Raw genomic sequence first — 72,089 nt, 5'->3', positions numbered from 1 at the left:
GTACGGCAACCCTGTCCTGGAAATCATGTTGTTAGACAACGGTGAACCTTCGAACTATGAAGAAGCAATGGCGGGCCCGGATTCCGACAAATGGCTAGAAGCCATGAAATCCGAGATAGGATCCATGTATGAACACGAAGTATGGACTTTGACTGACTTGCCCGATGATCGGCGAGCCATAGAAAATAAATGGATCTTTAAGAAGAAGACATACGCGGACGGTAATGTGACCACCTATAAGGCTCGACTTGTCGCTAAGGGTTATCGACAAGTTCAAGGGGTTGACTACGATGAGACTTTCTCACCCGTAGCGAAGCTGAAGTCCGTCCGAATCATGTTAGCAATTGCCGCATACTATGATTATGAGATATGGCAGATGGACGTCAAAACGGCATTCCTTAACGGCTTCCTTAAGGAAGAATTGTATATGATGCAGCCAGAAGGTTTTGTCGATCCTAAGAATGCTAACAAAGTATGCAAGCTCCAGCGCTCAATCTATGGGCTGGTGCCAGCATCTCGGAGTTGGAACATTCGCTTTGATGAGATGATCAAAGCGTTTGGGTTTACACAGACTTATGAAGAAGCCTGTGTTTACAAGAAAGTGAGTGGGAGCTCTGTAGCATTTCTCTTGTTGTATGTGGATGACATACTATTGATGGGAAATGATATAGAATTCTTGGAAAGTATAAATGCCTATTTGAATAAGTGTTTTTCAATGAAGGACCTTGGAGAAGCTGCTTATATATTAGGCATCAAGATCTATAGAGATAGATCAAGACGCCTCATTGGTCTTTCACAGAGTACGTACCTTGACAAGATATTGAAGAAGTTCAATATGGATCAGTCCAAGAAGGGGTTCTTGCCTGTATTGCAAGGTGTGCAATTGAGCACGGCTCAATGCCTGACCACGGCAGAAGATAGAGAAAAGATGAGTGTCATCCCCTATGCCTCGGCCATAGGGTCTATTATGTATGCCATGCTGTGTACCAGACCTGATGTAAACCTTGCCGTAAGTTTGGTAGGAAGGTACCAAAGTAATCCCGGCATGGAACACTGGACAGCGGTCAAGAATATCCTGAAGTACCTGAAGAGGACTAAGGATATGTTTCTCGTTTATGGAGGTGACGAAGAGCTCGTCGTAAAGGGTTACGTCGACGCTAGCTTCGACACAGATCTGGATGACTCGAAGTCACAAACCGGATACGTGTATATTTTGAATGGAGGAGCAGTAAGCTGGTGCAGTTGCAAGCAAAGCGTCGTGGCGGGATCTACATGTGAGGCGGAGTACATGGTAGCCTCGGAGGCAGCACCGGAAGCAGTCTGGATGAAGGAGTTCATTACCGACCTAGGGGTGATTCCCAATGCGTCGGGCCCGATGACTCTCTTCTGTGACAACACTGGAGCTATTGCCCTTGCGAAGGAGCCCAGGTTTCACAGGAAGACCAGGCATATCAAGCGTCGCTTCAACTCCATTCGTGAAAGTGTTCAAAATGGAGACATAGATATTTGTAAAGTACATACGGACCTGAATGTAGCAGATCCATTGACTAAACCTCTCCCTAGAGCAAAACATGATCAACACGAGGACGCAATGGGTGTTCGATTCATCACAATGTAACTAGATTATTGACTATAGTGCAAGTGGGAGACTGTTGGAAATATGCCCTAGAGGCAATAATAAATGGTTATTATTATATTTCTTTGTTCATGGTAATTGTCTATTGTTCATGCTATAATTGTGTTATCCGGAAATCATAATGCATGTGTGAATACATAGACCACAACGTGTCCCTAGTAAGCCTCTAGTTGACTAGCTCGTTGATCAACAGATAGTCATGGTTTCCTGACTATGGACATTGGATGTCATTGATAACGGGATCACATCATTAGGAGAATGATGTGATGGACAAGACCCAATCCTAAGCATAGCTCAAAGATCGTGTAGTTCATTTGCTAGAGCTTTTCCAATGTCAAGTATCTTCTCCTTAGACCATGAGATCGTGCAACTCCCGGATACCGTAGGAGTACTTTGGGTGTGCCAAACGTCACAACGTAACTGGGTGACTATAAAGGTACACTACGGGTATCTCCGAAAGTGTCTCTTGGGTTGGCATGGATCGAGACTGGGATTTGTCACTCCGTATGACGGAGAGGTATCTCTGGGCCCACTCGGTAATGCATCATCATAATGAGCTCAATGTGACTAAGGAGTTAGTCACGGGATCATGCATTGCGGTACGAGTAAAGAGACTTGCCGGTAACGAGATTGAACAAGGTATTGGGATACCGACGATCGAATCTCGGGCAAGTAACATACCGATTGACAAAGGGAATTGTATACGGGATTGATTGAATCCTCGACATCGTGGTTCATCCGATGAGATCATCGTGGAACATGTGGGAGCCAACATGGGTATCCAGATCCCGCTGATGGTTATTGACCGGAGAGGCGTCTCGGTCATGTCTGCATGTCTCCCGAACCCGTAGGGTCTACACACTTAAGGTTCGGTGACGCTAGGGTTGTAGAGATATGAGTATGCGGAAACCCGAAAGTTGTTCGGAGTCTCGGATGAGATCCCGGATGTCACGAGGAGTTCCGGAATGGTCCGGAGGTGAAGAATTATATATAGGAAGTCCAGTTTCGGCCACCGGGAAAGTTTCGGGGGTTATCGGTATTGTACCGGGACCACCGGAAGGGTCCTGGGGGTCCACCGGGTGGGGCCACCTATCCCGGAGGGCCCCATGGGCTGAAGTGGGAAGGGAACCAGCCCTTGATGGGCTGGGGCGCCCCCCATGGGCCTCCCCCTGCGCCTAGGGTTGGAAACCCTAGGGTGGGGGGGCGCCCCACTTGACTTGGGGGGGGGGGGTTTCCCCCCCTTGGCCGCCGCCCCCCCTCAGATGGGTTCTTGGCCGGCGCCCCCCCCCCCTCCCAGGGGGCCTATATAAAGGGGGGAGGGAGGGCAGCAAGACTACAGCCTTTGGCGGCTCCCTCCTCCCCTGCAACACCTCTCCCTCTCGCAGAAGCTTGGCGAAGCCCTGCCGAGATCCCGCTACATCCACCACCACGCCGTCGTGCTGCTGGATCTCCATCAACCTCTCCTTCCCCCTTGCTGTATCAAGAAGGAGGAGACGTCGCTGCTCCATACGTGTGTTGAACGCGGAGGTGCAGTCCGTTCGGCACTCGGTCATCGGTGATTTGGATCACGGCGAGTACGACTCCATCAACCTCGTTCATTGGAACGCTTCCGCTTGCGATCTACAAGGGTATGTAGATGCACTCCTTTCCCCTCGTTGCTAGTATACTCCATAGATGGATCTTGGTGATGCGTAGGAAATTTTAAAATTCTGCTACGATCCCCAACATATTTCCCCAAAGAGGAAGGGATGATGCAGCACAGCAGCGGTAGGTATTTCCCTTAGTGATGAAACCAAGGTTGTCGAACCAGTAGGAGAACCAAGCAACACAACGTAAACAACCCCTGCACATAGATAACAAATCCTCGCAACCCGACATGTAAAAGGGGTTGTCAATCCCTTTCGGGTAGCGGCGCCTCAAGATAGGCAAACGAACGTGAATAAAATTGTAGTAGATTGATAGATCGAACGCCAAATAAAATAAATAAGAATAAAACGCAGCAAGGTATTTTTTGTATTTTTGGTTTAATAGATCTGAAAATAAAAGCAAAGGAAAAGTAGATCGCAAAGGCAAATAATATGAGAAAGAGACCCGGGGGCCGTAGGTTTCACTAGTGGCTTCTCTCGAGAAAAATAGCAAACGGTGGGTAAACAAATTACTGTTGGGCAATTGATAGAACTTCAAATAATCATGACGATATCCATGCAATGATCATTAGGCATCACGCCCAAGATTAGTAGACCGACTCCTGCCTGCATCTACTACTATTACTCCACACATCGACCGCTATCCAGCATGCATCTGGTGTATTAAGTTCATGGGGAAACGGAGTAATGCAATAAGAACGATGACATGATGTAGACAAGATCTATCTATGTAGAGATAGACCCCATCATTTTATCCTTAGTAGCAACGATACATACGTGTCGGTTCCCCTTCTGTCACTGGGATCAAGCATCGTAAGGTCGAACCCACTACAAAGCACCTCTTCCCATTGCAAGATAAATAGATCAAGTTGGCCAAACAAAACCCAAATATCGAAGAAGAAATATGAGGCTATAAGCATGTTGGGGATCGTTGCAGAAATTAAATTTTTTTCTACGCATCACCAAGATCAATCAATGGAGTAACTAGCAACAAGAGAGAGGAGAGTGCATCTTCATACCGTTGAAGATCGCGAGACGGAAGCGTTGCAAGAACGCGGATGAGGGAGTCGTACTCGTAGCGATTCAGATCGCGGTAGATTCCGATCCTAGCGCCGAACAACGGCACCTCCGCGTTCAACACACGTGCAGCCCGGTGACGTCTCCCGCACCTTGATCCAGCAAGGAGGAGGGAGAGGTTGAGGAAGAGGGCTCCAACAGCAGCACGACGACGTGGTGGTGATGGAGTGGCAGTTCTCCGGCAGGGCTTCGCCAAGCTCACGCGGAGGAGGAGAGGTGTTGGGGAGGGGAGGGGCTGCGCCTTGGATGTTGTGCTGCTGCCCTTCCTCCACCCCTCTATTTATAGGGAGAAGGGGGAAGGGGGCCGGCCCCTCTAGATGAGATCTAGAGGGGGGGCGGCAGCCAAGGGGAGGGGGGCTTGCCCCCCAAGCAAGGGGGCGCCCCCTTTTAGGGTTCCCCCCAACCCTAGGCGCATGGGCCCTAGGGGGTTGGCGCCCAGCCCACTTAGGGGCTGGTTCCCTTCCACCTACAGCCCATAAGGCCCTCTGGGGCAGGTGGACCCCCGGAACCCCTCCGGTGGTCCCGGTACAATACCGGTATACCCCCGAATATTTTCGGTGACCGTATGATGACTTCCCATATATAAATCTTCACCTCCGGACCAATCCGGAACTCCTCGTGACGTCCGGGATCTCATCTAGGACTCCGAACAACATTCGGTAATCACATACAAACCTTCCTTATAACCCTAGTGTCATCGAACCTTAAGTGTGTAGACCCTACGGGTTCGGGAATCATGCAGACATGACCGAGACACCTCTCTAGCCAATAACCAACAGCGGGATCTGGATACCCATGTTGGCTCCCACACGTTCCACGATGATCTCATCAGATGAACCACGATGTCGAGGATTCAAGCAATCCCGTATACAATTCCCTTTGTCAATCGGTACGTTACTTGCCCGAGATTCGATCGTCGGTATCCCAATACCTCGTTCAATCTCGTTACCGGCAAGTCACTTTACTTGTTCCGTAATGCATGATCCCGTGACCAACTACTTGGTCACATCGAGCTCATTATGATGATGCATTACCGAGTGGGCCCAGAGATACCTCTCCGTCATACGGAGTGACAAATCCCAGTCTCGATCCGTGCCAACCCAACAGACACTTTCGGAGATACCTATAGTGCACCTTTATAGTCACCCAGTTACGTTGTGACGTTTGGTACACCCAAAGCATTCCTATGGCATCCGGGAGTTGCACGATCTCATGGTCCAAGGAAATGATACTTGACATTAGAAAAGCTTTAGCAAATGAACTACACGATCTAGTGCTATGCTTAGGATTGGGTCTTGCCCATCACATCATTCTCCTAATGATGTGGTCCCGTTATCAATGACATCCAATGTCCATGGTCAGGAAACCGTAACCATCTATTGATCAACGAGCTAGTCAACTAGTGGCTCACTAGGGACATGTTGTGGTCTATGTATTCACACATGTATTACGATTTCCGGATAATACAATTATAGCATGAACAATAGACAATTATCATGAACAAGGAAATATAATAATAACCATTTTATTATTGCCTCTAGGGCATACTTCCAACAGTCTCCCACTTGCACTAGAGTCAATAATCTAGTTACATTGTGATGAATCGAACACCCATAGAGTTCTGGTGTTGATCATGTTTTGCTCGTGGAAGAGGTTTAGTCAACGGATCTGCGACATTCAGGTCCGTATGTACTTTACAAATATCTATGTCTCCATCTTGAACATTTTCACGATTGGAGTTGAAGCGACGCTTGATATGCCTGGTCTTCTTGTGAAACCTGGGCTCCTTGGCCAGGGCAATAGCTCCAGTGTTGTCACAGAAGAGAGTCATCGGGCCCAACGCATTGGGAATAACTCCTAGTCGGTAATGAACTCCTTCATCCAGATTGCTTCATGCGCTGCCTCCGAGGCTGCCATGTACTCCGCTTCACATGTAGATCCCGCCACGACGCTTTGCTTGCAACTGCACCAGCTGACTGCCCCACCATTCAAAATATACACGTATCCGGTTTGTGACTTAGAGTCATCCAGATCTGTGTCGAAGCTAGCGTCGACGTAACCCTTTACGACGAGCTCTTCATCACCTCCATAAACGAGAAACATATCCTTAGTCCTTTTCAGGTACTTCAGGATATTCTTGACCGCTGTCCAGTGTTCCATGCCGGGATTACTTTGGTACCTTCCTAACAAACTTACGGCAAGGTTTACATCAGGTCTGGTACACAGCATGGCATACATAATAGACCCTATGGCCGAGGCATAGGGGATGACACTCATCTTTTCTCTATCTTCTGCCGTGGTCGGGAATTGAGCCGTGCTCAATCTCACACCTTGCAATACAAGCAAGAACCCCTTCTTGGACTGATCCATATTGAACTTCTTCAATATCTTGTCAAGGTACGTGCTTTGTGAAAGACCAATGAGGCATCTCGATCTATCTCTATAGATCTTGATGCCTAATATATAAGCAGCTTCTCCAAGGTCCTTCATTGAAAACACTTATTCAAGTAGGCCTTTGTGCTTTCCAAGAATTCTATATCATTTCCCATCAATAGTATGTCATCCACATATAATATGAGAAATGCTACAGAGCTCCCATTCACTTTCTTGTAAACACAGGCTTCTCCATAAGTCTGTGTAAACCCAAACACTTTGATCATCTCATCAAAGCGAATGTTCCAACTCCGAGATGCCTGCACCAGCCCATAGATTGAGCGCTGGAGCTTGCATACCTTGTCAGCATTCTTAGGATCGACAAAACCTTCCGGCTGCATCATATACAATTCTTCCTTAAGGAAGCCGTTAAGGAATGCCGTTTTGACGTCCATTTGCCATATTTCATAATCGTAGAATGCGGCAATTGCTAACATGATCCGGACGGACTTCAGCTTCGCTACGGGTGAGAAGGTCTCATCGTAGTCAACTCCTTGAACTTGTCGATAACCCTTAGCAACAAGTCGAGCTTTATAGATGGTAACATTTCCATCTGCGTCCGTCTTCTTCTTAAAGATCCATTTATTTTCTATCGCTCGCCGATCATCGGGCAAGTCTGTCAAAGTCCATACTTTGTTTTCATACATGGATCCTATCTCGGATTGCATGGCTTCAAGCCATTTGTTGGAATCTGGGCCCGCCAGCTTCTTCATAGTTCGAAGGTTCACCGTTGTCCAACAACATGATTTCCAGGACAGGGTTGCCGTACCACTCTGGTGTGGAACGTGTCCTTGTGGACCTACGAAGTTCAGTGGTAACTTGATCATGATCGTCATCATTAACTACCTCTCTAGTCGGTGCAGGCACCACAGAAACATTTTCTTGTGCTGTGCTACTTTCTGGTTCGAGAGGGGTCATCTCATCAAGTTCCACTTCCCTCCCACTTACTTCTTTCGAGAGAAACTCTTTCTCCAGAAAGGACCCGTTCTTGGCAACGAAGATCTTGCCTTCAGATCTGAGGTAGAAGGTATACCCAATGGTTTCCTTAGGGTATCCTATGAAGACGCATTTTTCCGACTTGGGTTCGAGCTTTTCAGGTTGAAGTTTCTTGACATAAGCATCGCATCCCCAAACTTTAAGAAACGACAGCTTAGGTTTCTTTCCAAACCATAATTCATACGGTGTCGTCTCAATAGATTTTGACGGAGCCCTATTTAAAGTGAATGCGGCAGTCTCTAAAGCATAACCCCAAAATGATAGCGGCAGATCGGTAAGAGACATCATAGATCGCACCATATCCAATAGAGTGCGATTACGACGTTCGGACACACCATTACGCTGAGGTGTTCCAGGCGGCGTGAGTTGTGAAACAATTCCACATTTCCTTAAGTGTGTGCCAAATTCGTGACTCAAATATTCCCCTCCACGATCTGATCCTAAGAACTTTATTTTCCTGTCACGTTGATTCTCAACCTCACTCTGAAATTCCTTGAACTTTTCAAAGGTCTCAGACTTGTGTTTCATTAAGTAGACATACCCATATCTACTCAAGTCATCAGTGAGGGTGAGAACATAACGATAGCCGCCGCGAGCCTCAACGCTCATTGGACCGCACACATCAGTATGTATCATTTCCAATAAGTTGGTTGCTCGCTCCATTGTTCCGGAGAACGGAGTCTTGGTCATTTTGCCCATGAGGCATGGTTTGCACGTGTCAAATGATTCATAATCAAGAGACTCCAAAAGTCCATCTGCATGGAGTTTCTTCATGCGTTTGACACCAATGTGACCAAGGCGGCAGTGCCACAAGTATATGGGACTATCATTATCAACTACATTTCTTGGCATTCACACTATGAATATGTGTAACATCACGTTCGAGATTCATTAAGAATAAACCATTGACCAGCGGGGCATGACCATAAAAACATATCTCTCATATAAATAGAACAACCATTATTCTCGGATTTAAATGAGTAGCCATCTCACATCAAACGAGATGCAGATACAATGTTCATGCTCAAAGCTGGCACTAAATAACAATTATTGAGGTTTAAAACTAATCCCGTAGGTAAATGTAGAGGTAGCGTGCCGACGGCGATCACATCGACCTTGGAACCATTCCCGACGCGCATCGTCACCTCGTCCTTCGCCAGTCTCCGCTTATTCCGCAGCTCCTGCTTTGAGTTACAAATATGAGCAACCGCACTGGTATCAAATACCCAGGAGCTACTACGAGCGCTGGTTAGGTACACATCAATAACATGTATATCACATATACCTTTGGTATTGCCGGCCTTCTTATCCGCTAAGTACTTGGGGCAGTTCCGCTTCCAGTGTCCGTTTCCCTTGAAATAAAAGCACTCAGTCTCAGGCTTGGGTCCACTCTTTGTCTTCTTCCCGGCAGCTTGCTTACCGGGCGCGGCAACCCCCTTGTCGTCCTTCTTGAAGTTCTTCTTACCCTTGCCTTTCTTGAAACTAGTGGTTTTATTGACCATCAACACTTGATGTTCCTTTTTGATCTCCACCTCCGCTGATTTCAGCATTGAATATACCTCAAGAATGGTCTTTTCCATCCCCTGCATATTGAAGTTCATCACAAAGCTCTTGTAGCTAGGTGGGAGCGACTGAAGGATTCTGTCAATGACCGCATCATCCGGGAGATTAACTCCCAGCTGAGATAAGCGATTGTGTAACCCAGACATTTTGAGTATGTGCTCGCTGACAGAACTATTCTCCTCCATCTTACAACTGTAGAACTTGTCAGAGACTTCATATCTCTCGACCCGGGCATGAGCTTGGAAAACCATTTTTAGCTCTTGGAACATCTCATATGCTCCGTGCTGCTCAAAACGCTTTTGGAGCCCCGGTTCTAAGCTGTAAAGCATGCCGCACTGAACCAGGGAGTAGTCATCAACACGTGCTTGCCAGGCGTTCATAACGTCTTGGTTTGCTGGGATGGGTGCTTCACCTAGCGGTGCTTCCAGGACATATGCTTTCTTGGCAGCTATGAGGATGATCCTCAAGTTCCGGACCCAGTCCGTATAGTTGCTACCATCGTCTTTCAGCTTGGTTTTCTCTAGGAACGTGTTGAAGTTGAGGTTGACATTAGCGTGGGCCATTTGATCTACAAGACATATTGTAAATGTTTTAGACTAAGTTCATGATAATTAAGTTCATCTAAACAAATTATTAATGAACTCCCACTCAGACAGACATCCCTCTAGTCATCTAAGTGATACATGATCGGAGTCAACTAGGCCGTGTCCGATCATCACGTGAGACGGACTAGTCATCATCGGTGAACATCTTCATGTTGATCGTATCTGCTATATAAATCATGTCCGACCTTTCGGTCTCTTGTGTTCTGAGGCCATGTCTGTACATGCTAGGCTCGTCAAGTCAACCTAAGTGTGTTGCGTGTGTAAATCTGGCTTACACCCGTTGTATGCGAATGTTAGAACCTATCACACCCGATCATCACGTGGTGCTTCAGAACAACGAACCTTCGCAACGGTGCACAGTTAGGGGGAACACTTTCTTGAAATTTTAGCGAGGGATCATCTTATTTATGCTACCGTCGTTCTAAGCAAATAAGATGTAAAACATGATAAACATCACATGCAATCAAATAGTGACATGATATGGCCAATATCATTTTGCTCCTTTTGATCTCCATCTTCGGGGCGCCATGATCATCATCGTCACCGGCATGACACCATGATCTCCATCATCGTGTCTTCATGAAGTTGTCTCGCCAACTATTACTTCTACTACTATAGCTAACAGTTAGCAATAAAGTAAAGTAATTACATGACGTTCCAGTTGACACGCAGGTCATAAATAAATTAAGACAATTCCTATGGCTCCTGCCGGTTGTCATACTCATCGACATGCAAGTCGTGATTCCTATTACAAGAACATGATCAATCTCATACATCACATATATCATTCATCACATCCTTCTGGCCATATCACATCACATGACACTTGCTGCAAAAACAAGTTAGACGTCCTCTAATTGTTGTTGCAAATTTTTACGTGGCTGCTATAGGTTTCTAGCAAGAACGTTTCTTACCTACGACAAAACCACAACGTGATATGCCAATTTCTATTTACCCTTCATAAGGACCCTTTTCATCGAATCCGATCCGACTAAAGTGGGAGAGACAGACACCCGCTAGCCACCTTATGCAACTAGTGCATGTCAGTCGGTGGAACCTGTCTCACGTAAGCGTACATGTAAGGTCGGTCCGGGCCGCTTCATCCCACGATGCCGCCGAATCAAGATAAGACTAGTAACGGCAAGTAAATTGACAAAATCGACGCCCACAACAACTTGTGTTCTACTCGTGCATAGAAACTACGCATAGACCTAGCTCATGATGCCACTGTTGGGGATCGTTGCAGAAATTAAAAAAATTCTACGCATCACCATGATCAATCTATGGACTAACTAGCAACGAGAGAGAGGAGAGTGCATCTTCATACCGTTGAAGATCGCGAGACGGAAGCGTTGCAAGAACACGGATGAGGGAGTCGTACTCGTAGCGATTCACATCGCGGTAGATTCCGATCCTAGCGCCGAAAAACGGCACCTCCGCGTTCAACACACGTGCAACCCGGTGACGTCTCCCGCACCTTGATCCAGCAAGGAGGAGGGAGAGGTTGAGGAAGATGGCTCCAACAGCAGCACGACGGCGTGGTGGTGATGGAGTGGCAGTTCTCCGGCAGGGCTTCGCCAAGCTCACGCGGAGGAGGAGAGGTGTTGGGGAGGGGAGGGGCTGCGCCTTGGATGTTGTGCTGCAGCCCTCCCTCCACCCCTCTATTTATAGGGAGAAGGGGGAAGGGGGCCGGCCCCTCTAGATGAGATCTAGAGGGGGGCGCTGGCCAAGGGGAGGGGGGCTTGCCCCCCAAGCAAGGGGGGTGCCCCCTTTTAGGGTTCCCCCCAACCCTAGGCGCATGGGCCCTAGGGGGGTTGGCGCCCAGCCCACTTAGGGGCTGGTTCCCTTCCACCTACAGCCCATAAGGCCCTCCGGGGCAGGTGGACCCCCGGAACCCCTCCGGTGGTCCCGGTACAATACCGGTATACCCCCAAATATTTCCGGTGACCGTATGATGACTTCCCATATATAAATCTTCACCTCCGGACCAATCCGGAACTCCTCGTGACGTCCGAGATCTCATCTGGGACTCCTAACAACATTCGGTAATCACATACAAACCTTCCTTATAACCCTAGCGTCATCGAACCTTAAGTGTGTAGACCCTACGGGTTCGGGAATCATGCAGACATGACCGAGACACCTCTCTAGCCAATAACCAACAGCGGGATCTGGATACCCATGTTGGCTCCCACACGTTCCACGATGATCTCATCGGATGAACCACGATGTCGAGGATTCAAGCAATCCCGTATACAATTCCCTTTGTCAATCGGTACGTTACTTGCCCGAGATTCGATCGTCGGTATCCCAATACCTCGTTCAATCTCGTTACCGGCAAGTCACTTTACTCGTTCCGTAATGCATGATCCCGTGACCAACTACTTGGTCACATCGAGCTCATTATGATGATGCATTACCGAGTGGGCCCAGAGATACCTCTCCGTCATACGGAGTGACAAATCCCAGTCTCGATCCGTGCCAACCCAACATACACTTTCGGAGATACCTGTAGTGCACCTTTATAGTCACCCAGTTACGTTGTGACATTTGGTACACCCAAAGCATTCCTACGGCATCCGGGAGTTGCACGATCTCATGGTCCAAGGAAATGATACTTGACATTAGAAAAGCTTTAGCAAATGAACTACACGATCTAGTGCTATGCTTAGGATTGGGTCTTGTCCATCACATCATTCTCCTAATGATGTGATCCCGTTATCAATGACATCCAATGTCCATGGTCAGGAAACCGTAACCATCTATTGATCAACGAGCTAGTCAACTAGAGGCTCACTAGGGACATGTTGTGGTCTATGTATTCACACATGTATTACGATTTCCGGATAACACAATTATAGCATGAACAATAGACAATTATCATGAACAAGGAAATATAATAATAACCATTTTATTATTGCCTCTAGGGCATATTTCCAACAAAGCAATCATGCATATAAGAGATCAAAGAAACTCAAATAATTTTCATGGATATAAAAAGATAGATCTGATCATAAACTCAAAGTTCATCCGATCCCAACAAACACACCGCAAAAATAGTTACATCATATGGAACTCCAAGAGACCATTATATTGAGAATCCAGCGAGAGAGAGGAAGCCATCTAACTACTAACTACGGACCCGAAGGTCTACAAAGAACTACTCACGCATCATCGGAGAGGCACCAATGGAAGTGGTGAACCCCTCCGTGATGGTGTCTAGATTGGATCTGGTGGTTCTGGACTCTGCGGCGGCCGGAATTGATTTTCGTCGACTCCCCTAGGGTTTTTGAAATATTGGGGCATTTATAGAGCAAAGAGGCAGTTCGGGGGCACCCGAGGTGGGCACAACCCACCAGGGCGCACCTGGGCCTCCTGGTGCGCCCTGGTGGGTTGTGCTCCCCTCGGAGCACCCCCAGGCGCTGCCTTGGCCCATTGAGGTGTCTTCTGGTCCATAAAAAATCTCCGTAAAGTTTCGTTGCATTTGGACTCCGTTTAGTATTGATTTCCTGCGGTGTAAAAAACATGCAGGAAACAACAACTGGCACTTGGCACTATGTCAATAGGTTAGTACCAAAAAATGATTATAAAACATCCAAGATTGATAATATAATAACATGGAACAATAAAAAATTATAGATACGTTGGAGACGTATCATACACCCCGGGTCCAAAGGTAGCTACCTAATTACCGGCACGCATCAACTCATATTGTTGGGAAACGTTGCATGGGAAACAAAAAAAATTACGCACACGCAAGATCTATCCATGGAGATGCATAGCTACGAGAGGGGAGAGCATCTTCATACCTTTGAAGATCGCAAAGCGAAAGCATTTATCAACGCGGTTGATGTAGTCGTACACCTTCACGATCCGTCCCGATCAAGTACTGAACATACGGCACCTCCGCGTTCAGCACACGTTCAGCTCGATAACGTCCTCGCCTTCTTGATCCAGCAAGATGGGCGAAGTAGTAGACGAGTTCCGGCAGCACGACGGTATGGTGACGGTGTTGGTGAAGAACAATCTCCGCAGGGCTTCGCCAAGCACAACGAAAACTATGACGGAACATAATCTAGAGAGGACGGGGTTACCGGCACACGGCTTGGTGATTCTTGATGTGTCCCAGGTGCTAGACCAGGCCCTCTATTTATATGTTGAGCCCTGGGGTTGTAACTTGGAGAAAGAGCCTCCTCAAAGTCGGTTTTGCCCGCAAGGAAGAGTCCTTCTCGGACTTCCAGGACCAGATGCCACAATCCTTGGCGTCTGGCCCAGGGCCCCGAACCATATCATCCTATATATCAATCTTTACCTCCAGACCATTCCGGAGCTCCTCGTCATGTTCGTGATCTCATCTGGGACTTCGAACAAAATTCGGTCACCAACATACATAACTCATATAGTATTATATCGTCAACGATCTTTAAGTGTGCAGACCCTACGGGTTAAAGAACTATGTAGACATGACCGAGACACCTCTCTGGTCAATAACCAATAGCGGAACCTGGATGCCCATATATATTGGCTCCTACATATTCTACGAAGACTTTTATCGGTCGAACCTTATGACAACATACGTAATTCTCTTTGTCTATCGGTATGTTACTTGCCGGAGATTCGATCGTCGGTATCTTCATACCTAGTTCAATCTCGTTACCGACAAGTCTCTTTACTCGTTCCGTAATGCATCACCTCGTGACTAACTCCTTAGTCGTTTGCTTGCAAGCTTATGATGTGTATTACGGAGAGGGCCCAGAGATACCTCTCCGATACTCGGAGTGGCAAATTCTAATCTCGATCTATGCCAACCCAACAAACACCTTCGGAGATACCTGTAGAGCATCTTTATAATCACCCAGTTACGTTGTGACGTTTGATAGCACACGAGGCATTCCTCCGGTATCCGTGAGTTGCGTAATCTCATAGTCGAAGGAATATGTATTTGACATGAAGAAAGCAATATCAACAAAACTGAACGATCATTATGCTAAGCTAACGGATGGGTCTTATCCATCACATCATTCTCGTAATGATGTGATCCCGTTATCAAATGACAACTCATGTCAATGGTTAGGAAACCTTAACCATCTTTGATCAACGAGCTAGTCTAGTAGAGGCTCACTAGGGACACGGTGTTTGTTTATGTATTCACACATGTATTAAGGTTTCCGATCAATACAATTCTAGCATGAATAATAAACCTTTATCACGAATAAAGAAATATAAAATAACAACTTTATTATTGCCTCTAGGGCATATTTCCTTCACATATAAGGTGTAGACGACCCTCCGTTGAGGATCATTTGACTTTGGGAGCAATATGCTTTATGCAGATTAGATCTATGCTATTGTAATCCTCTCATTGATTAATACAATACAACAAAGCATGATGTCTGTCATTTACCCATTCGAGAGGCCTGAACCCTGGGTAAAATCACTGCGTCGTCTTTGTCGCTATCGAGATCCCTTCATGCGCCACCCTCTACTATCTTTGACCTTCAATGGATCTTAAGATCGGCGGTGCATTAATCGTCAACACACCATCTCCCTCTCATACAAGGCTCCATACCGCATCTCATGTTCTACGACTTCTTGATATGAAGATTCCAGTACCCTCTCATCGTCGCTCATGTGCTTTTGGCCCCACTTGCAAGCGGTAGCACCACCGTTGCGTTGCACTATCATAGTGGTATCCTCATTGAATGGACAATGTTGTTTATCCGAACATTGAATCGACGTTTGCGGCGTTGTCTCGCTCCATGGCCTACCACCACATCGAGACAAGGTGCAACATGATCAACAAAACAAGGGTGGACGCAAAGTGGTGGCTTAGGATGTTATACCCCCGGGCACACACATATGCATGTGGGTCCAATTGGCGATCGTGTCAATTAACCACATGGTAACAAAAGTTTGCGTTGCTTAATCAGACACGCCCATACCCATTTGGGGTTAGTGATACCTAGGCATGCTTCCTATGTTCTGGTACATTAACCCATCTAGGTTGATGAACGAAGGTGTCACCCGTCTAGCGTGGTGAACCTACATCTACGATGGTCGTTGGTTGCCACTGGTGCCCACTCTCACACGCGTTACTTCTTCTCCCAGATCCCGCCTCCCCCTCACACGCATTACTAGCGTTACTTCTCTTCCCAGATCCGGCCTCCCCTCCCACGCGTTACTTCTCATCCCAGATCCCGCCTCCCCCTCCTATGCGTTACCTCTCCTCCCAGATCCCGCCCCCCTCTCTTGCGTCGATTCGGCGCCGGCCCCTCGCTAATCCAGTAACAGAGCACCGATTTTAGATTTTCCATACCCTAAAGATGCACAGCAGAAATGATATCTGGCCTCGCAAAATGAATGCTGCAGATATATATTTTTTGGAGAAGAATGAATGCTACAGACGTACTGTATGTGACTACAGCTGCGCGCTCGCCTCCTCTTAACTGCGCGCACTCGACCCGGACGGCGACACGGGCGCTGCGCGGTGCGACCCACTCCGCGTTATGATGGGCTGCGTGCGCGTGTGGCAGTAGCAGCAAGCAGTTGGCCAGCCAGCCAGCCAGCAGCCCCCGGACCCTCCACCAGTCTCCAGTCTCCCCCCCACCCCCACCTCCTGCCGCTGCTCGAGTGCTCGCTCGCTCCCTCGGCTACTCCCCCGTGCCGTCCCGTCCCGTTCTGCCGTTCTACTACTCCAAGCCGAAGCCTACCCACCCTGCCGCCCCCATCCTCCCCTCCCCTCGCCGAAATCCGCCAATTCCCCTCCGAGGCCGCCCCGCCCCGCCGATCCACCCGCCGCAGGCGCGTTATCCGCTGGGATTCCGGTGAGGCTCGTGTTCCTCGGTGGAGAGGGGAGTGTTTTTTTGCGTGATTTTATTTTTTCTGACTCGCCGCTGTTGCTCTGGCGTCTGCAGGCGGCTCGTCGGTTGGAGCCAGCCGCCGGGATCGTGCCGCGGCGCGGTTCCCGGCTGATTCGTCCCCGCGTGGATCGGCTTGGTGGTGGGATGCGAGGCGGCGGCGCCGGCGCGGAGATCGACCGGAGGCTGTAGCGCTTCTGCGCGTGCGAGGTGGTAAGCGGTGAGGCCGCTGGTTAGGGGGACTAGGGGTTCGTTTGCTCCGGAGGGGCGGACGGAATGGGGAGCTTCTGCTCCAAGGGATCGGCGGTGGACAAGTCGCCCAGCGACACCACACTCGGTCCCGACCGCGTGATCCACCACCACGAGCGTGGCGCGGTGAAGGAGGAGAGGAAGACGGCGGCGGAGGAGGCTGCTGCCAAGAGGATGCACGAGCAGCCGCCGCAGCAACACCAGCAGCCACCACAACATCAACAACCACCACAACATCAACAACCACCACAACAGCATCAGCAGCAGCAGCAGCAACCACAGCGTATCTCTGTCCCGGAAACTGCCGCCTCTGGAGCCAGCGCTGGCGCTGGCTCGGCGCCATGGGATGGTGTGCCTTCGCTGGCTCGGAATCCGTCCCAGAAAGGGATGGGCATGGCGAAAGCTGGTGCTGCCAAGGCAAGTGCCCTGCCCATCATCTTAGTTTCCCTTGCTTTGCTGTAAATGTGTGCGCAATGCAGCTTAAATTCACCGTGTGTCGTCTTATCAGCTAAAAAAAATGGGTTGCTACTTGCAGATTTGTTAGTGTCAATTCAGTTCGTGCTAGCTGCTGCGGTTGTGTGCTAGGAACTGCAAAGTTGTTCCCATAGCACTTTTTAGAGGCAGTCGATTATCTACTAGCATATTTACAGAAAGTCGGTTTGTTGCTTCACTTTCAGTGGTCAATTGCTAGGGACATGTTGTTCGCTGCTGACGCTATTCCGCCCAGGAGTGATTAATTACCAGGGATGTGAACCCAATATAGCCCTGTTAACAATCATCACACATCCTTCAAGTGGGATGCTGCATTGACCTGCAAGCATATAAGTTTCCCAATTATATTTGTGTCGGTTTTGCTGCTCGGCAGTCTGTTTTGTAACCCCCCCCCCCTCCCCCCTAGGTGATCTCGTGTGCCCAGGCCATGGACTATGAAACCTGATATGGCTTGCTATAAACTTGTTATTGTTTGTAGCTGTCTGAGTGCAGTAAACTAGTGAAGGGATGATTCAGTATTCTTATCACACTGCAGCTAAGTGCACTACAGTGGTACACTAAATGCTGCGTAACTGCAACCTACCACACAAGGAAAATGGAAATTGGTTTGTAATAATTACTCACTAGAGTTGAGACTAATATTCTCAGCTTGTTGAATTCATGATGCCTTTATTACGACATCTACTGTAATATGAGCAATTCCAATCGTGCAAATGAATTATTGTGCCAAATTATTTGGAGCTTTTACCCTTGCTAAAGAGATGTCTTGCCTCTCCACAAAATATTCCTTCATGTTCACTGCTCTAGAATGTTGCTTCTACGTGACAGATTGTTTGACCCTATACCTATTTTTAATATATGCAACAGGTTTCGGAAGTAAGCTCAATTCTGGGTAGGGCTGGTACTGTTGGGCTTGGCAAAGCAGTGGACGTACTAGACACACTTGGCAGTAGCATGACAAATTTGAATCCAAGTAGTGGTTTTGGATCAGGCGCTACAACAAAGGGCAACAAAATATCCATTTTGGCATTTGAGGTTGCTAATACTATAGTGAAAGGTTGCAATTTGATGCGAGCTCTTTCAAAAGAGAGCGTAAAACATTTAAAAGAAGTGGTGCTTCATTCAGAAGGTGTTCAAAATCTTGTAGCCAAAGATATGGATGAGCTGCTCAAGATTGCTGCTGCTGACAAAAGGTTTGTTCTGAATCTTTGCTGCTTTTACCAGTTACAACATTTGCCCAATATACTATTTATTTCTTGCAGAATATGTTGAACCAATAGTATATGAAGAAAGTTGGACCTTAACTTGTGCTATTGTGTTCTTATTGAAGTTTTTGTGTTTCCAACAGGGAAGAGTTGAAAGTGTTCTCTACAGAAGTTATTCGCTTTGGAAACCGTTGCAAGGATCCTCAGTGGCACAACTTGGATCGCTACTTCGACAAGTTCGGTTCATTTTGACCCTTACATTTGATGACAATAACCATTTTTGCAGTGTTAATTTAGCGTCTTTCTGCATCAAACTCTTCCAGGGTGTCATCAGAACGGACTCCTCAACATCACTTGAAAGAAGAGGCAGAATCAGTGATGCAGAAATTGGTGACTTGTGTTCAATATACAGCTGTAAGTAATGCTCACTTGCCTTATAAGAGGTATCTCGTAGTGCCATTATTTACTAGGTTTATAATTATAATTTAGCAGTCCAAAACATAATTAAGAGCGTATTAGTTTCTTCACACATGTTAAGCTGTATATTCCATGAGGACATACATGGGTCACTGGAGCCTGTAGCCTAAAGCGGACTAGAGGTTGATGACCAAATTTGTTTGATGGCTCAGTTTATGAGCAATAAACAACTCGCTTGATTCCTGATTGCATGAGTTTTAGGAAATTACATTTCCACCAAGTTCCATGTACAAAAGACAAGAGAAAAAATGTCGCAAAGTTATCTCAGAATGGTTGAATGACATGTTTTTAATACTCCCTCCTATCCATATTGCTTGTCTTAGATTTAGTGTCTATATGGATCGGAGGGAGTAACACAATTTTAATGCTAGAATGATGTGTATATATCACCTGCCAATAGCTTTGGAATAAAGTTTTTAATGGAACCTTGGCTGTCATTCTTCTAGCATTTATCCGGTTTTTTTCCTGTTGCACCTTTTGTTCAAACTGTTGACTTCAGTTCTTCTTTTATCTTCCAGGAATTATACCATGAAATGCATGCCCTTGACAGATTTGAACAGGACTATCAACGTAAACAGCAGGAAGATGATGGTTCAAGTGTTGCCCAAAGAGGTCAGTTTCTTTAGCATGACAGTACATTGGAATATCCATAGGAATTCTTTGATATTTAAGACTCCTAGTTTGGATGAAGAATACTTTATTGTCTCGTATGGTGGTGTTCTGGTTCCTTTTCAGGTCATCTGAAAAGTTAAGATTGAGTATCCTCAGGATATTTACTTCTCTAGAATCTTTCTTTTAAGAGACATGCTTTATGCTATTAGCCACACTCAAATTGTAAATGTATAATTAGGATTGCCATGTTGACACTGACAGTTTGATTGATTATACCTAGTTATCTACTGAGCAAGGTCTCTAATGCCGTCATCTCACTGCCAAGTGTCTCCAATTAAATTGTCAGTAGGTGGCCACTAGTGTATTTTGATCAATATATCTAAGGGCTACCTCCATGGTTGGTATGGCTGCATGACCACACCCAACAAAGTCAAATCAGCCAAAGCTTTGTTCTATGCCCAATTGTCCATCACTTGTTTCAATATTGAAGTTCAGTGAGTCAACACCATGGCCTATTTTTGTATGTGTTGTCCTGCTTGTTAAAATACTTTGCGGTCCAGCCATATAAATAAGATGAGCTATTGAACTGTGAATAAGAATAACCCATATGCAATTTAATCAACTTCCAGTTCCAGAACCTATTGTAATATTTAAAAATGTAATTCAAGCTCACAACTGCTGCTGCTGCTTTAGGGTTAATATTTAGTGATGTAATCTCAACTGTTATTACCTGTATAATTTATCTTTTTGTTTTCCTTAACAGAATATTGATATTGCCCTGTAAGCACTAGATTTTGAATGCACTTGCCTCTGGGTAACTACCAGTTCCTTCGAGTTAACGTATATTTAAAGGAACATTTAATGGTTTATGAGTAGAGTTGTTAACTCTCTTGTTTGCGTTATTTGATAATGATGCTTAATGTTCTGTTCTGTTTGCAGGTGAGAGCCTGCACATACTAAAGCAGGAGGTCAAGAGCCAACAGAAGCATGTTAAAAGTTTGAAGAAGAAGTCTCTCTGGTCCAAGAATTTGGAAGAGGTTGGTAGGTAGTTTCATTATGATTCTGTGCTATCAGCAACACCAGTTTTAGGAATGAATGTTCATGTTGATGTTGTCTAGTTCCACTTACTGCATGCTCTGGAGGAATCATACTTGGATTTCCTTGCACAATACTGTTCTTCTAATTCGAGAAATAATACTCTCTTCCTAGGTTATGGAAAAACTTGTAGACATCGTGCACTTCTTGCATTTGGAGATCCATAATACCTTTGGGTGCTCAGGTAATAAGCTTTGTGATTACTGTGTCTTGTATAAAACTTGCATGCTCTTGCACATATTGGGCTGTTGTGTAGTTTGTCATTTCTTTACTTTTTTACTGGTTAGATAACGTGCTAGTGGAAAATGCACCTTTTATTAATGCGCCATAACTTCAGTTTCATCTCCGCTAATGATCTTATGATGCTAGTGGAAAATACACCTTTTATTAATGTGCCATAACTTCAGTTTCATTTCGGCTAATGATCTTATGATAAGCATCACACACATCTGTAGCTTTAGCTCAGAAGTGCTTTTTGCATAACCAAATAAGCTCAGTTCAGGTACTTCCCGATCAGACATTCAAGTTTGTCACCTCATCTCTGGGATTTAGCAATCCTTTTCACCCCCTTCCTCTAAAGAACATATTAGTGTATTCTCGTCATCGAACATTTGCTTAGGTGCGAAATAATTATTCTGACCTGTGATGTCCTCACTTGCGGAAGGCACTTCAAAAACATACGAGGTGCTCGTTAACTGTGCGATCCCTACAAGATTCCTTTGTATATTATCCAAATAAATTGCAACTTTTTGAGTCAGTAGAACAATGCCCGTGCGTTGCAACGGGATATAAATATTCTACTACGTTAGCTCGTGATTTACCTGTCAATAATAATGCGATTGTGTAAATAAATGTTCATCAAATTCTGCCGGTGAATTACCTTGTATTTTGATTAGAAGTTTGGTAAGTAAATTAAAGTATAATTGGTTCAGAAGGTAAGTAACTTAAGATGATTGATTATCATATACATGGAAGATTGGACGAAGGGGTGGTGGAAAGAAAGGTGAAATGGGAACCTTACGTTCTTTTTAAATAGTATTTTTGAGTCATTGCTCATTACCCAGTTGGCATAATTATTATGTATTGCATGTAGCACACATTACAAGTAACCAATATGTGCTTAAGACGTGTTGGCAGTGTAGATTTATGCTATGTGACATTATGAACTCATTGATCATTGACATTGAAGACATGGTCTATCGTTTGATTTCTTATTAAAGATACAACTATGCTATCTCCAGTTACAGATTGACATGCACATGCAAATAAGTTAATCTTCCAATTTTCTTATGTATTTTGCATTGCTTATGACTTGTGCGTCTACCAATCTATAGATAATGAAGAATCACAGGAACCTACTAAACGACGTAATAGATTGGGTCCAGCAGGACTTGCGCTGCATTATGCCAATATCATCAGTCAGATTGATGCTCTTGTAAGTTCATCAGACACCACCGGACACCCTAATTTTATGTGGTCTGAAAATAAATTCATTGTCATTTTTCTGTACCAGCAGACAGTTCGTATGCATTAGAGTGCCATTTCTGTATGACATATCCCATATCCCTCAAACTAACATGACTTAGTAATGGTACTTTGCATTACAAGAAAGGAATCAAAGGATCAGTACAATGTTACACTAGTGGGATATTATTATTACATTTTCATGTCTGTGCAGCTTGATGTTGTTGTGCTAACTGCTAGCAAAGATCTCAACCTGTTGCTTTCTCTGGCAATCTAACAAGGGTTAGTCTATTGGCAGGTTTCTCGCTCATCTTCTGTTCCTCCAAACACAAGGGATTCATTATACCAGAGTTTGCCACCGACCATAAAATCTGCTCTCCGTTCTAAGCTACATTCATCTGGAGTTAAGGAAGAGGTATGCCAGAGGGCACCCAACATATTCAATAGTGACACTGACTTTATGAGTAGAGAATAAAGTAGTCTGCAAAAGTCAACACCTTGCTGTGGTTTACATACGACTCTATGATTGATGTAATATTGTACTGATTTGGTACAGCTTACTGTTCCTCAAATCAAGGCGGAAATGGAGAAGACATTACGGTGGCTTGTCCCGGTTGCAAATAACACCACCAAGTAATCTAAGCTACCTTCATATCACTCACCAATTACAGCCATCTCATTACTTTTTGTTACTCATGATATGTGATTGTTTCAGGGCTCACCATGGCTTTGGTTGGGTTGGAGAGTGGGCAAATACAGGGTTAGTAAACCTCATTCAAATTTGAACAGTACTAATTTAGATGTGGGATATTGAAGAATGATCTTTTTGTCTTATGCAGGTCAGAGGTGAACTGCAAGCCGACAGGGCATATGGACCTCACCCGAATTGAGACACTGCATCATGCTGACAGGGACAAGACCGAAGCGCATATCCTTGAGCTTGTCGTATTGCTTCAGCATCTCATCAGTCAATCCAGAGCCGCGAATGGCGAGCGATCTCCCATCAAGTCTCCTGTTCGATCTCCTACACAAAGGGGCTCTTCAATCACATTGTCTCCAAACAAAGCGAGCAGTTCATCACCTGTTCTGACACAACAAGAACAAGAGATGCTAAGGGATGTCAAGTACAGGAAATTCGTTCCTGGTATAAGCAAAAGCCAAGAGTTTGACACAAAGGCAAGGCATATGCAAAGCAGGTTGATCAAAAGTAACAGCCATTCACCAAGCAGTAGCAACAGGAAAGAATTCCTCTCGATCAGGAGTATGCTTCCTGTCATTAATTTTGAAATCGATAGGACCAAAGCTCTGGATATGATCGACAATCTAAAAGTGCAGTGAGGAGTCGAATCGACCGGTGCCAAGTCCTGGATACTTCGATGCCATCTGTGATCTTAAAAATTCCATATTGCTCGAAGTATACATCAGGTCTGCCGAGCCGATTGCCATGTGCCTGCAGCGAAGGCGCCTGTGGCAGTAGGGCGCCAATTTGGAGGCACCAAAAGAGGGCCGGGTGGTCTGGGATCAGGGCTAGCTTATGTATGATATGGGGTGAAAAGGAAAGGGGAATTTTATTGTAAAAAGCAATTTGTTGTGTTTGTGAGCTCTTTGTACAAGCAATGCAAGTTTTGATGGAGAAAGGGACACTGATTCTGTGTCATATTGTGTTTCCCTAGAGCAACATAGCAGCATCTGTTGCGTGGTCATGATTTTTTTTAATTATTATTATCAAGTGCTCCTTCTGTGTCCTGGAGAGGCCTGACCTCGCCACCAGGGCAAAAGGTGTGGTTTCATCTGGGACAGCAGAAACTCATCTTCCGAAAGTTAAACCGCTCCATGGTTCTGAATCCAAATCTTCTCAGATTTGAGACACACATTTATGATTGATGCGTAGGACTCCACAGCTTTTTGCAACTTCAGGATCAGACGAACAATGTGAGCTTGCGTAAGGCAAACTCAGTTTCATCAATTTGTGCACTTGGAGCATCTCTAGCCGAACTCCTAAATTTGGACTACTACACCCTCTGTAAACTAATATAAGATCTTCTACATCACTTGCGTGATCTAAAATATCTTATATTATTACATTAGTTTATAGACGAAATACTACTCATATTCGACGTGCAAAAGCTCGCATAAGGCAAACTCTAGTTGGACTCTACTCATATTAGTTTCAGCAATTTGTGCACTTGGAGCATCTCTAGTTGAACTCCTAAATTTTAACTACTACTCACATTCCACGTGTGGAGCTAACAAAACCCTCACACACAGCGAACCAAACTATGATTGGATGGTTAGAAGGATAGTGGTATCCCAAGCCCAACAGAGTTCAGGTCCTAGTATTTCTAAATTTCTGAATTTATTTCAGCCCTTTCGGCGATGTGCGTTCAGTGAGAGAAGACGTTCCAGTTGACTACGACTCAGTCTCTCAAAGGTGCTCATAGGGGTAGGACGTGCGTGCGTGCATTCATAGGGGTGAATGTATGTGCGTATGTATGAGCATTTGCGTCTGTACTGTGTCAAAAAAAACCTCACACGTACTAGACCCCACATGGAAGTTTCTCTTCCTTCTTTCTTCCACGTGGCCAACGACGATTTCTAGGGGTAGATGATGTCTTCCTAGGGTAGATGATCTGCAAAAGCAATTTAATAGAGACTCGTCGAGTGTGACGTATGCTTGCAAGGAGTCGAAAAAGGCGAAGAAATTCGTCGGGGGTGGTCGAGAGAAAGGTGCAACATGTCGGAGTCAGGGAAGGTGGTTGTCGTTGTCGTGCCGTGGGCCAAAAGCCTAGGAGGGCCCCAAGCCGCTCATCACGGCACCGCTGCCTCCAGGAGTCTATCTGTGCCTGCTACTAGTCACCGGTGACCTGATTTTCAAACCGGGCTCCCCCTTCCTATTAAATGCATCGCGAAAATACATTTGTTCGGACAACATGAGATATAAGAGAAGGGAAAAGAGAAAGAGCGAGTTCGACGCATTATCAAGAAAACCGCTGTGCACACCCACAATCGCTCATGCACCGTGGGGCAAAAACCTGATAACACCAACCCCTATACTGGTACCACCAGTGGTAGGCGTCCACCAAGTACGACCAAAAGACATTAGGGTTTAAGAGCATCTACAGCCACATATAGCTAAACCGACTAGTCATACGTCCGGGGACGCAATAGGACGCGTCCCGCGGACAGTGACCGATCACACCTCAAATTTTCATTCCCTCATCCGGATACCTCAGTTAGCAAACCTAAAATCCATATTACACATGCATCATAAACTTTCGATACAGCCGGACGTCCGACAACTACATCAATACATGCCCCCATCGGACTATCAAAATTCGGCATGTTGTACCTACATACTAGCTATGGACAAAGACCATCCATGCTTGCTCTTGCCGACACCCTTGGCGTCTTTGTCACGGAAGTAGCGGTCGAAAACGCAATATGGATCAAGCCGGAGTTGTCTGCCTCGTCACTGTCCTCCTCCTACTCTTTGGGGGATAGTTCGGCCATGGCATGGACTGCCCGGGCTTGATCTCAAGCGAGGGCGTGCGTGTTCCTTCTCTGTCGCTTCTAGAGGATGCATGCATAGATGGCTTCCTCTTCCGTGAAAGCGCGCGCCGCCACATCGGCAGCGAGGCGGGCCTCACGCTCTGTGGCCCTCTGCTTGTTACGGTTGGCATATCGGTTCCTGTAGCACTCATACGCCGGCGGACCGAAGGTGGCACGGCAGACGACCCTCGAGCTTCCAACATTGGTGGATCTGAGCACCAGTTGCACCGATGCAATGGTTTTGCGTCAGACAAACTCTGACACCGGTCAGGCGCACTCCTCCCAGGAATGGTGGAGGGCCAGGCGGGCAGACATTGCCTCCTCCGGCCCGCATGGCACGACACCCCATTTGACGGATCTGGAGTGATCGAAGTTAGATCCGCTGCCCGATATACCAGAGAGGGCTGGAGGGGAGTTTGTGTTGGGAATATGCCCTAGAGGCAATAATAAATAGGTTATTATTATATTTCCTTGTTCATGATAATCGTTTATTATCCATGCTAGAATTGTATTGATAGGAAACTCAGATACATGTGTGGATACATAGACAACACCATGTCCCTAGTAAGCCTCTAGTTGACTAGCTCGTTGATCAATAGATGGTTACGGTTTCCTGACCATGGACATTGGATGTCGTTGATAACGGGATCACATCATTAGGAGAATGATGTGATGAACAAGACCCAATCCTAAGCCTAGCACAAGATCGTGTAGTTCGTTTGCTCAGAGCTTTTCTAATGTCAAGTATCATTTCCTTAGACCATGAGATTGTGTAACTCCCGGATACCGTAGGAATGCTTTGGGTGTACCAAACGTCACAACGTAACTGGGTGGCTATAAAGGTGCACTACAGGTATCTCCTAAAGTGTTTGTTGGGTTGGCACGAATCGAGACTGGGATTTGTCACTCCGTGTAAACGGAGAGGTATCTTTGGGCCCACTCGGTAGGACATCATCATAATGTGCACAATGTGACCAAGGAGTTGATCACGGGATGATGTGAGTTACGGAACGAGTAAAGAGACTTGCCGGTAACGAGATTGAACAAGGTATCGGGATACCGACGATCGAATCTCGGGCAAGTAACATACCGATAGACAAAGGGAATTGTATACGGGATTGATTGAATCCTCGATATCGTGGTTCATCCGATGAGATCATCGAGGAGCATGTGGGAGCCAACATGGGTATCCAGATCCCGCTGTTGGTTATTGACCGGAGAGTCGTCTCGGTCATGTCTGCGTGTCTCCCGAACCCGTAGGGTCTACACACTTAAGGTTCGGTGACGCTAGGGTTATAGAGATATTAGTATGCGGTAACCCGAAAGTTGTTCGGAGTCCCGGATGAGATCCCGGACGTCACGAGGAGTTCCGGAATGGTCCGGAGGTAAAGATTTATATATGGGAAGTCTTATTTTGGTCGCCGGAAAAGTTTCACACTTTATCGGTATTGTACCGGGAGTGCCGAAAGGGGTCCGGGGGTCCACCAGCCCCGGGGGGGCCACATGGGCTGTGGGGGTGCGCCTTGGCCTATATGGGCCAAGGGAACCAGCCCCAAGAGGCCCATGCGCCAAGAGATAAGATAAACGGAGAGTCCTAAAGGGGGAAGGCACCTCCGAGGTGCCTTGGGGAGGAAGGACTCCTCCCTGGCCGCACCCTTCCTTGGAGGAAGGGCCAAGGCTGCACCCCCCCTCTCCCTTGGCCCTATATATAGTGGGGGGGGGAGGGCAGCAATATCCTAGCCCCTGGCGCCTCCCTCTCCCTCCCGTGACACCTCTCCCTCCCGTTAGTGCTTGGCGAAGCCCTACCGGGATCCCCGCTACTTCCACCACCATGCCGTCGTGCTGCTGGATCTCCATCAACCTCTCCTCCCCCCTTGCTGGATCAAGAAGGAGGAGACGTCGCTGCTCCGTACGTGTGTTGAACGCGGAGGTGCCGTCCGTTCGGCGCTAGGATCATCGGTGATTTGGATCACGACGAGTACGACTCCATCAACCCCGTTCTCTTGAACGCTTCCGCTCGCGATCTACAAGGGTATGTAGATGCACTCCTTCCCTCTCGTTGCTAGTAAACTCCATAGATTGATCTTGGTGATGCGTAGAAAATTTTGAATTTCTGCTACGTTACCCAACAGTGGCATCATGAGCTAGGTCTATGCGTAGTTTCTATGCACGAGTAGAACACAAAGCAGTTGTGGGCGTAGATGTTGCCAATTCTTCTTGCCGCTACTAGTCTTATCTTGTTTCGGCGACATTGTGGGATGAAGCGGCCCGGACCGACCTTACACGTACTCTTACGTGAGACAGGTTCCACCGACTGACATGCACTAGTTGCATAAGGTGGCTAGCGGGTGTCTGTCTCTCCCACTTTAGTCGGAACGGATTCGATGAAAAGGGTCCTTATGAAGGGTAAATAGAAATTGGCATATCACGTTGTGGTTTTTGCGTAGGTAAGAAACGTTCTTGCTAGAAACCCATAGCAGCCACGTAAAACATGCAACAACAATTAGAGGACGTCTAACTTGTTTTTGCAGGGTATGCTATGTGATGTGATATGGCCAAAAGGATGTGATGAATGATATATGTGATGTATGAGATTGATCATGTTCTTGTAATAGGAATCACGACTTGCATGTCGATGAGTATGACAACCGGCAGGAGCCATAGGAGTTGTCTTTATTTTTTGTATGACCTGCGTGTCATTGAATAACGCCATGTAAATTACTTTACTTTATTGCTAAGCGCGTTAGCCACAGAAGTAGAAGTAATCGTTGGCGTGACAACTTCATGAAGACACAATGATGGAGATCATGATGATGGAGATCATGGTGTCATGCCGGTGACAAAGATGATCATGGTGCCCCGAAGATGGAGATCAAAGGAGCAAAATGATATTGGCCATATCATGTCACTATTTGATTGCATGTGATGTTTATCATGTTATGCATCTTATTTACTTAGAACGACGGTAGCTTAAATAAGATGATCCCTCACTAAAATTTCAAGAGACGTGTTCCCCCTAACTGTGCACCGTTGCGAAGGTTCGTTGTTTTGAAGCACCACGTGATGATCGGGTGTGATAGATTCTAACGTTCGAATACAACGGGTGTTGACGAGCCTAGCATGTACAGACATGGCCTCGGAACACATGCGAAACACTTAGGTTGACTTGACGAGCCTAGCATGTACAGACATGGCCTCGGAACACAAGAGACCGAAAGGTCGAGCATGAGTCGTATAGAAGATACGATCAACATGGAGATGTTCACCGATGATGACTAGTCCGTCTCACGTGATGATCGGACACGGCCTAGTTTGACTCGGATCATGTATCACTTAGATGATTGAGGGATGTCTATCTGAGTGGAAGTTCAATAATCAGATGAACTTCATTATCATGAACATAGTCAAAAGGTCTTTACAAATTATGTCATACGCTTTAGTTCTACTGTTTAAGATATGTTCCTAGAGAAAAATTTAGTTGAAAGTTGGTAGTAGCAATTATGCGGACTAGGTCCGTAAAATGAGGATTGTCCTCATTGCTGCACAGAAGGCTTATGTCCTTAATGCACCGCTCGGTGTGCTGAACCTCAGCGTCGTCTGTAGATGTTGCGGAACATCTGACATACACGTTTTGATAACTACGTGATAGTTCAGTGCGTAATGCTAACGGTTTAGAATTTTGGCACCAAAGACGTTTTTGAAACGTCACAGAACATATGAGATGTTCTGAAGACTGAAATTGGGATTTCAGACTAGTGCCCACGTCAAGAGGTATGAGACCTTTGACAAGTTTCTTAAGCCTGCAGACTAAGGGAGAAAAGCTCAATCGTTGAGCATGTGCTCAGATTGTCTGAGTGCCACAATCGCTTGAATCGAGTGGGAGTTAATCTTCCAGATGAGATAGTGATAGTTCTCCATAGTCACTGCCACCAAGCTATTAGAGCTTCGTGATGAACTATAACATATCAAGGATAGACATGATGATCCTTGAGCAACTCGCGATGTTTGACACCGCGAAAGTAGAAATCAAGAAGGAGCATCAATTGTTGATGGTTAGTAAAACCACTAGTTTAAGAAGAGCAAGGGCAAAAGGGATACTTCATGAAACAGCAAGTCGTTTGCTACTCTAGTGAAGAATCCCAAGGTTGAACCCAAACCCAAGACTAAGTGCTTCTGTAATGAGGGGAACGGTCACTGAAGCAGAACTACCCTAGATACTTGGTAGATGAGAAGGCAGGCAAGGTCGACAGAAGTATATTGGATATACATTATATGAATGTGTACTTTACTAGTACTCCTAGAAGCACCGGGGTATTAGATACCGGTTCGGTTGCTAAGTGTTAGTAACTCGAAATAAAAGCTGCGGAATAAACGGAGACTAGCTAAAGGTGAGATGACGATATGTGTTGGAAGTATTTCCAAGGTTGATATGATCAAGCATCGCATACTCCCTCTACCATCGAGATTTGGTGTTTGCGTTGAGCATGATTGGATTATGTTTATCGCAATACGGTTATTCATTTAAGGAGAATAATGGTTACTCTGTTTATTTGAATAATACCTTCAATGGTCTTACACCTAAAATGAATCTCGATCGTAGTGATACACATGTTCATGCCAAAAGTAATGATAGTACCACATACTTGTGGCACTGCCATTTGAGTCATATTGGTATAGAACGCATGAAGAAGCTCCATGTAGATGGATCTTTGGACTCAGTCGTTTTTGAAAAGATCGAGACATGCGAACCATGTCTATTGGTATATATGCATGAAGAAACTCCATGCAGATGGATCGTTTGGACTCACTTGATTTCGAATCACTTGAGACATGCAAATCATACCACATGGGCAAGATGACTGAAAGTCCTCGTTTTCAGTAAGATGGAACAAGAGAGCAACTTATTGGAAGTAATACATTTTGATGTATGCAGTCCAATGAGTGCTGAGGCATGTAGTGGATATCGTTATGTTCTTACTTCACAGATGATTTGAGTAGATGCTGAGTGTATTTACTTGATGAAACACAAGTCTGAATTATTGAAAGGTTCAAGTAATTTCAGAGTGAAGTTGAAGATCGTCGTGACAAGAGGATAAAATGTCTGTGATATGATCATAGAGATGAGTATCTGAGTTACGAGTTTGGCACACAATTAAGACATTGTGGAAAGTGTTTCACAATTAATACCGCCTGGAACACCATAGTGCGCTGGTGTGTCCGGACATCATAGCTGCACCCTATTGGATATGGTGCATACCATGATGTCTCTTATCGAATTACCACTATCGTTTATGGGTTAGGCATTAGAGACAACCGCATTCACTTTAAAAGGGGCACCACGCAATTCCGTTGAGACGACACCGTTTAGAGAAACCTGAGTTGTCGTTTCTTAAAAGTTTGGGGCTGCGATGCTTATGTGAAAAAGTTTCAGGCTGATAAGCTCGAACCCAAAGCGGATAAATGCATCTTCATAGAATACCCAAAACAGTTGGGTATACCTCCTATTTCAGATCTGGAAGCAAAAGTAATTGCTTCTAGAAACGAGTCCTTTCTCGAGGAAAAGTTTCTCTCGAAAGAATTGAGTGGGAGGATGGTGGAGACTTGATAAGGTTATTGAACCGTCACTTCAACTAGTGTGTAGCAGGGCACAGGAAGTTGTTCCTGTGGCACCTACACCAATTGAAGTGGAAGCTTATGATAGTGATCATGAAACTTCGGATCAAGTCACTACCAAACCTCGTAGGACGACGAGGATGCGTGCTACTTCAGAGTGGTACGTGATCCTGTCTTGAAAGTCATGTTGTTGGACAACGATGAACCTATGAGCTGTGGAGAAGCGATGGTGGGCCCATATTCCGACAAATGGTTAGAAGCCATGAAATCCGAGATAAATGGATCTTTGAGAAGAAGACGACGTGGACGGTAATGTTACCGTCTATGAAGCTCGACTTGTGGCAAAGAGTATTTCCACAAGTCCAAGGAGTTGACTACGATGAGATTTTCTCATCCGTAGCGATGCTTAAGTCCGTCGGAATCATGTTAGCATTAGCTGCATTTATGAAATCTGGCAGATGGATGTCAAAACAAGTTTCCTTACCAGTTTTCGTAAGGAAAGGTTGTATGTGATACAATCAGAAAGGTTTTATCGATCCTAAGGATGCTAAAAGGTATGCTAGCTCCAGCGATCCTTCCATGGATTAGAGCAAGCATCTCGGAGTGAGAATATACGCTTTGATAGAGTGATCAAAGTTTTTGGGTTTATACAAAGTTTGTTAGAAACTTGTATTTACAATAAAGTGAGTGGGAGCGCTACAACATTTCTGATAAGTATATGTGAATGACATATTATTGATCCGAAATGATGTAAAATTTCTGGAAAGCATAAAGGGTTGTTTGAAAGGAGTTTTTCAAAGGAAGACCTGGATAAAGCTGCTTACATATTGGGCATCAAGATCTATAGAGATAGATCAAGACGCCCGATGATACTTTCAAAGAACGCACACCTTGACATGATTTTGAAAGAGTTCAAAATAGATCAGCAAAGAAGGAGTTCTTGGCTGTGTTACAAGGTGTGAGTATTGAGTAAGACTCAAGACCTGACCACAGCAGAAGAGAGAGAAAGGACGAAGGTCGTCCCCTATGCTTCAGACATAGGCTCTACAGTATGCTATGCTGTGTACCGCACATGGAGTGTGCCTTGCCATGAGTTGGTCAAGGGGTACAATAGTGATCCGGGAATGGATCACATGACAGCGGTCGAATTTATCCTTAGTATCTAGTGGACTAAGGAATTTTCTCGATTATGGAGGTGAAAAGGAGTTCGTCGTAAAGGGTTACGTCGATGCGAACTTTGACACTAATCCGGATGACTCTGAGTAGTAAACCGGATTCGTATAGTAGAGCAGTTATTTGAAATGGCTCCAAATAGCGCGTGGTAGCATCCACAAGATGACATAGATATTCGTAAAGCACACACGGATCTGAAAGGTTCAGACCCGTTGACTAATAACCTCTCTCACAAGCATAACATGATCAAACCGGAACACATTGAGTGTTAATCACATAGTGATGTGAACTAGATTGTTGACTCTAGTGAACTCTTTGATGTTGGTCACATGGTGATGTGACCTATGAGTGTTAATCACATGGCGATGTGAACTAGATTATTGACTCTAGTGCAAGTGGGAGACTGTTGGAAATATGCCCTAGAGGCAATAATAAATAGGTTATTATTATATTTCCTTGTTCATGATAATCGTTTATTATCCATGCTAGAATTGTATTGATAGGAAACTCAGATACATGTGTGGATACATAGACAACACCATGTCCCTAGTAAGCCTCTAGTTGACTAGCTCGTTGATCAATAGATGGTCACGGTTTCCTGACCATGGACATTGGATGTCGTTGATAACGGGATCACATCATTAGGAGAATGATGTGATGGACAAGACCCAATCCTAAGCCTAGCACAAGATCGTGTAGTTCGTTTGCTCAGAGCTTTTCTAATGTCAAGTATCATTTCCTTAGACCATGAGATTGTGCAACTCCCGGATACCGTAGGAATGCTTTGGGTGTACCAAACGTCACAACGTAACTGGGTGGCTATAAAGGTGCACTACAGGTATCTCCGAAAGTGTTTGTTGGGTTGGCACGAATCGAGACTGGGATTTGTCACTCCGTGTAAACGGAGAGGTATCTTTGGGCCCACTCGGTAGGACATCATCATAATGTGCACAATGTGACCAAGGAGTTGATCACGGGATGATGTGAGTTACGGAACGAGTAAAGAGACTTGCCGGTAACGAGATTGAACAAGGTATCGGGATACCGACGATCGAATCTCGGGCAAGTAACATACCGATAGACAAAGGGAATTGTATACGGGATTGATTGAATCCTCGATATCGTGGTTCATCCGATGAGATCATCGAGGAGCATGTGGGAGCCAACATGGGTATCCAGATCCCGCTGTTGGTTATTGACCGGAGAGTCGTCTCGGTCATGTCTGCGTGTCTCCCGAACCCGTAGGGTCTACACACTTAAGGTTCGGTGACGCTAGGGTTATAGAGATATTAGTATGCGGTAACCCAAAAGTTGTTCGGAGTCCCGGATGAGATCCCGGACGTCACGAGGAGTTCCGGAATGGTCCGGAGGTAAAGATTTATATATGGGAAGTCTTATTTTGGTCGCCGGAAAAGTTTCGCACTTTATCGGTATTGTACCGGGAGTGCCGAAAGGGGTCCGGGGTCCACCAGCCCTCGGGGGGCCACATGGGCCGTGGGGGTGCGCCTTGGCCTATATGGGCCAAGGGAACCAGCCCCAAGAGGCCCATGCGCCAAGAGATAAGATAAACGGAGAGTCCTAAAGGGGGAAGGCACCTCCGAGGTGCCTTGGGGAGGAAGGACTCCTCCCTGGCCGCACCCTTCCTTGGAGGAAGGGCCAAGGCTGCGCCCCCCTCTCCCTTGGCCCTATATATAGTGGGGGGGGGGGGGGGGGGGGGAGGGAGGGCAGCAATATCCTAGCCCCTGGCGCCTCCCTCTCCCTCCCGTGACACCTCTCCCTCCCGTTAGTGCTTGGCGAAGCCCTACCGGGATCCCCGCTACTACCACCACCACGCCGTCGTGCTGCTGGATCTCCATCAAGCTCTCCTCCCCCCTTGCTGGATCAAGAAGGAGGAGACGTCGCTGCTCCGTACGTGTGTTGAACGCGGAGGTGCCGTCCGTTCGGCGCTAGGATCATCGGTGATTTGGATCACGACGAGTACGACTCCATCAACCCCGTTCTCTTGAACGCTTCCGCTCGCGATCTACAAGGGTATGTAGATGCACTCTTTCCCTCTCGTTGCTAGTAAACTCCATAGATTGATCTTGGTGATGCGTAGAAAATTTTGAATTTCTGCTACGTTACCCAACAGTTTGGGGAGGATCGAAGTGAAGTAGAGTGAAGCGGCTACTGTTTGGCCCGAGGAGCACATATATGTGAGGTCAGAATGGGCTAGGTTGGGCGGATTCTATGTGCCCCAGATTTGGGTTGTATATGAGGGTACCGGTCAGCTGAACGGGCCGGTACGAGGCGTGTGTCTCGGACCACTCTTTTTAACCGGTCAATGACCGGGCCGCGGTCGGGTGTAGATGCAAGCTGCCCATCAAACCAAAGTTGAAACTAATTAACGACACAGTTGCAAGACGAAGCATCAACTCTGACACACCAATCAGCCAGACGAAAATAGGACCTTACAGATCATCAGCATGTCAATGTCGTTGATCTTGTCCTTCAAAAAAAAAATGTCGTTGATCTTGAGCATCTCCCCACCTCTCTTCAGCTCCGAAGCACCCTCACCTCCTGAAGACCTGCCCAGTAAAGCGAACAAACAGCGAACACAATGTCGAAAGGAGACTTTGATCAGTTTCTTTTCAAACGTTGCCTTGTTACGAGCTAGGCATTCATCACCAGGGAAGAAAGTACAACACCAATCATAAATAAAACTGTCAAACATTCTTGGGATAACTATCAGTGCCAAGACAAAAACACGAGCCCACATTGCGCCGGACGCCGGTGTCATGATTACCGGAGGAGTCGCCCCTAGGGTTCCGCTCATGGCGGACGGCGGGACCAGTGCGTGCTCCTCGCTCCCTCCCGCTCCCGCTCCTGCTCCGACCCCTCACGCACCACCCTCACCGTCGGTACGTTCTCCTCGCTGGCTCCCTCCATTCCGCTAGTTACCTGGCCATGCGTCGCTGAGGTTCGGCGAGGCGGCGGCGAAGGCGTGGCCTCCAGCAGCCGTCGACGATCGATGGATGGTTCAGCGAGCCGCCGCCGTAACCATCGTCGTGTAGCTTTTCACTGGGAGAATTTAGGCGCTAGAATCGCAGGCATTTGCGTGTGCTGCAGCGACTCGGGGGCGCGGGCGTCGTTGTGCACCAGGGATTTGGGTGCGCGTGCGGCGGCCACCGGTTGAATGCGGTAGGCTGGCAGCGATGGCGCCGCCGCCGCCTCCTTTTCGTGAGCGGCAAATCAAGCGTCAGTAGTATTGGAGTCCGTGGCCTGAACCATCGACGTTGGGCTAACCGTGGGGCACCCAGCACTGGCGTGGTAGTCTCTGCGGCGTGCGATTTCGACCTCACGGTCGTGACGCCGACCACGTGTTCGACAGTTTGTTCCAGCCGCTGGTCACAATCAAATTAGAGGCCATTGACTATTCTGACCCCCGTGTCGCCTCTCCCTGGCGGCTCGGGGGAAACCTAAGTTCCACGCCGCCGCTCCTACCGGCCTTTGCAGGAGTGGCGGCGGTCCCCGTTCCCAAAGGGGCTGGGGGTGCCTCCGGTTGCATGCTCGCAGCGGAGCCAGGACGCCGGGCGGCGGCCCCGGGCTGGTGGTGGCGGCGCGGCCGTGTGGACGGCGCGGAGGCTGCGTTTGCGCTCTGCGGCGGCAGCGGGTGCGCGAAGGTGATCTGCTCCCGGTAGTCACCCGGCGGCGCCGTTCTCGCGTCTGCCGGAGCGGCTTCGTGGGTGTCCAGGGCTGCGCGACGGGGCAGCGCTGCGGGCATCGCCAAGACAGCGCTGGCTTCATCGAACTGGAGCTGTGGTCTCGCGCACGGATCTGAGGCGGGGCTGCTCGGCTGCGTGGCTATGGCTGCGGGATTGTCAGGTTCAGGCTATCTCTGAACTCTAATAGCTGCAGCGCACACTAATTTGAACAGAAATGGACGGATTTCAGAGGACATTTATCTAGGGTTTGTCGACTGAGGAGATTTAGCTAGGGTTTGAGGTGATGGTGGATGCTCAGGGATGTTTATGCCTGTATGGCTGGATCTTGAGATCGACCATGTCTCCCACTTGGAATTCCCTGTCCTTTTCTTTTTCTGTCAGCATAATGCTTCATTCTGACTTGAGCCTTCAGCAAGTTTTCTTTGATCTGTGTGGCCTGGGCATGAGCATCGAGTAGTGTTGGGTGTAGTTCATTATTGTGGTCTGAGGGAAGCAACAGTTTAGAAATTTTAGGTGGTGGTTTTCCATACAGAGTCTGATAGGGTGTCATCTTCAGAGAGGTATGGAAAGAAGTGTCGTACCACCATTGCAAATGAGAGCCACTGCTGCCACTTTTTGGGTTGCTGGAAAGCCATGCATCTCAGGTAATTCTCTAGGCGGGCGGGCGGGCGTGCGTGCGCGTGCGCCTTTATTCCCAATAGTGAAGATGGGCCAGGCCCCCATACCGGTTCAACACTCCCCCTCAAGATGGGTGGTAGATATCTATCATCCACATCTTGTCATATGTCAAAGTTATAGTCCTTTATTCCCAATCCCTTTGTCTAGCAATCTTCAAACTGCTGCCCGGAGCTTACACCAGTAAAGGCTGATCATGCCAACATCAAGTTTCTCTTTAATAAAGAAGGGATCAATTTCAACATGTTTTGTCCTATCATGTTGGACTGGGTTATTAGCAATGCTTATAGTAGATTACTTGTCACACCACACCCTCAAGGGTCCCTTCCTGAGAAGTTTCTAACTCACTCAGTAGGTGCTTCACCCAGAGCATCTCACTTAACCCTTGAGGTAAGGCTCTATACTCAATTTCTGCTGTTGATCTGGAAACAACTTTTTGCTTCTTGCTTCTCCATGACAACAATTTTCCTCCCACAAGCACACAGTAGCCGGAAGTTGATCTTCTCTCATGTTGACAGCCGGCCTAATCAGTGTCAGTATAGCCATCCACCACAAGATTTCCACTCTTTGCAAACCATAACTCTTTTCTCGGAGTGCCCTTCAAGTATCTCAGGATTCTGTGCACAATATCAAGATGCCCACTCCTTGGTTCATGCATGCATCTACTCACCACAGTCACGACATATGAAATGTCAGGCCTGGTATGACACAAGTACAATAACCTCCCAACCAGTTTCTGATGATCTTCCTTATTCACTAGCTCTTAAGCGATAGGGGTAGGGGCTGCACGACATCCCATCATGCCCATGTCACTCAAGAGATCCAGAACGTATTTCCGTTGGCACAAAGATATTCCCTTCTTTGTCCGAGCCACTTCAATGCCGCGGCGGCGGCTCCAGATGTAGTCCGGCGGCCAGGGTCTGCGGGCAGTTGCCCTGTGCAGCATGGGCTATGGGTTGTTGGGTCGTGCGGCATTGCAATTTGAGGGTGAGTGGTGGTATGTCATGGTGGTGGCCCCGAAAGCGGAAGGTAGTGGTGGCTGAGTGCACAGGGCGCGATGGAGCCGTGGATGTCGGGGCGGTGGCCCCGAGAGCTTTGTATCTTCGAGGGTATGTGCCTCGTGTCATGTGGGCGGCGACGTTGTTGTCGATGTTGGTCGTCGTGTGTTGGCGGTTGCAGCTAGCACATGGCATGTGGAGTGCATGCCTCTTCATTTTTTCGCGAATGCTATCATTTCGTTGATAGAAGAAATTAAGAGTGAATACAAGCGGTGGTACAATTCATGGCACAAACGCAGAAGGCGTAAACATGGTGCACGGAGCAGAGAGACATGGGATGCTCATCCCAGACAGAGACAACACAGGTAAACTCTCCACCCTGGAAGCAACCCAAACTAAACCAACATGACAATCAACATCTCTAAATCCACCGTCGAGGACGCCACAAACAAACAAGGCAGCACCTTCACTAAGGAGAACGACGCTGAGACATCGTCGCCACCCGATCCGAGTAACCAGACCTAGGGTTTCCCCTGATGATCGAAGAGGGGCACAAATGACGGCCATGTCAGTGCCTCCAAGATGGGGACGACACCCGCAGGTGTCGCCGCTGCTAGCATCCAAAGGTCGAGCTAGGATTTCACCTTGGCCAGAGTCTGAGCAATCCCAAGCCGTCGGAGCAAGATTCGGAGAAGAGGAAGCCAAGTTGTCAGTTGAAACTGCCACCGTAGGAAGGGGAGCTACACGCCAGTCGCCGAAGGAGGCATCGGACGTTGCCGGACATGTGAGCTACGGATCTGGAGAAAGGGGGGACGAAGTACGGTGGTGGGCGAGGTTGGGCGGCTGGGTGGGAAGAGAGGTGGCACGAGGGAAGCGAAGATGGCTGGCGACCCGGACATGCCCGGATCTCGAGAGGAGCGTAGTTCTGGGCTGCCGGGGCCGGAGCGACAAGGGCGCCGACACGCCAAAGGGGCCGGAAGAAGACACAGCTCCAGGAACATGCCGAAGCTGGAGCCGCGGCGGGATGGACGCCGGCCAACAAAGGACATCTGCAGGGGGTGGTTGCGGAGCTACCAAGATGCCGCCGAGCCGGAGGAGCTGTAAGGGACGCAGCTCATGCAGGAGGGCTAGATCTGGAACCATGCCGGCCGACCATGGACATGGACAGGGGAGGGGCGCGCAAGTCCATGAACTTCAGGGCCGAAGCCGCACCTGCAGGGTGGGATGCACGTGAGGGGAACACATGCCAGCCGTGCTGCGGATGCAGCCGTCGCCGGGCAACCAAGGTCACCGGGACCTGTAGCTCGGGGAGCGGGGCGGACGCCGCAGTGTCAATGGAGGGGAGGGGCGAGTCGGAGGAGACCCAAGGGCCCGGCGCGGCCGCGCCGGCCAGCCCTCTGGCACCGGCAGCATGGGGATGGGTGGAGGTGGATGGGGACGCAGGGTTGCAGGACCCGAAGAAGCGGCGCGTCTGTGAAGTTGGCACCATCCTAGGGCCTGGCGCGGCTTCGCCTGCCGGCCCTCTGGCGGCAGCAGCGCGGGAGTGGGCGCGGTCGGGGGACGGGCGGCGACTACTAGGGTTCCTCCGGGTCGCCCGAAGCGGGCGACGGGGGGGTTGGGGCTGCCGTTTTCTTTTTGTTTTTGTGAAAGGAAGTTTCCGTCGCATGCCTCTTCATCTGTGTGGGAGAGTCTCTGGGTCTGCTCCTTCCATAGCAGACACGACTTCTTTCAGGCATTTGTGGACGGCTTGCCTGTTTGGTGGAGTGGGTCCTCTCACTGGTGTGTGTTTGTGTGGATGACGTTTTGTTGCGGTGTTTGACTGGACGATGGCTGCCCCCTTGTTGTTTTGGTTTTCGCCCGGTTTTCCGTAATTAGCTGGGCAGCAATTTTCTTAATCAATGAAATGAGCAAATATTTTTTCTCGTGTTTAAAGAATAATCAAGTTAGAGGCTAGAGGAGTGCCGTGTCTCACCGCTGTTGGCTTTCATCTGATCGATGAATATGGTCGTGTTTATCTCACTGCCTGGTTGGAAGTGGAAACTCTGCACTTTTTAAAATAAATATGTGATCTTAGTATTTGTTCAACTGATTCATAGTTCTGCTAATTTATCAGGGTGCATGGAAAGCCGTCGAGATCATCTCTTCGGTTCTCGGTGGTACGACTGCAGTTGTACTTGCATTGACTCCTGCTCTCTATCATTTATTTAATGGAGGACAGTTTGAAAGCACAACCAAACTTTTCAACACAAAGTCTATGGTTGCTGGACTCCTTAATAGTATTGTGTGGGTATTATATAGCTTAGCAGTTCTAAGGAGAGATAGAAGTGTGGATTTGATCATGAGCAATCTGTGCTCCCTTGTGTCGAATTTACACTGTCTGGTTTTCTTCTATGCGCATCGGCGGCAAAACCTCAAAGTACGTACTTCTTGGCTAGCACATATTTATATGCTTTATTGAGATTTTCGATCTGCTAACCCTCTATTTCAAAAGGGTTATGTCGTGGTTGCCATGACCCTCTTCTGTGTCTTCGGATATTTGTTTTGCAACAAATCGGTCCTGACAAAACAATGGGAATCGAAATCGTCTTTGGAGCATTGGGATGCTTCACACAACTAGTTTGCCATCTTTATCAGATATTCGACTTGATGGTACGTGTGATATTTTTTATGAAACTTTAACACAATGAAATTAGAGGTAATGACATTGAAGGACTTCCAAAATTGTCTTTGTTTTCTGTAGAGGAGTACAGCTGAGAGAGTGGAGCTTATCTCTGTCCTACTAAATGTTATACCTAACACACTTTTGGGCGTGGTATCGATTGTGATCACTTACTTGAGGCATCGAGAGCAACTGTTTATGAATGTATGTATCTTCCTATTTCTTCAATATCTCGTATGATCCAGGAATTTGGTGAACTTACTAAACAATTGTATTGCTTTTCAGATTTTAGGTTGTCTTAATTTGATCTGTTATGTTCTGGAGTTTATACTAATTCTACGAATGTGTGATCGAGTGAAAAACTTTTTTGGTTCAGAACGCGAAGGTATGCTTGTCTCTTTTTTAATCCATTGTTGTTAAGTAATTTGAATCCAGAAAGGTATGCTTGTCTTTGTAAGGAACAAATATCGGTAACAAAATATTCTGATTCTTTGTGACTGAAAATTGTTAGGTGACACCGATGGTATTCAAACGGCAAATCTGGGAGTGGCAAGGGATACACCGATAACAAGAGCAGGTATTTTCTGTGAAAATTATCATGAAGCTATTCTGTAAAAGTTGCCGTACTGACAGACTATGGCTTATATACAGATCCTACAGTTTCTTCTCAAGCATTTTTTGATCATATTAGAGCCTTGCGTAATGGCCATGAGACCCTGGACGACAGCATGGGTGTGTGATGCAGAAGACGAAGAGATCGTGGTAATTGAATCTTTTAATTTCATTACCGACTCTAGAGTACACTGTACTGAACTTTGACTTTTGTGAACAGGTCTGAGCGTTGAAGCTGAGCACAGGGGGGCACCACACGATGTCAAGATGGAAGAGGCTTCACTTCTTTTCCATTATGTTTAGGGAAACACATGGGCTACTTTGACCTTCCATGTACAGAGCCGATTAACCTGCGCGCAGAATGGTGCATGATGTGACCGTATACGATATGTCTTGCCGATTCATCAAGTGTTGCCTAGGATAAGACGCATAGGCACAGAGGGTGACGGTATAAAGAGGAACGCATACACATTCATATCACCTGTTTAGTTAGGCGACATAGAATTGCAAAGATCCAAAACAATCTGTTCTGGATTTTTTTTTCTTTTTGGCGGGGAATCTGTTATGGAGTTTTTGTAGCAATGTTGTTACATACAGAAAATTCGATCTTAATGGGGGCGCCCGCAGTATCTTTTGCTGGCATACTCCAAATTTTGGTAAATTTACGGCTTGTGTTTAGGCCAACAAGCAAATGGACAATCTTATACGGGGTTTGTGTCGGTTTGGGTTGGGTTGAACAGGTTGGTTTGGTTGCTTTGAGTTAGGAAGTTTAGCATTTTTATATTCGAAGAATGCTTTTTATCTCAGAAAAGATAAGGCCGTTTGATTTTTTGCCCGAATCTTGAAGCAGTTGAGGAGGACATGTAAGACTCAAGGATCGTCAGCTGGGAAACACAAATGAACCAAAATGAATCCCCACCAGTCTCTTCTTATCGTCACCTACCCAACCCATCGAGGACACACATCACTCAAACCAGACACGTCCGGGCGCATCGCCGCCGCCCCGCTCACTCGCGCATCTGCCAGCTGCCAGGCCGCAGCTGGACGGCGAGACCGTCTCACCGGCGACCATCTTCCTTAGCGCGACCTCCCTGCTCGGGGCGCCTCCACACGGCGACCATCTTCCTCAGCGCGACCTCCTGGGGCGCCTCCACGGCCTCTCATATGCAGCTCCCCTGATATGCATCTTTTTGTTCAAATACACAAAGATTACATATCATTGCATTGATAGGAGAAGCTGAAAGAGTACAAATATCGATTACAATAGCCACACGTACACAAGCTGGCGTGGGCCAAGCGAAGCGGAGCAGTAAGAGGGGAGGGCTGCTCGTCCCTATTACATCACAAAAACTCTATCTCTCACGGAGCATGCTCGCCAATCCATTGGCGCCGACGCAAGCCCAGAGGCGTGCGTCTTCTTGAATGGATTGAAGTAGCCTAGCAGTGGAAGGCTGAAGGTGGTCGACAATGTACCCGTTCCGGTGCTTTCAGATTGCCCACACAGTGAAGTGTAGTTGAGCCCTTTGCGTAGGGTAGCAAGCGATGAAGAGTATGAAGAGATCCACCATTCGGCGAATGGTGTGTCCGGACTCGGATCGTGGCTGTCTAGCAACACCAAGATAAAACCTCATGCCAGATCTGGCGTGAGAAGGGGCACCTAACGAAGAGGCGGTGCATGTCCTCGGTGGCCCGGTCGCAAAGAGGACATCGGTCATTGTGCGGAAACCCCCGCCGAGCGGGACGATCATCCGTCCAATAACGATCTTACAAGGCAAGCCACATGAAGACCTTGACACGAAGAGGAGCCCACGTCTTCCATGTAAGCTTCCACGATGCATCCAATGTAGAGCCATGGAAAAGGGCTAGGTAGCAAGATATGGCGGAGTACACACCGGACGCCGTCCATCTCCAGCGCAACTCATTCGGCCTGGCCTTTAGGGTGGCGTGCCGCAACCTACTCCATAACTCGACGTACTGCACAAGGGTTGCTGGGCCGAGGGCACCAACAATATAGCGCACCCAAGCGCGTCCAGCCAAACGCTTCGCCATTGTCCGTTCGCGGCGGCAACGTTTGGGAACCAGAGAGAAGACTGATGGGGAACGTTACATGGTAAACAATTTTTGTCCTACAAAACACCCAAGATCTATTCTATGGATATGCTATCAACGAGAGGGAATGTGTCTACATACCCTTGTAGACCGAAAGTGTTAACGATCTAGAGATCGTGGTTGGCGTAGTCGTACTCCTTCGTGATCCATTCCGATCCGAGCACCGCACGAACGAGACATCTGAGATGTGCACACGTACGGCTCGGTGACGTATCCTCCTTCTTGATCCAACAAGCGAGGGAGAAGAGGTAGATGGGATATAGGCCAACACGACAACGTGGTGGTGGCAGCGAAACTGCAGCAGGGCTTCGCCAAGTGCTACGTGAGGAGGAAGTGGAGGGAAGGGCAGCCGCCAGGTGAAGGGATGCTGCCCCCTGCACCTCCCCTCTCTTTATATAGGCTAGGGGACAGGGGGCGGCCAAAACCCTCCTAGGGCCAGCCACAAGGGATAAATCCCTTTCAATTTAGAGATAAGATCTTATCTCTAGATTTAACCCTTTAAATTTAGAAACAAAACCTTATCTCTAGATTTAAATGACATGGGCCTTGGGGGCTGGTCGGCCAACCCATGTGGGCTGTTGCCCCACTCCTTGGTCCATGTGGGCCCTTCCTGGTGTCGGGAAACGTAGTAGAAAACAAAAAAATCGGCCTACGAACACCCAAAAACAATATGAAGGTGCATAAGGGGATTGGATCATGATCATTACCAACTCCGAGTATCTAGCGAAAGCGGACGAGTCAGTGTAGATTGTACCTAGAGTCCCTCATACCACTTATGAACGATCCTGCGAACCTCCCTTGAACGATCCCTCGAACCGAAGACCGAAAGCATGACCTCTCTAGAGTTTGCAAGCATCCTGTCTTCACGATCCGGCAGCGCTTCGCCGTACAGAACTAATTGCCGCCGGAGAATTATAGGAGAAGATCAGAGCCATTTGGGGATTCTAATTACGAGGATTAGAGGAACTAGAACGAGCTCTAAATATCTTAATTAGAACTAGTATTATTGGGCTATACGAGGCACCTAAAACTTGTGTAAAGAAAAGGGCCAATACCTCCACTATATATAGGTTAGAGGGGGAGAGAGGGGCAACCACCAAGGAGGGAAAGTCCCTCCTTGGGGCGCCACCTCCACTTGGGCCTTCGTGGCCCAAGTTGCCTTCCACCACTAGGCCTTTTAAGACTCGTTGATATTTTATTAATTATAAAAGCCCTCTAACAATTACTAGGACCTTTTATATATAATTTACATCACCAGAAACATTTTCCACCTATATATTAATTATCGGGAATACCCGGTATTGCCCAATAAACCTCAAAACCCTCCCGGTGATCCCGAAACGCTTCCGGCTCCTCTCGGAACTATTCTGAATATTAACAAAACTATTTCGCAAATAAATCCTCGATACTCCCGTCCTACTAACACTCATAAGATCATGATTACCATAAGATTGTGACCTTGTAGGTTCAATAAATCATAGACATGAACGAAATCCCTTTGTTGAAAGACCGACAGCGGAACCGTGAACGTCCATATTGAACCCTATGATTACATGAATGATATTCGAGTGAACCTTTAGTTACCATGGAGTGTACCCTTTTCTTCACGATACTTTACAAAATCCGAGGTGAGATATGTCGGTATCGTTTTGATTCATACACATGCTCACTATATGATAACCCACAATGAAGGAAATATGCCCTAGAAGCAATAATAAAGTTGTTATTTTATATTCCCTTATTCATGATGAAGGTTTATTATTCATGCTAGAATTGCATTGATCGGAAACCTAAATACATGTGTGAATACATAAACAAATACCATGTCCCTAGTAAGCCTCTACTAAACTAGCTCATTGATCAAAGATGGTTAAGGTTTCCTAACCATAGACATGTGTTGTCATTTGATAATGGGATCAAATCATTAGGAGAATGATGTGATGGACAAGACCCATCCGTTAGCTTAGCATAATGATCGTTCAGTTTATTGCTATTGCTTTCTTCATGTCAAATACATATTCATTCGACTATGAGATTATGCAACTCTCGAATACTGGAGGAATACCTTGTGTGCTATCAAACGTCACAACGTAACTAGGTGATCATAAATATGCTCTACAGGTATCTCCGAAGGTGTTTGTTGAGTTGGCATAGATCGAGATTAGGATTTGTCACTCCAAGTATCGGAGAGGTATCTCTGGGCCCTCTCAGTAATACACATCATAAGCTTGCAAGCAAACGACTAAGGAGTTAGTCACGAGGTGATGTATTACGGAACGAGTAAAGAGACTTGCCGGTAACGAGATTGAACTAGGTATGAAGATACCGACTATCGAATCTCGGGCAAGTAACATACCGATGGACAAAGGGAATTACATATGTTGTCATAACGGTTCGACCGATAAAGATCTTCGTAGAATATGTAGGAGCCAATATGGGCATCCAGGTTATGCTATTGGTTATTGACCGGAGAGGTTTCTCGATCATGTCTACATAGTTCTCGAACCCGTAGGGTCCGCACGCTTAACGTTCGATGATGATATAGTATTATATGAGTTATGTGATTTGGTGAACGAATGTTGTTAGGAGTCCCGGATGATATCATGGACATGACGAGGAGTCTCGAAATGGTCGAGAGGTAAATATTGATATATAGGATGATGGTATTCGGTCACCGGAAGTGTTTCGGGGGGTACTGGGTACTTATCGGGTCACCGGAAGGGGTTCCGGGCACCCCCGACAAAAGATATGGGCCTTATGGGCCAAGAGGGAAAACGCACCAGACACAAGGGGCTGGTGCGCCCCCATATGGGCCAGCCTAAGGAGGAGAAGGAAAGGGGAGAAGGGAAAGGAAAGTGTCGATTAGGATTCCCACTTCCTTCTCTCTCCCCCCTCTTTCCTTCCCCCTCGGTTATATATGGCGCGCGGGGGGGGGGGGGGGCTGTGGAGGGACTCCAAGTAGGATTTCTCCTACTTGGGCGCCTCCTATGGCTGCTCCTCCCTCCCTCTAACCTATATATATGTGGGAGGGGGGCGCCTAGCACACACCAGACAATTGCCTAGCCGTGTGCGGCGCCTCCCTCCACTGTTTACACCCCCGGTCATATTTTCGTAGTGCTTAGGTGAAGCCCTGCGGAGATCAGTTCACCATCACCGTCACCACGCCGTCGTGCTGATGGAACTCATCTACTACCTCATTGTCTTGCTGGATCAAGAAGGCGAGGGACGTCACCGAGCTGAATGTGTGCTGAACGCAGAGGTGTCGTACGCTCGGTACTAGATCGATCGGATCGCGAAGAAAGTTTGACTACATCAACCGCGTTGTAAAACGCTTCCGCTTATGGTCTACGAGGGTACATAGACACACTCTCCCCTCTCGTTGCTATGCATCTCTTTGATAGATCTTGACTGTGCGTAGAATTGTTTTTTTGTTTTCCATGCAACGATTCCCAACACAGGTATATGGGATCGCAACAGTTTTCGAGGGTAGAGTATTCAAGAAAAATTTATTGATTCGACACAAGGGGAGCCAAAGAATATTCATGAGTATTAGCAGTTGAGTTGTCAATTCAACCAATCCTGAAAGACTTAATATCTGCAGCAAAGTATTTAGTAGTAAAGTTGTATGATAGTAACGGTAACACAATAGTAGCAGTAGCAGTTTTGTAGTGATTGTAACAGCAGTAGCAACGAAAGTAACTTAGCAAAGATCAATATGTGAAAAGATCGTAGGCATTGGATCATCGATGGATAATTGTGTTGGATAATATTCATCATGTAGCAGTCATAACCTAGGGTGACACAGAAAACTAGCTCTAATTCATCAATGTAATGTAGGCATGTATTTTGTATATAGTCATACATGGTTATTGTCGGGGATATACCCCGCGGTATGACCCGGCCAGAAGTATGACCCGGCCGGACTTGGCACTTCACCGATGACCCGCCGGAGGACTGACGACTCACGAGCCTGACGACTCATGGATGGCCCCGATGGCGGGTCAGATAGAAGACAAGGCCCAAGGCCCAGAAGGCCGGCTCACGTTTATGATGGGCCGGCTTAAAAGGAAAGGGATGACGAATATTTCCTCTACGAGGAAGCAAGACCCGGACTTGTAATTAACTTGTAAGAGAAGATAGACTAGTCCTAGTCCTACTAGGACTCCACATGTAACCCGCCCCTCTAACTTATATAAGGAGGGGCAAGGCACCCCAAAGAGGGACAAGCAACAAGAAACAATCTCTAGGGCTAGACACAAAGAGCCGGCTTACCGGCGACTCTCTCGTGAGCATAATGAGACCTAGCCACAAACAGCATGTAGGGTTATTACCGGATGATGTTTCCCGGGGCCCGAAGCTGTCTAAATCCTTGTCTTGTATTGCGTCTCTCGATTCCGCCCAACCCCTCTCAAGCTACCGCATAGATGCATTGGCCTCACGACTAAGTCCTCACACTAGGACATCTGCCGTGACAAATCCACGACAGTTGGCGCCCACCGTGAGGCCTGCGCACGGTGGTGGTGAGTTCTTGAAGGGATCTCTCCTGAGGTTCGAGATGCTCGCGATTCTTTAGATGAAGAAGAGCCGGCGCAAAGTCACGATTATCTTTGGAGCCGGTAATACAAGATTGACATCCAAAGAAATTGAGGTGGCTTCCGGTGCGCCTCCGCAAGTTGCCGAGTACGTGCTACTGATCCGAGTTTGTGTCCGCTACAAGCTGCTGTTTTTACGACGACGCTGCAATCGCGCAGTCACGAGTAATCACATCGGCGCAATGAACAGCCAGGTCAGATTTTCATTGACTAGTAATCACGCCGGCGCAATGAGCAGCCATATCAGATTTTCTTAGTCAAATCAATGCAATGGGATCCCGAGCTATTGTACGCACACAATGATGGCGAAAGCACACCCATCAAAATTACAGAAGAGAGATTTACGTGTATTGCACGTGGACCGAAGCAAACCAGAAGACATCAAACTGTGAACTAGTACAATACGGAGCCAAAAGTCGATTTACTATCCTGGGTCAGAAGGAAGACATCAACCGCCTCTGTAGAAACGAAAATAAATATCCCCAAGATCCCAAAGGGCTACTGGCCGTGCAGTGCTGAGCCAAACAAGGGGGCCACGCGTCGATGATGGATGTATGTGCGTGGACATAGCACTCATGGAAAACTGTACCATGCCTTGGACAGCACACCTGCTAGTACACAAGGTTGGCATCAAATAAACAATAGTGTGCACAGCCGACCTCAAACTCCACCTGGATTGCTCAAAAAATTACAAGACAAAGTCTAGTACTCCGTACATGGGAACGGAGGAAAAGTCTACAAGACAAAGCGCGCCCCGTCCCGCCATGCATCGACCAGCCGCCGGCTCACCGCGCTGGCCTCCGCCCGCGAGCCACTGCTCCGCCGAGCTGCTCCACGCTCTTCGCGAGCTACCCCGTCTCGTTGCCCTCATCCCCGCAGCTGTGTCAAGACACCGACCATCGAAGCCGTCATCTGCGGGCCGCCGCGGATTCTGTGAGCTGCTGTTTCCACTGCCGCGGCCGACGAGTCGCTGCCTCTGCTGTAGCCGAGCCGCCGTTGCAGCCTTGATTCGCCTCGTCTCGCCATAGCTGCCTCTGCTCTGGACTTGCCTTGCCGCTATGAGCCGGCCTCGCGCTACCATCTGAACCACCTCCGCTAGTGTGCCACATTGTCGCCCCTGCTGTGGCCGTCCTTGGCCGCGCCTCTCCAAACCGCCGTTATCGCGGATGCGCCTGGGCCTCGCCACTGCGAGTTGCTCCCATCGCTTCTACCATTGCTACTCGGAGCCACATCGGCCTCTCCTCTGAGCCGCCTCCGCTGCTGGCCTCGCTTAAAACCGCCCCTCTGTACTCCAACATCGGCTTGCCAGCGGCCCCCAGCTCTATCTCCGCCTGATGGGCTTTGCTACTGCCAGGAGCCGCCATCGTGGCCGAGCCAGCGCTGCCGATTCCCGCCTCTACCACGCCGCCTCTCTCTGCTGAGCCGCTGCTGCGGTAACCTGCCACGTCGCCGACTCTGACCATGCTGGGCCCCGTCTTATCTTCACATGCAGCCGTGCTGAGCCGCTGCTGCTGTAACCCGCTGCGGTCAAAGCATCGCACCTGAAGCTGGCCGCCTACGCCGCCGTACTTCGAGCCGGGCAGATTTTTGATCTGTTTGAGGAGTTGAGCCGCCGGGCCGCGTTGAGTCATCTCGCCGTATTGAGCCGCGGGGTTATATTAAATCATCGATCTGCCTGAGCCGCATCTGTTGCGCTGAACGGATCATCCGTCATTCAAACAATCAGGGTGATTGTTCACTGCAAGAGCGATGTACGTGTCATGGATATATAGATCGCGTCACCACTATCATGCGCTAGCATCTGACAATGCCATGACACTTGATGAATATATGTGCAAGCCGCCGCCTCTGCGGCCCAGTTTACATCAACACATCGGGCCGCACCTGTCTGCATGAGCTGTTTATTGAATATGAGCAAGTCACTGCTTGGGTAGCCCGGTTTTCTTCCAACAAATTGGAGGCAAAATTATCATGTATTATCAGCCGTCGTCTGCACTGGATGGCTCTGTTGGCATGCGCACAAGTCGCCGTCGCCGCCACTACAGTTTGGTTAACTTCAAACAGCCAGTTGGAAGGAACCATTGGCCGAGTTGCTGACATGGCTCATACGGGATCATTTATAACCCGCCGCAGTCATTTCAACATTCTGTGGATTCACATCGCGCTATCAACACCAATGATATACACCTTCTGCTATGGTCAAATATGGAGAATCTCAAGCCAACTCCTCGAGTCGTCTTGAGACTCGGGGGCTACAATGGCTTGATTCGGCAGAATTGGCCGGTTCAATGCATTCAAGAACTCCGGGTCATTCGAGGAAAAAACAACCCGGCCCCGGAGATTACTGTTCTATCGATGAAAAGTTTAAAGGCCGTCAGAAAATTTCTGGCTTAAAATGAAGGATTCCGGTTTAGATCCGGTTCAAGAGACTTGACATCTCCCACAAAGCACTGAAGCTCTTAATATCCGGTTTAAAATCCGGTTCAAGGGAAATTTATCTGCCACAAAGTTTTGAAGCTCTCAAATCCAGTTCAAGGTAAATTTGTCTATCACAAAGCTTTGAAACTTTCAATATCCGGTTTTTTCCGGTTCAAAAAGAATTTATCTCTCGCAAAGTTCGAGTTCTCAGGAAAAATTAAAGGGACCAAAAAGAGTCTGTTACAAAGCACAACCCAAACATAGGTACCCTGCTTTAATGACCATTGGGAGCTGATCGTATTCGAATTTAGCTTAACCCTTTTGGTGTGACCCTGATCGTATTCGAATCAGAGTCGTTAAATATTCTCATGATCACCAGGGGGCTTCCTGTTCAAACATAGGTCGTATTCGAACCAAAGAGAACATAGCTGTCGGTACCCTCTTGATCGGCACACTGCCGAGCTCACTAGGGGGCTTCTTGATCGTATTCGAATCATAGCTCAACCCCTTTTGGGAACCGACGTGGATCGTATTCGAATCAGCGTCGTTAAACAACTCTCAAGGTCATTTGGGGGCTTCTTGTTCAAACATAGGTCGTATTCGAACCAAAGAGAACATAGCTGTCGGTACCCTCTTGATCGGCAACGCCAAAGCCACTGGGGGCTATATGATCGTATTCGAATCTTAGCTTAACCCCTTTGGGACGGTTTTCTGATCGTATTCGAATCAGAAGCCTCAAATTTTTTGAAGTCTCTTTTTGCAAACAATTTTTGGATTTTATTTGAAGCTCTTTTGACCATATCTAAAGTGTATATGAGTGGTTGCTATTTAACCCGGTTTGACTTTGGATGATAAGTCGCCATCATATGACAATCATAAATATTTGGAAGTCTTGATTTCTAAAGATTGGGTTATCACCCTTACTGCATAGGTCACATAAACCGGCAGTGAAAATTCAATATCACAGGTATAATATTATTATTATAGTTATGTTTCAAAGTTATCATTCATAACAGGCTTATCTGTGACTCCTTGTTACACATCAATGGTTATATGTGAGATATTATGACCCGCCCAGCGGTAAACCGCCAAGGGATCTTGTGATCTAATTATGTGCAGGATAAGACTACATTTGGGTGGTTACCCGCCCTGGTTTTTGACGTTAAGTCGCCAGGGCATATGTTGTTTAAACTCTGTAGGATTTACAGAGCTATGACTTACATAAATGATTAAATTCAAGCCCATCATCATAGATTGAAATTGGTGTCTCAAAAGGGTTATCAAAATCTTGATTTTCTCAAAGGCTATAAGCCGCCGGGTTGTACAAATTCCGGCTTACAATGGAGGCATATTAAATCGCCATCGGCCAAGAGCCGCCGGGTATTTAAACTCTGGATTGACTTATCAGCAGATGAAGTATTCAAAGTCGCTTTGGCGCAATGACTATTATTTTATCAATGGATATGATTTATTCTGCAATGGAAGGAATAGTCCCGAGTTGCTGCAGGCTTACGACCCGGCACTTTGGGGCTACATTATTCAAATTGATATTACATCGAATATGCAAGTCCCATGTCACTGCCAGCATGTACCATGGCACTTGGGGGCTAATGCAAAGTCATTTTTTTCTCAACTCATTGAAGACCCAACTCATCACATTCTAAATGAGCCGACCCTTGGGGGCTACCAATTGCTCCTGTCAAAAATTCAAGGTACACAAGCATTAATCCATTATATTGAACGGTCCACTACTCAGTTGGTAGAGTACAAAGCTCTTAACCTTGTGGACGTGGGTTCAAGCCCCATGGTGGAGATCATATTATATGATGTTATTATCAATAAATTATATACAAAGTCCTAGCTCAGTATTATCTTACTGAGCCGGCCCTTGGGGGCTACACGTTGCTGTTCAAGGTTACATGGTTATATCTACAAAGTCCCTGCTCATTATGGCATAATGACCCGGCCCTTGGGGGCTACACTGGTTGAAGTTTTCATGAGTATAAGGCAATTACAAGTCCCAGGTTGCTGCAAGCATGACAACCCGGCACTTGGGGACTACAGGTGATATGCATATAAGAGAGAAAAAATCTTCAAATTCTCGGTTTGGAGCAGACCAGATTAACCCGGTGTCTATAACAATCATGACCCGGCATCATTTATTTATAACCCGGCAATTTTGGCAATCATAAATCGGCAAGATCTACATCTTTAAGCCTGCTGAATATCAGTTGAATATTTCAAGACCAATATTTTTGTCAAATCAGAGTATTGAAGGTCGACTCAAATGGATTATTTCTTATAATATTTCTTTACAAGAGCCAATGTCAGCAAATGGATTATGAAGCTGGCCTATTGACCTGGATTTTCCAGGAGAAAATGTCAAGGACTTAAGGATGATCAGGTGTCGGCTTACAAGAATATTTAACCCGGAGCACAACCTGTCAAATTTGTTCTTGTGATTGTTTTACAGGATCAGTTTAACATGGATAAATCCAAAATTAAACTGGGGGCTAATGTCGGGGATATACCCCGCGGTATGACCCGGCCAGAAGTATGACCCGGCCGGACTTGGCACTTCACCGATGACCCGCCGGAGGATTGACGACTCACGAGCCTGACGACTCATGGATGGCCCCGATGGCGGGTCAGATAGAAGACAAGGCCCAAGGCCCAGAAGGCCGGCTCACGTTTATGATGGGCCGGCTTAAAAGGAAAGGGATGACGAATATTTCCTCTACGAGGAAGCAAGACCCGGACTTGTAATTAACTTGTAAGAGAAGATAGACTAGTCCTAGTCCTACTAGGACTCCACATGTAACCCGCCCCTCTAACTTATATAAGGAGGGGCAGGGCACCCCAAAGAGGGACAAGCAACAAGAAACAATCTCTAGGGCTAGACACAAAGAGCCGGCTTACCGGCGACTCTCTCATGAGCATAATGAGACCTAGCCACAAACAGCATGTAGGGTTATTACCGGATGATGTTTCTCGGGGCCCGAAGCTGTCTAAATCCTTGTCTTGTATTGCGTCTCTCGATTCCGCCCAACCCCTCTCAAGCTACCGCATAGATGCGTTGGCCTCACGACTAAGTCCTCACACTAGGACATCTGCCGTGACAAATCCACGACAGTTATGGAAAAGAGCTTGCATGACATATTTTGTCCTACCCTCCCGTGGCAGCGGGGTCCATAAGGATACTAAGGGATATTAAGGCCTCCTTTTAATAGAGAACCGAAACAAAGCATTAGCACTTAGTGAATACATGAACTCCTCAAACTACGGTAATCACCGGAAAGAATCCCAATTATTGTCACCTTGGGGTATGCGGATCATAACACGTTATAGGTGTCTACAACTTGCAAGATATGATCAAGAACACACATATATTCATGAAAACATAATAGGTTCAGATATAAAATCATGGCACTCAGACCCTAGTGACAAGCATTAAGCATAGCAACATCAATCTCAGAAAATAGTGGATACTAGGGATCAAACCCTAACAAAACTAACTCGATTACATGATAAATCTCATCCAACCCATCACCGTCCAGCAAACCTACGATGGAATTACTCACTCCCGCGGTGGCATCATGAAATTGGTGATGGAGGAAGGTTGATGAAGACGATGGCGACAGATTCCACCCTCCGGAGTCCCGAACGGACTCCAGATCAGCTTTCTCAATGAAGAACAAGAGGTGGCGGCGGCTCCGTATCGTAAAACGTGACGAATCCTTCTCTCTGATTTTTTCCTCCACGAATAGGTATATATGGAGCTGGAGTTAGGGTTGTAGACGGTCCAGGGGGGCCACAAGCCAAGTAGGCGCGCCCTAGGGGGAGGTGGTAGGTGCACCCCTGGGATTGTGGCCCCTGACTGACCCCCCTCCGGTATCTTTTTCCGCCAGTATTTTTATATATTCCACAAAAATTCTCCGTAAATTTTTAGGTCAATCCGAGAACTTTGATTTCTGCATAAAAATAACACCATGGCAATTCTGCTGAAAACAGCGGCAATTCGGGTTAGTTTCATTCAAATCATGCAAATTAGAGTCCAAAACAAGGGCAAAAGAGTTTGGAAAAGTAGATATGATGGAGACGTATCAATTCCCCCAAGCTTAACCCATAGCTTGTCCTCAAGCAATTCAGTTGACAAACTGGAAGTGACAAAGAAAAACTTTTACAAACTCTGTTTGATCTTGTTGTTGCAAACATGTCTAGTTCAATATTCAGGTTTTCAGCAAGATTACGAACTAACCATATTCACAATAATACTTAGGTCTCACATTTACTCATATCAATGACATAATCAACTAGCGAGCAATAATAAGATATCTTAGATGACAACACCTTTTCAAAACAATCATGATATAATATGACAAAATGGTATCTCGCTAGCCCTTTCTGATACCGCAAAACATAAATGCAGAGCATGTAACGCCCCGGATTCGATGCGCCAGGTGTCTGCCAGTTATTCGTCGTTGTTGCCATGTCATTTGCTTGCGTGTCGCACTTTGCCTTGTCATCATCTGCATTTCATATCATGTCATCATGTGCATTGCATTTGCATACGTGTTCGTCTCATGCATCCGAGCATTTTTCCCGTTGTCCGTTTTGCAATCCGGCACTCCCACCTCCTCCGGCGCTCCCTTCTTGTTTCTTTTTCGTGAGCGGGTGTTGAACGTTCTCGGAATGGGCCAAGGCTTGTCAAGTGGCCTTGGGATACCACCGGTAGACCACCGGTCAAGTTTCGTTCCATTTGGAGGTCGTTTGGTACTCCAACGGTTAACCGGGGAACCGCAAAGTCCGTTTGTGTGTTGCAGCAAAACCACCCTTCAAACAGCCCCAAAACCCCTCTAAGTCTCCGCCATGCTCTCGGTCGTTCGATCACGATCGCGTGGGCGAAAACCGCACCTTGTTTGGACTCTCCTAGCTCCCTCTATCTATAAATAGGTCCTCCCCTTCCATTTTCGCGGATGAAACCCCCCTAACCCTAGCCCATCTCCTCCCACCGCGCCGGACACGTCCGCCCCGCCGCCGGACGCGTCCATCGCCGCCTCCCGCACCAATCGCAGCGCGCCACTTGGCCTCCCGCGCCGTCCCCGCCGCCGCGGCCCGCCGGGCCTAGGCGCGGCCCGCCCAGGCCTGCGCCCCGCCGGCGCCTGGCCCGCCCCGCTCGCCGCCCCGCGCGCCTCCTCCCTCCGCCGCCGCGCGCCTCGCCGCCGGCACCACCCACCACCGCCGCGAGCTCCGCCGCCGCCTCGCGCCACCACCCGCGCAACCGCCGCACCTCGCCTCGCCTACCCCGCCGTCCGGTCGCCGGCGCGCCGCCCGCCGCCGCCGCGGTCCTCCTCCTCGCCGTCTCCTCTCCCTCCGCGCCGGTCCGCGCCGCTCGCCGGAGCTCCGGCCCGAGCCCGGGCCAAACCCTAGCCCGATCTGGTTCTGGTCAACGCCGAAGGTTGACCCCGAGCCCCCCTCAAATTTCACCAAGTCTGGAAACTTTTACATTCTGGTGCACTTTTCATCATGCCATAACTCTTTGCAAGTAGCTTCGTTTCGTGCGTGTAATATGTTAAATTGTTCGTCTCGTGATTCTCTACATTTTGTTCCATTGCACCATGTTCATTTGAGTCCATCTTGATGCCCAAAGCATCGTTGTAAGAGTGCTAGTTGCTGTTATCTGCTGTCTGTTATCAGAACTTGTAGATTTGTTATTTTTGTTGCATTTAATCTGTGCATCTTATGGGCATGAGCTCTACATGTGTTTTGTTGTATGACATGCCATCTTTACAGAGGTGTATGCCATGTATTTTTGTGATCTCTTTGGTGACTAGCACAAGCATGCAAACTAGGCTCCGTAATGTTTCTGATTTCAGGGACTTAGTAATTTTACCAAGTCTGGGACTGCTGATATTTTGTTGCTATGTATCCATGAGGCTACAGAGAGATCCATGCATATTTTGGAGATGTTCAGTAAGGATGTTTTGTAGATATTATTGTAATGGATTCATTCATGCCCTTATTTGCAATTATGGAGTGCCATAGCATGACTCAATCTTGCTCTACTTTTGCTATAAAATGTTCCTGGCAGATTGTTTACGTGTTATTCAATTTTGCCAAGCTTGCTGTAGTTGATCCTTTAATGCTATGCTTTTGTTCTTGCCATGGATAGCTGCATAAACATGCCATATTGCTGTAGGTATGCTTGCTTTGTCATGCATTGCTTTGTGGTGAGTGCATCAAGCTCACCAAGATGCCTTCATATTATTGTTTCTGCCATGCTCTGTTTTCTGCTAAGTCTGAAACCTGATAACGAAACTTGCTATGTTTACCTGGTTGTCATCATATCTTCTGGTCCTTTTTGGCTTATGGTCAGTAAGGGACTTTTGTCATATGCATTTAGTAGATTCATTCCAAGCCTTATTTGCCATGTTAAGTTCCTGTAGCATGTTGGTTTCGTGCTCTGAACATTGCTACCTGATGTTATTTCTGTCATGTCCAGTAATTTTTGCTAAGTCTGTGAACCTGTTATTATTTGCAATCTTTCCATGTCCTTTTGAGCATGTTCTAGTGATTTCTGAAGATAGATCAGTGTTCATGTTTTGTTGTGCTTTACCTGTACATCATGTCCATGCCTTTTTTTTCATGTTGATCTGCTATAGCATATTGTTTTGATGCTTGCTATTTGCCTAGTTGCTGTTTTGGACAGATTGTTGCTATGTCTTGTTTGGAGTGTATGTGTTGCACCGTTGCTCCGTTTTGAGCATGCTCTATATGAAACTTGCTTAGATTTGCATGTAGTTCCATATTATCATCTTGCATCCTTGTTTTGAGGTGTTTGCTTGATGGTTGTATGCTTTTTGCATCAATGCCATGTTTAACTTGTTTTGCTCATATCTTCTAGGCCGTAGCTCCGAATCTAATGAACTTTATATGTAACTTGACTAGAATTTCATGTAGATCATCATGGCGCTCTTTAACTTGCTGTTTAACAACTTCAACTTAATGCTTGTTCAGTTCTGGACCAATTTTGAAATTTGCATATGAGGACTTACCAGAATTGTTATATGTTGTTTCCGGCCTCATTTAAACTTGCCTTGATGTGTTTTTCTTGTACGCATCATCTCTCGTCATGAGTAGCTTCATGTAGCCTTGTCATGCATCATACTTGATTGAGCATCATGCCTTGTTCATGTGTGGTGTGTTTACCATGTTGTGTGCTTCTTCTCGATAGTTCCCGTGTCGTTGCGATCGTGAGGATTCGTTCGTCTTCGTGGCTTCATCTTCTTCATGGATTCGTTCTTCTTCCTAGCGGGATTTCAGGCAAGATGACCATCACCTTGGATCTCATTACTATCATTGCTATGCTAGTTGCTTCGTTCTATCTCTATGTTGCGTTACCTATCACTTGCTCCTCAAGCCTCCCAAATTGCCATGAACCTCTAACCTTTGTCACCCTTCCTAGCAAACCCTTGTTTGGCTATGTTACCACTTTGCTCAGCCCCTCTTATAGCGTTGCTAGCTGCAGGTGAAGATGAAGATTGCTCCATGTTGGATTATGTTTATGTTGGGATATCACAATATCTCTTATATTATTAATGCATCTATATACTTGGTAAAGGGTGGAAGGCTCGGCCTTATGCCTGGTGTTTTGTTCCACTCCTGCCGCCCTAGCTTCTGTCATACCGGTGTTATGTTCCTTGATTTTGCGTCCCTTACGCGGTTGGGTGATTTATGGGACCCCCTTTGACAGTTCGCTTTGAATAAAACTCTTCCAGCAAGGCCCAACCTTGGTTTTACATTTGCCTCACCTAGCCTTTTTCCCTGGGAGTCGCGCTCTCGAGGGTCATCTTCATTTTACCCCCCCGGGCCAGTGCTTCTCCAAGTGCTGGTCCAAACCGAGCGATGTCCAGCGCCCCCTGGGCAACCAGGGTCTATGCCAACCCGACATCTGGCTCATCCGGTGTGCCCTGAGAACGAGATATGTGCAGCTCCTATCGGGATTTGTCGGCACATCCAGGCGGCTTTGCTGGTTTTGTTTTACCATTGTCGAAATGTCTTGTAACCGGGATTCCGAGACTGATCGGGTCTTCCCGGGAGAAGGAATATCCTTCGTTGACCGTGAGAGCTTATGATGGGCTAAGTTGGGACACCCCTGCAGGGTATTATCTTTTGAAAGCCGTGCCCGCGGTTATGTGGCAGATGGGAATTTGTTAATATCCGGTTGTAGAGAACTTGACACTTGACCTTAATTAAAACGCATTAACCGCGTGTGTAGCCGTGATGGTCTCTTCTCGGCGGAGTCCGGGAAGTGAACACGGTTTCTGGGTTATGTTTGACGTAAGTAGGAGTTCAGGATCACTTCTTGATCATTGCTAGTTTTCACGACCGTTCCTTTGCTTCTCTTCTCGCTCTTTTTGCGTAAGTTAGCCACCATACATTGCTTAGTCGCTGCTGCAACCTCACCACTTTACCCCTTCCTTTCCCATTAAGCTTTGCTAGTCTTGATACCCATGGTAATGGGATTGCTGAGTCCTCGTGGCTCACAGATTACTACAACACCAGTTGCAGGTACAGGTGTGCGATGATCATGACGCGAGAGCGATGTTACTTGTTTTGGAGTTCTTCTTCTGCTTCTCTTCGTTCAGGGGATAGGTTCCAGGTCGGCAGCCTGGGCTAGCAGGGTGGATGTCGTTTGAGTTTCTGTTTATGTTTCATCCGTAGTCGGATGTTGAGCTTATGAATGATGTATTGATGTATTCTTGCGGCATTTGTATGCCTTGTATGTATCCCAAAATATTATGTAATGTTAATGTAATGATATCCACCTTGCAAAAGCGTCTTCAAGATGCGCTTCTATCCTTGGTGGGACCTTCGTGTTCCTTTAGGATAGGGTCGCATATTGGGCGTGACAAGTTGGTATCAGAGCCTCGACCGACCCTAGGAGCCCCCCTTGATTGATCGTGTAGTTTGGCCGTTGTTGAGTCTAGAAGAAAACTTTTTTTTTTCTGAGTCTAGCTATATCGGAGAGTAGGAATTCTTTTTACTCCTCACCCCCTTCGTCGCTCTGGTGAGAAATCTTGACGTAGGTGTTTTGAACTATTCCTCTTCCCCTTCAAATTTTTTTAGGATCACGTGGTTAGTTTTCGTTCGTTGTCTATCCTTTTTCAATCCGGCACATTTCTCTTCGAGTGCTTTCGGTCCTCGTCATCTTTTGCGAGATCAGTTCCCAGTTATTTCTCTTCCGATGTTGTTTCCTTGTCTGAAGTTGTCCTTGTTTTTCCCACCCGCCCTCCCTTCTTCTTCTCGGAACCGGAGTCTGTAATCGAGTATCCATTCTACTCGTGCGAAATCTTTGCATTCTCTCCTCAATTATTTCAACCGATGCTTTTCTCTTCAAAGCTATTCGTCGTTTTCCCCTTCCAAGTTGCCGTTGTTTTCCCCGCCCTCCCACCCTTTTATTCCCGGAGTCTGAGCCTCTATTCGAGCATCTATTTCATTCGTGCGGAACCTCTTCAATCTTTCGTGAATTATTTCAACCAGTGAATTCTTGTCAAGTTCATCATTGATTCGTCTTGTTTTCTTCTCCGGTGGATTCAATTCCAATTTTCGGTAGTGATAATATTTTTTCCTCGGCTCAAATGTTTCTCGTTGCTCGTTCCCCTCTCGTCATTTAATCGTTCCGGAGTGATGAAGACATCTCAAAAGATTAGCGTTTGCATTCAATTAATTCGAGGTTGTCACCTCATTCTAATATTCCAATTGTTCCGGTGCATCATCTATCTGATCAACAATCCTTTCTTAACTGTGTTTCTTTTTAGTGGGCCCTAACCCACAGGTCTTTTCCCAGGATCTTACCTGACTCTTCTAATTTTCCGGAGCTATTCTCAAATCCTTTTCGAAGTTTGAAGTAAGTATGAATTTCATCAGTCAGATGTTTCTCCAAGATCGCTTTCAAATTCTTTCATGTTCGGGCCAACATTTTTCTCCCAGAGTATCTCAACAACTTTGGTGTTATTTCTCGCCGTCATTCTCAAGATTTGAAGACCGAAGTAGAGTTTTCCCTAAATTTTGTCCGTTCTCACGGAGTTTCGCAGTGCTAGCTCGATGGTTATCCTAGCAAATTGTTTCCAGCCGTGCAATTCTTTTCAACCACCCGACGCATTTCAGGAGTTGCTTTCTCTCTCGATCATCCGGAGGCCATCTTTCGGAATGTTTCTTCGTTCTAAGTTTTCAGATTCATTCTCCATTTATTCTATATTGTGCCCCTTCGTTCGTTTACATATTCTTCCGGTGCCGCGTTCAAGTATGCTTCAATCAGCTCGCGATCTCTTCTTTCAATTGCTTCTTGATTCCCTCATGTATATTCGTGCTTTTCCTATTTTTCTCGGTGAGTCATCCTCCTTCGTCAGTCAGTTTTGAATTCTAACGGTGGTTCGTTCAAGATTCCTTCTGTTGTTATCATATCAATTAATTCGTTCTTTCCAAATCCTACCGGTGGTTCATGAAGACTTTCGCAAGTTTTGCGAAATATCCCCCCTTAATCTTTTCCAATGTGAATAAGTAGTATGCAAATCCATTGTTTCTCATCTATTTAATTGGTGGAGGATAAGCATAACGTAATCCTTATTCTTCTTTCTTCATGTGGATTAATCTTTTCTTTTCGGAGATTGTTCATATTATCACATTCTCGGTTCAAGTGTTTTCATTTCATTTCTTTTCCGGAGTTCCAAGCTTCCTCGGCCATCTCGTCGGAACCTCCATCTAAATCATCGCAAGACTCAGAGCTTATGCTATTCTTCCTTCTATTTTATCTCGTCGTCCTTTTGGTACCGGAGTTCTTCACGGTGGTTCGTCATGATTTAATTCATTTCTCAAGTGTTCATCAAGATTCTTATCGAAGGAGCTCAAGTACCTTTCCTTCTTGCTTTTCGAAGTGCAATTAATTCTTCGTATTCTTTTGAAGTGGAGTTTTGCATTTCTTCGTTCTTCTCAGCTATCCAATCATTTCCGGTTGTGGCCGGTTATCACCTTATGATCTTGAGATGTTACCTATAAGATCACAACAAACTTATTCTTTTGTTGCCGAATTTCCAACAACTCCTTTCAATCCTTTCTTCTAAGGTTGCTTTCTATTTCATTCGTGGCACAAGTTGCCATTTTCTTCTCCTCTATTTTCATTCAACTCTTTCTATTCTTTCCGGAGGTTTGTGTCGTGTCTTCATCAAGTATCATTCCATTTCTTTAGCTTGTGTTCTATTCATCAATGTTTTAGCCGGAGTGCTGCCTAAATCTTTTCAGTCTTATTCGTTTCTTATCTCCTTCTAACCGGGGTGGTTTCAGAGTCTATCTGATTCTGTGAGCATTTGACTCTCGTCATTCTCGTCGTTCCTCTCTTCTTCTCGAGTGTTCTTGACGTTGTTCATCCTCACTGCTTGTTCTTATTTCACCTCATCCTTTTCTCTTCCGTCTCGGTCCTAAGATATCGGGACGAGATCTCTTGTTAGTGGAGGAGTGTTGTAACGCCCCGGATTCGATGCGCCAGGTGTCTGCCAGTTATTCGTCGTTGTTGCCATGTCATTTGCTTGCGTGTCGCACTTTGCCTTATCATTTGGGCTAGCAGGGTGGATGTCGTTCGAGTTTCTGTTTATGTTTCATCCATAGTCGGATGTTGAGCTTATGAATGATGTATTGATGTATTCTTGCGGCATTTGTATGCCTTGTATGTATCCCCAAATATTATGTAATGTTAATGTAATGATATCCACCTTGCAAAAGCGTCTTCAAGATGCGCTTCTATCCTTGGTGGGACCTTCGTGTTCCTTTAGGATAGGGTCGCATCTTGGGCGTGACAGAGCACCCCTAAAGATCAAGGACTGATTGGACATTGTAATTCATGGCAAAAGAGATCCAGTCACAGTCATACTAATACTGAATAAAAACAAGGCGTATAAATGACAATGGTGCTCTCCCGTTGGTGCTTAAATAAGAGGATGATGAGTCAACAATAAAAGTAAATGGATAGGCCTTCATAGAGGGAAGCAGGGATTTGCAAAGGTGTCAGAGCTCGAAGCTTTAAAAACAAAGATGAATATAATTTTGAGCGGTATGCTTTCATTGTCAACATAGCAACCAAGAGATCTCACTATCTTCCATGCTAGACAGATTATAGGCGGTTCCCAAACAGAATGGTAAAGTTTTACTCCCCCTCCATCAACAAGCACACTCCATGGCTAGCCGAATCCACGGGTACCGTCCATACCAACAACAATCCTGGGGGAGTTTTGTTTCATTATTATATTTTGATTTTGATCATGGAACTTGGCAGCCCAATTACCAGGCACTTTCTCGTGAATAGCAAGTGAATAAACACTCGTTGTGAGAATAACCCACCTAGCATGGAAGATACTGACAACCCCTAGTCACTACATGAGCGATCCGGGCATACAAAACATATTATTATTTGAAGATTTAGAGTTTGACACATGCAAATTTACTTGGAACAACAGGTAAATACCATATATAGGTAGGTATGGTGGACTCATATGGCACAACTTTGGGTTTAACGAAGTGGATGCACAAGCAGTATTCCCGCTTAGTACAAGTGAAGGCTAGGAAAAAGATTGAGAAGCGACCAACTAGAGAGCGACAACGGTCATAAACATGCATTGAGATTAATCAACATCGAATGCAAGCATGAGTAGGATATAAATCACCATGAACATAAATATCGTCGAGGCTATCACTACTGCAGGATGGTCCAAACGCGACACTACGATCAGAGACCCTTCGACGAAACTGGGTGCGATGCCATAATCGCAAACGGTGGTGTAAAAGAACCATAAAAAAGGTGCAAAATGTTTGCGATGGCGGAGCTATCAAACACGGTTCAGATTTTAGTTACGCGTGCGATGCAGGGCATACAGTTCAGCTCAATGAACTGTTTGCGATGAGGTGGAACAAAAGAAACGGGCATCCTAATGAAGGCGTGTGCGATATAGAGCATATGGTTCACTCGGATGAACTGTTTGTGATTAGGCAACACAAAAGAAATGGTCAGCTAGATCAAGGTGTGTGTGATACATGGCAAACAGGTCCGTAATCAGAAATGTGTGCGAAGACCAATAATAACACAGACGATTGCTGCTAATAAGCCATGTGATTTGCTCTGTCTACAGTAGAAAAACATGTATATATATATAACTAAAATAAACATCCAATTACATAAGTGACTATACAGATCATTCGCACACACCTCAATAAACAATTGCGTGCATTCTAAAGTAGGAGAAATGATCGTCTAGTCATCTACTTCTTGTGACGCTCCCGATACTTCTATGTGGCTCGATCCCTCGTATGGTTCAGGAAGAAGACAATTCCGTCAGATTTCGGGTTCCGGCAAAACCCTTGTGGTTCGAACACTAGGGTGCACACGAAGATCTCTCTCTCCCTCACTGGCTCGCTCGCTCAGGAATCCACGGCCTAACTCGACGAACTCGAAGAACACGGGGACACAAGATTTATACTGGTTCGGGCCACCGTTGTGGTGTAATACCCTACTCCAGTGTGGTGTGGTGGATTGCCTTGTAGGCTTTGGATGAACAAGTACAAGGGAAGAACAGCCTCAGGAGGAGAGGTGTTCTTGGGCGTGGTTGGTTAGCCAAGGTTCGGATCCTCGTCTTAGGCTTTGCTGATGGGGATCAGTCGATCCCCTCCTGTGGTGGTGGCTAGTCCTATTTATAGAGGCCCTGGTCCTCTTCCCAAATATTGAGCGGGAAGGGATCCCACAACGGCCAAGTTTGAAGGGGGACAACTAGTACAAGCTATCCTGACAAAAGTAGTCTTCGCCTGCCAAAGGCGCTGGTGGTGACGCCGTCTTGGGCTCCACGGTGACCTCCGTCCTGCCGTCCTGCTGGTCTTGGTCTTGTTGCACCAAGATGGAAACCTTTGCCTGATGCCTCGGGACTCCTTGCCTGCGCTTGCCTCTTTAGCACCAAAGAGGAAACGAGGATGCTGCGTGCGCTGGTGCCCGCCTGGCTCCGGTCGTCATGGCTTGCGTCACAGGGACCTCGCGAGGTGTCCCTTGCCTTGATCTCTCCGCCCCTCGCGAGCCAGCCTGGCGAGGCCGCCCCTGAGGAGGTCTTGCGTCGTCCGCCTCGCGAGGGTCTTGAGTGTTTGCTGGTGAAGATGGGCCGTACAGGGCCGCTGGTGGAGCCACGCCGTGGGCTGCAGGTAGGCAATTCTGGGGACCCCCGTTCCCAGGACGCCGACAGTAGCCCCCGGGCCCAAGGCGCGCTCGGACTTGGCTTCGAGGCGAAGCCAAGGGGCAAGTGCGGATCGCCGTGAGCCCCAACAGCCTGCGGCCTTGATTGACGCGTGGCGATTGATTGGACGTGGGCGTATCCACTTTCCCATGCTGCCTTGGCAACTGCCCAACTTGACGAGTCCCTGCTGCATGCAAACAGTGGTTATCATTACCTGCGATCGTGGAGGTCGACGGTTGGCCTCCTCCAGGCTATAAATGAGGAGAGGGCGGAGCCCCCGTTGCTCATCTCTTCCTGCTCCGCTCGTTTCTTCTCCCTTGCTTCACCGCTAGTAGCGACACCCATGGCACCGATACGGAGGTTCTCGGCCGCAGAGAAGGGAAAAAACCCCCGCGACGAGCCCGGTCTACTTCTGCCGAAGAAGAGGCTGGCCCACCACAGCGACGTAGTCATGAGGCCGAAGATGTCGAGGCCTTGGTGCGAGCGGCCACCTCCCGGGTATCCGCTGCCTCTGTACGCCCAAGCTGAGGGCTCCGAAGGGAGAGGCGGCGAGCGGCGCTGCCCGCGCCGTGGCCGTGGTCGCCGCGCTGTGGTGACGCACGCCGTTGCCCTCGGAGCCCACGCCGTGGACTCCTCGCGAGAACTCGTGATGTGGGCGGCGATGCCTCCGCACTCTTGGATTCGCTTTCCGCAGTCCTTCTCAGCCGAGGGGCCCCCTCAAGCTTTGGCTGTAGCACGCCGACTGCGATGCCCCGGCGACTGGATCAGAGGTTGAAGCCGTCTCCCCAAGCAAGATCTTCATGACTCACGGCTGGGGCGAGGTTACTCAAGTCTGCCATGCGGAAGGCGCCCTCGCCATCCATTTTCAGTACGACGGCGCCTCCACGATGCTCTTCAAGGTCTTCGACAAGGAAGGCTGCCGCCTGGAGTGCTGTCCAGGAGGGGGCCGTCAGGTTGGTGAAGCAGCCAGCGTTGAACCTGCTCTTGGTCCTGCCAGCAGCTCCCCCAGCAGTAGTGGCGGCGCTTGGGAGTCCAGCGACTCTCCTGAGCCCTACGAGACCCCAGAGACGAGCGATGACAACTATGTGTGCCCCCGAGCTCTCGCCGCACTCGGAGCAGGGCCGCAGCGTCCGGCCGCCGTCGTCGCTGATCTGGATGAGGTCGGCGCCAGCCTCCCATGGCCCACTGTTGATGATGGCGCCGGCGATCGTAGCCAGGGCTTCTTCTTTCTTTTGTTCCCTGCGAGGAATCGAGATGAACCCCGTGGGGGTGTGTAAATGGTCTGTAATGTTTTTGTTGATATCACCCTTATTATGAAAATTTGCGAACGCATGTCCTGCTTCGGCTCGGTCTCCCCTTTCCATCCCTGTGGCAGCTTGGTGCTCTACGACGACAGGTCCCAGACCCCAGGCAGGCTGCAGCCATCGCTGGTATGCCAGGTCGCGATGCCGTGGTCAAGGCCAGGAGGTGAGTGGCCCGAGGTCCAGTAAGAGCTCCTGAGTCGCGATGCTCAAGAGGTCCCCTTTAGCGTGCAAGTAGCTACCGAGAGGTTGGAAAGGGAGGCGACGTTGCCGCAACAAGGCTGCAACAAGTGGGAATTCTATACCATAGTGCTTGATCGATCCGGGTGCAAAACTTATCTTTGCGGTCGAGAGTCGGTTCCTGGCGCTGTGCCAGGTTCATGTGTCGACGGTCGTAGTGTAGCTAGTCTGGGCCCGTGCAAGACTTCCCCTCTTCTCCCCGCTCTTCTATGTGCTCTACGTCCTCAGGTCCCGGCCCTCGAGCGAGCTCAGCCGCCGTTGGTATGCCAGATCGCGATGCCGTGGTCAAGGCCAGGGGGTGAGGGCTGGAGAGCCAGTAAGAGCTCCTGAGTCGTGATGCTCAGGAGCCCCCCTTTTAACGCGCAAGAGAATTGCATGAAAAACAGGGAGCCCGCGGTACCGCCGGCTGTTGTCCTCAGTAGGTTCCTACATGTTAGCACGAGGAGGGACACAGGTTGCCACTACGATTGCCGGTCTGCCGCTGGTTGCTCCGCAAGAAGGTGAAGGCACTGAGGGCCTGGTGAGGTGACGTGCGCGGGGCGTGCCACAAGTCAGAGCTCGACCACTCAGATTTGTCGACGTTGCAGGGACGGACCCGAGCACAAGCGTCGTGCCAGCATGAGTAGCTCCCGTGGTGAGTGATAATCAAGCAGGTGATAACCATAGATAGATCATGCATGGAAAGTGAACTAGCTTAGGTAAATGCAGGAACGATACATGCCACTGGGTCGGACCCGAGCGGCCTAGGGATGATGCAGCCCAAGGGGCGCCCCCAGCAGAGTAAGCTAAAGACGCGAAAAGCTACATGACGCGGGGACAAGCCCATGCGACCTAGGAATAATGCAGCCCAAGGGGCGCTCCCAGCTGAACAAACTGGAAAGAGTCACCTGGCATAGTCGCTGAAGAGATGTCGAGGTAGCTGAAGGTACATGCTGATGAAGTTGCTCCTCAGATGTCGTCTGGCGGCCGGTTCCCAGGAGATCCTGGAGGTTCTGGCTCCGCCGGTCATGACCCAGCGCTTCGCATCGCGGTACCCGAGGGGCACGGATTGAGAGAGGTGCGCTAGCTTGCGAGCTCGAGCGAGGGTGCCTCGCGAAGAACATGAAAAATGTTCACAAGGCACGCGAAGAACAGGAAAAACGCTCACGAGGCACCTGTCCAGCCCCCTCGTGAGGCATGCGAGGGAGAGTACGGGCCAAAACGAGGAACAGAGGGCAGCAAAAGGAGGCAAAAGGCAACGGAACCAGGCCGGCAAGGAACACCAGAAAGAAAATTTTCATTAAAGGGGGGCAAGCCAACTGCGGAAAGCAAATGAAAAGCCGCGTCCGGCACCTAGTCTAGTCTTCTTGTCTTCTCACCAGCGTGGAGCTAAGTGCTGCCACTAGGACGTGGGAGGGAGCCCCCGAGGCCCGAGGGCGCCACTCCTGAGACTCTGGGGCGTGTACAACCCCACTCATTATTACGTGAGAGTGTCACGAGCGGAGACCTTCACAGGCGTGAGCCTTGCTTCATATCGCCAGACGAGGGCACCGCCTTGCGCCGCCCTCGACCACCGTTGGGGCGTCCGGAAACCAGGATGATGCCAAAGGGCAAAGGGGACGCTAGCGGCGCCCTCGGTGACCACGGGTCCTCTACCGGGGGGAAGGCTCACCAGCGCCTCCCCGGTAGAGGGCCTACCTCCGGGCGACGCCTTGCTCCGTGCGACGCGGGGAGGGGCCTTGCTCCTGGCCCCTCCCACGCAGCCCCCAGTGCGCCTCCCCTGGTGGAAGGGGGGCTGCCGTGTTGGGGCAGTCATCCAGCGCTGTGACCTGATTCACTTGCGACCCATGGTTAGCGTAAGCCTGCTCCTGAGAGATTAGTGGTACCCTATAGCTGTTGTCGCCGGCGTGGTCGGCGAGGCCCCCGGGTGGCTCTTGGAAGGCCTCAACTTCCAGCATCTCCTGTTCCCAACCTGGCTCGAGGAACGAGCCGGGGTCATCTTCTGGCGTGTACTCTTAGTCCATCATGCGGGGCACATAGGCCTCCGAAGCTGTCGCCTCGGAAACCTCGCTGAAGTGCCCCGCGCTCCATGTCGCCCAGCCCGGTGCGCCACCCTAAGGATGGTAGGGCGGCATCCTGCCGTGGCCGTGGGTGGCAATGCTCATGCCTGCGCCCATCGGGGTAGGCACATGTGCGGTTGGGTGTTCGGCGCCGCTGGTCGCGTCGATGCTGACGAAACCTCCTGGTGCGCCCGGGAGCATGTGGGCGCGACAAGGCCCACCGTGCGATCCGGCCGCAGCCTGAGGCTTATGCAGGGAGCAGAAGGGCGGCGCACCTCCGGCTGCGGCGTCCAACAACTCGGCAACACGCTCCAGCAACGCATCCCGGCCGCTCTCCATCAGTCGGCATCGCAGCAGCTCCCGCGCCACTGTGAGGGCGGCCCCGCAACAATATGTAAACGACACCTGCACACAAATAACAAATACTTGCAACCCGGCATATTAAAGAGGTTGTCAATCCCTTTCGGGTAACGACGCCAGAAATTGGGAAACATACATGAATAAATTGTAGTAGGTTGATAGATCGAACGCCAAATAAAATAAAGTGCAACAAGGTATTTTTGTATTTTTGGTTTAATAGATCTGAAAATAAAAGGCAAATAAAATAGACCGCAAAGGCAAATAATATGAGAAAGAGACCCGGGGGCTGTAGGTTTCAGTAGTGGCTTCTCTCGAGGAAAATAGCAAACGGTGGGTAAACAAATTACTATTGGGCAACTGATAGAACTTCAAATAATCATGACGATATCCAGGCAATGATCATTATATAGGCATCACGTCCAAGATTAGTAGACCGACTCCTGCCTGCATCTACTACTATTACTTCACATATCGACCACTATCCAGCATGCATCTAGTGTATTAACTTCATGGAGAAACGGAGTAATGCAATAAGAACGATGAAATGATGTAGACAATATCTATTTATGTAGAAATAGACCCCATCGTTCTATCCTTAGTAGTAACGATACATACGTGTCGGTTCCCCTTCTATCACTGGGATCAAGCACCGTAAGATCGGACCCACTACAAAGCACATCTTCCCATTGCAAGATAAATTGATCAAGTTGGCCAAACAAAACCCAAATATCGAAGAACAAATACGAGGCTATAAGCAATCATGCATACAAGAGATCAAAGAAGATTCAAATAACTTGCATGGATAAAAAGGTAGATCTGATCATAAACTCAAAGTTCATCCGATCCCAACAAACACACCGCAAAAAGAGTTACATCATATGGATCTCCAAGAGACCATTGTATTGAGAATCAAATGAGAGAAAGGAACGCATCTAGCTACTAACTACAGACCCGAAGGTCTACAAAGAACTACTCACGCATCATCAGAGAGGCACCAATGGAAGTGGTGAACCCCTCCGTGATGGTGTCTAGATTGGATCTGGTGGTTCTGGACTTTGCGGCGGCTGGAATTGATTTTCATCGACTCCCCTAGGGTTTCTGGAATATTGGGGTATTTATAGAGTAAAGAGGCGGTTTAGGGGGCACCCGAGGTGGGCACAACCCACTAGGGTGCGCCTGGGCCTCATGGCGTGCCCTGGTGGGTTGTGCTCCCCTCAGAGCACCCCCAGGTGCTTCTTCGGCCCATTGGTTGTCTTCTGGTCCAAAAAAATCCACAAAACGTTTCACTGTGTTTGGACTCCGTTTAGTATTGATTTCCTACGATGTAAAAAACATGCAAACAACATCAAATGGCACTTGGCACTATGTCAATAGGTTAGTACCAAAAATGATATAAAATGACTATAAAATGATTATAAAACATCCAAGAATGATAATATAATAGCATGGAACAATAAAAATTTATAGATACGTTGGAGACGTATCAGCATCCCCAAGCTTAATTCCTGCTCGTCCTCGAGTAGGTAAATGATAAAAACAGAATTTTTGATGTGGAATGTTGCCTAACATGTCATCTCATATTATTTTCTTTATAGCATGGACATTTGGACTTTTATATTGTTCAAAGCAATAGTCTAGTTTTGACATGATAACTTAAATACTCAAGCATATCAATAAGCAACCAAGTCTTTCAAAATATCAACGCTAAAATAAGTTTATCTCTAGCCCATCATGCTCAATCATTGATCCATTCATGAAACACACTCGCATATTAGCTACACACAATGCTCAAGTACGATCATAGTGCCCCCTAGTTGGTGCTTTATAAGAGAATATGGAGACTCAAATTCAAAAATAAATATTGCATAAAGTAAAAGAAAGGCCCTTCGCGGAGGGAAGTAGGGATTTGTAGAGGTCCCAGAGCTCAAAGCAAAAATTTAAAGATAAAAACATTTTGAGAGGCATACTTTTCCCACCAACGAAAACGACTTAGAGTTCCCAACACTTTCCATGCTAGATATATCATAGCCGGTTCCCAAATAGAAATTAAAGTTTATTTCTTTTTCCACCATACTTTCACTTTCCATGGCTAACCGTATCCACGGGTGCCTTCCATACCAACACTTTCCAAGGAATTTATTATTTGACAACATAAAGTAAATTCATTTTTCATTTCGGGACTGGGCATCCCTAATACCTCTGCCTTACTCTCGTGCAATGACAAGTGAATAAACACTCATCGTGAGAATAACACATCTAGCATGGAAAATATTAGCCACCCCTCACCGCCTCGCGAGCGGTACGAGCACACAAAAGAGAAATTTATTTTGAATATTAGAGATGGCACATACAAATTTGCTTAGGACGAGAAAAGAATACCACATATAGGTAGATATAGTGCACCATGTGGCAAAACTGGTTTAAAGGATTTTGGATGCACAAGTAGTGATCATACTTAGTGCAAAATGAAGGCTAGCAAAAGATTGAGAAGCAACCAATCAAGAAACAAATAATCTCATAAGCGACCATTAAGCATAATTAACACCGAATAATGCACCACAAGTAGGATATAATTTCATTGCATAATTATTGACTTTTGTGCTTGCATAGGGAATCACAGACCTTAACACCAATATTTTTACTAAAGCATAATTACTCATCAAGATGACTCACATATCACATCATCATATCTCAAAACTATTACTAAGAATCAAGTTTATTTTGTCCAATGATCTTCATGAAAGTTTTTATTATATCCTTCTTGGATATCTATCACTTTGGAACTAATTTTCATGTGTTGCTTTTACAAGCTCAACCAAATATAAGTGAAGATCATGAGCATAATATTTCTTTCTCTCAAATTAATTTAAGTGAAGCAAGAGAGAATTTCTTGAAAATTTTACTAACTCTCAAATAAATCTAAGTGAAGCAAGAGAGCATTTCTTCAAAAATACTAAAGCACACCTGATACGTCTCCGTCGTATGTATAATTTTTGATTGTTCCATGCCAATATTATACAACTTTCATATACTTTTGCCAACTTTTTATACTATTTTGGGGACTAACATATTGATCCAGTGCTCAGTGTCAGTTCCTGTTTGTTGCATGTTTTTGTTTCGCAGAATATCCATATCAAACGGAGTCCAAACGGGATAAAAACGGACGGAGAATATTTTTGGAATATTTGGAAAATATGGGAAGAAGAATCAATGCGAGACGGTGCCCGAGGTGGCCACGAGGCAGTGGGGCGCGCCGCGCCTGCCCCCCTCGTGGGCCACCCGTAAGGCAGTTACTGCTCTACTTTGGCCGCAAGAAAGCTAATTTTCATAAAAAAATCTCGGCGAAGGTTTCAATCCAATCGGAGTTATGGATCTC

The 72,089-nt window shown here is 47.3% G+C and overlaps 2 protein-coding genes across 3 annotated transcripts; both read left to right on the top strand.

Annotated features, from left to right (window-relative positions):
* Positions 1 to 16,355: 16,355 nt before the first annotated feature.
* On the top strand, positions 16,356 to 24,064 carry LOC109786819 (protein PSK SIMULATOR 1). Its single transcript, XM_020345377.4, has 13 exons — positions 16,356 to 16,780; positions 16,871 to 17,479; positions 18,422 to 18,747; positions 18,903 to 18,995; positions 19,083 to 19,173; positions 19,755 to 19,848; positions 20,788 to 20,885; positions 21,058 to 21,127; positions 22,278 to 22,378; positions 22,706 to 22,822; positions 22,964 to 23,040; positions 23,123 to 23,167; positions 23,247 to 24,064. Exons 2-13 carry the CDS (start codon positions 17,090 to 17,092, stop codon positions 23,743 to 23,745), a joined length of 2,001 nt encoding a protein of 666 aa, XP_020200966.1. The 5' UTR covers positions 16,356 to 16,780; positions 16,871 to 17,089; the 3' UTR covers positions 23,746 to 24,064.
* Positions 24,065 to 35,327: 11,263 nt separating this feature from the next.
* LOC109786809 (uncharacterized) lies at positions 35,328 to 42,051 on the top strand. Of its 2 annotated transcripts, none has more exons than XM_073510910.1 (8): positions 35,328 to 35,642; positions 40,233 to 40,535; positions 40,611 to 40,768; positions 40,860 to 40,982; positions 41,064 to 41,163; positions 41,290 to 41,355; positions 41,430 to 41,540; positions 41,611 to 42,051. In XM_073510910.1, exons 3-7 carry the CDS (start codon positions 40,688 to 40,690, stop codon positions 41,516 to 41,518), a joined length of 459 nt encoding a protein of 152 aa, XP_073367011.1. In that variant the 5' UTR covers positions 35,328 to 35,642; positions 40,233 to 40,535; positions 40,611 to 40,687; the 3' UTR covers positions 41,519 to 41,540; positions 41,611 to 42,051. The 2 variants fall into 2 exon arrangements, with proteins under 2 accessions (XP_073367011.1, XP_040260420.1); XM_040404486.3 differs by lacking the exon at positions 35,328 to 35,642 and adding an exon at positions 35,792 to 36,606.
* The last annotated feature ends 30,038 nt before the right edge of the window (positions 42,052 to 72,089 follow it).

Source organism: Aegilops tauschii, chromosome 3 (genome assembly GCF_002575655.3).
Source record: "Aegilops tauschii subsp. strangulata cultivar AL8/78 chromosome 3, Aet v6.0, whole genome shotgun sequence".
NCBI lineage: Eukaryota > Viridiplantae > Streptophyta > Magnoliopsida > Poales > Poaceae > Aegilops > Aegilops tauschii.
The sequence above is the reverse complement of the archived record's forward strand: the minus strand, read 5'-3'. Positions and strand labels throughout refer to the sequence as shown.

Bases quoted from the DNA above. Each gene is read 5' to 3' on its own strand.
- LOC109786809 (XM_073510910.1), top strand. From the start codon at position 40,688: ATGGGAATCGAAATCGTCTTTGGAGCATTGGGATGCTTCACACAACTA. The intron at 41,164-41,289 runs GTATGCTTGTCT...GAAAATTGTTAG, and splicing joins TTTTGGTTCAGAACGCGAAG to GTGACACCGATGGTATTCAA. The intron at 41,356-41,429 runs GTATTTTCTGTG...GCTTATATACAG, and splicing joins TACACCGATAACAAGAGCAG to ATCCTACAGTTTCTTCTCAA.
- LOC109786819 (XM_020345377.4), top strand. From the start codon at position 17,090: ATGGGGAGCTTCTGCTCCAAGGGATCGGCGGTGGACAAGTCGCCCAGC. The intron at 18,748-18,902 runs GTTTGTTCTGAA...TGTTTCCAACAG, and splicing joins ATTGCTGCTGCTGACAAAAG to GGAAGAGTTGAAAGTGTTCT. The intron at 19,849-20,787 runs GTCAGTTTCTTT...TTCTGTTTGCAG, and splicing joins TTCAAGTGTTGCCCAAAGAG to GTGAGAGCCTGCACATACTA.